Source organism: Dermacentor variabilis, chromosome 9 (assembly GCF_050947875.1).
Source record: "Dermacentor variabilis isolate Ectoservices chromosome 9, ASM5094787v1, whole genome shotgun sequence".
In the NCBI taxonomy this organism is placed as follows: Eukaryota; Metazoa; Arthropoda; class Arachnida; order Ixodida; family Ixodidae; genus Dermacentor; species Dermacentor variabilis.
This window is the reverse complement of record NC_134576.1, coordinates 92,922,058-92,993,624: the sequence shown is the minus strand read 5'-3', so window position 1 is coordinate 92,993,624 and position 71,567 is coordinate 92,922,058. Positions and strand designations below refer to the sequence as shown.

Below are 71,567 nucleotides of genomic sequence, written 5' to 3'. Positions count from 1 at the left end.
TTTAATCCGGAGCCCAATATTATGGCGTCTCTGAGCATTCGAGTTGCCCTTTGTATACGCGTACCTTGAGTACTCCATTTAGATCTTTTATAGCAAAGTTGTTATAGCGAAGTTGTGTATAGCGAAACTATCATCTGCAATGGCTCATACGACCGTAAGCAAGCAAGAAATGCAGGTGCTCATGCCCCCGTTAGGCAGAGGCTCAGACAAGCACTCGGAACAGTATAACTTTCAATAAAGGACAAGCTCAAAACAATAATCCTAACCGCATAATTGATGATAGGGCGCTACTAATCACAATGCGAAGCATGTAGCGCTCCCCGCATGCGTTCTCCCGGTAAATATTACTGTTGCGCAAGCTGCCGCGGCGACGGCAGCTTGCGACGTGGGGAGTGACGTCACTAGCCTTTCACATGTAAAAGAACCAGCCTATATAGCAACTGATTTCGTTGGTGCAACACTGCTATGGGCGGCGGCATGCTGTCAGCATTGCCGCTACTCCCATTACTACCACCACCCTAAATTACCATTAGTACCATTACTCTAAAGCAATAAAACATTGCATACCCCCTTCGGCAGCCGTTGTAGCGGTGGTTTTAAACAGCTTCGCTGGACACCTACTTTCGTAGGGCCGGAGTGGTGGGTCATTTTTTTATGTGATCTGAGCAGTGCACACTGATTCGTAGAAGAGGCAGAAGCGGGTGAGTTTGCTCAATGTTGAAGACACGCGTGAATGCGGTCACCATATGCGGCAGCGAGTCGTGTTCTGTCGGTCTGTGAGATCTATGTTCAAAGATCGATCGGAGGCGGCACAGGCGTTCCGTGGTTCACTGTGACAAGCGCTGCATCGGAGCGCGGACTCACTGCAGTAGGGCATAAGTTACGGCCGTAAAAAAAATAATTCTAGAGTTTTTTTGCTCTCTTTCAGGCAATAGTTGCCTTGTGAAGTTTGTTTTTGTTACATATTTCGTTTGGGGGAAACTTGCAGAGGCAGCAGATGGCATACCAGGACTCGACCACATAACGAAACTACATTTACCTGGTTAAATCGGATTTATTGGAGCAAAAGCGACTACAGCCGTTGCTCAGCCAGTGACAACGTGTTGGAAAATTCGTGATAAAAAGAGCGAAAGCTGCGTCGCTCTAAAGCTCATGAAGAAAGGGCGAATAGGATTTTTACGGCAATAGCTATGTAGCTGAATAGCTATATAGCTAGCAACAGCTGAAACATATCTAATTTACGAGCAGCACTTTTTGCCGAACCTTTGTAAGCACGCTTAAAATTTCATATGAGCTTTACATTCCCATAAAAGAATTGTCTGCTTCAGATGCCCTAAGAGACGCAGTTTAGAGAATTGCGATATTTGTTTCTGCAGCTGAATTACGGATTTATAAGCGTTTTCCTTGAATTTTTTAGGTTGCCGCTATTGGACAATTTCTGTAAAAAGTTTCAAGTCGTAAATCCAAATTCTGTTTTCTGCAGTCTGTATAATTTCGTGTTCTTTATTAAGGGCAACAAATTTAATACCCATCGGTACTGCGGTTTATTCGTACTGCAACTACCATTACAGAGGTTTTAGCGGGGTGGGATACAAAGTAACAGAAAATAGAACATAATGGCACAAAGAAACACGAGGAGGTTACAAAATCTGCATAAAACGGGTACATTATTACAAAGAGAACAGTCCTCTAAAGACAAAAAGGAGGCATAATATTGCGCTGAAAACGGAACGAACTATGTATCAGTTATCAAAGAAAAGGTGAAAACACAGGCAATGAATATGCTTGGGCAACGGTGTAGCTAAGATTATTCCAGTCCCTGACCGTTCGCAGTAAGAAAGACTACTTAAAGCAGTCATTATAGGAGCGAGAAGGCGTCTCTGTTAGGCCGTGTCTATGACATGTCGAGTAACCGGAGGAAAAAGAAACCCATTCACTAATGTAAACTTAAACTGCCCTTTAACTGATTGATATAAATTGAGATAAGGAATAGTATTATGCGAGCATTTCCATGTTACACACGTATTTGAACAGATAAATCGGAATTGTCTCCGAAGTCAAGCTGTTTCTTAGCTTGGTAGGTGCTGGGTAGCTGCTTACGAAACTTTCAGCAGAAAGAAGGTAATGTAGGCTGATCGCGCCAAGTATATCGTAAGGCTGGGCGGCGCAGTTTTGCTTGCGTTTTAACAGCGAAAGCTGTTAAGGATTTTTCAGACAATTTTCGGTACATCTATCGCAGATACCGTCATAAAGCTTATCATCGTCGTGTTTTCTTGGCAGGATTCATTACGTTCGCCACATCAGCTTGTAAAAAAAAACTGCGCTTGTCCCCACCTAGTATCCGACTCCGAATACAACATGTGCGAAACGTCACTTGTAGCGTCGTACCGTTGTCGCATCGCTATCTTTACCGACGAGGTCGTACCTACGTCTGCGTTGTCGTCGCCGTCGTCGTCATCGTCGTACCGTCATCGCTGTCGTACAATCGTAAGCATTGTTGCTATCCTCGTCATTGCTTACTTGTGTCTTCTAATCAGATATGACAGTTTTGGGTTGGCGCACCAAACGTTTTCTCTTGTATAGCCCTCTGTAATTGTTATTGGTCAAGTATCATGAATGGTCTCTGCCAAGTCTCTTCAGCAAGCACTCAGTTTGCACAAATTCTTGCGTGGCCCTTGTAGAAGAATGACAGAGCGTAGGCAAATTCTTCGACAACTCCATTTATGGACATCGCACCTTGTGCATCCTGTTTAGCTCACTCAGTGAAAGAACTGACCCGCGAGTGCGATGGCTTCAGGTTTGGCCCCCGAACCAGGACGATTTTTTTTATTTAGTCATGAAGGTTTATTTTTGCAGAACTCCGTATGAATTTACGTTGTAGTGTCGTAGTGCTTTCGGATGCACGCCAGCTTGCAATTTCTTCATTATAGCCCCACTTAGAGAATTTACGTGGTGCTTGTTTCGCCGTTCTGCAAGTTTTTTTTTTGTTTCAGAAGAATTGGATGCACTGCTGCCATCAATATTAAAGGACGCCATATCGCGCAGTCAGCGCTGATAAGCGTGGGGTGTGAGAGACAGAAAGGTGGTAATGTGGATTAAAGAGCGAACAGCTGCACACCATGCCTACGCGCCAATACTCGTGTTCACCACGTGACAACGTTCCAGTTGGAGTTATAGGAAAGTAGAGTTGGGCAGTGCGTGTAATTTGCAGAGCTGATAGCCGGTGGTTTGTTAGCGTAATACAAGGGGCGTCGAGAGACGGGTAACGCAGCCATTTAGGGGACGTCACATGATTAGGTGGCGTGATCAGATTGGGAATTTGGCGGGCAGAGAATAGAGTCGACGAACGCTACACAGGGGTATGTTAGAGATTATTAGAATAGGTTACTCATATTTAAATTGACATAAATAGAATGACGGTGATGATGATGATGATGATGGAGCAAGTTATCGGGCCGACAGCATGAGCGGTCGGCTGTTTAGGCAAGGCTCCAGCAGTAGCCTTATTGTCACGGTCCTTTCCCTCCTAACGATGACTGTGCTATATATTCTTTTACTAATGGCAGTCTGGCCAAACGAGCGCTCGCCAAACTCTTGACAAAGCGTCATTCAACTGCATGGGCACTTGTTTGAGCAATTTTTCGCTGAACGCCCTAATTTTCGAGCACGCCAATGCAAGCATTGCAGGATTTAAATATTTCAAAAGCAACGAAGTCACTCACCTCTGCCCGTACTGGTGGCCTTGAATGTATAGAGTGGTGCGCTTCAATGCGTTACGAGGGACGCGTCTAGCACAGGCAGGTATGGACGGCAGGACCGCCAAGTGAGAGCACTGAGGGCGGGATTTCGGGTACACGCATGCGCCATGCTTCGGAATGTTTCGCTGCACCTGGTGTTGGTCATGCGAGGTACAATGAAAAGTCAGTAGTATATGGTTAACAACTCCGTAAAATGCACTTTATTCCGTTCGGTGCCATAACCCCCAAGAGCCAGGTAGACGACGCGTTCTAATATGACCCATGGCTGGCTCTTATCGGGTCTACTGCGACAAAACAGAAGCTCTCAACGGGAATAAAAGAAAAAAGAAAGAGAACGAACAACAGAGAAGTGCCTGACGCTATATGGTGCTGTTACCGGGCAGCTACTGCGCTTGAGGAGCAGCTTTGCCTTTGCAGGAGCAATTCACTCGGTGGATCTTTTGCTGCATGTACAACAAAACCACGTGCAATCTCTGTAGAAGGAACGTATATGGTTGTTGACCCAGACGGAAAGTGTTCCCTCGAAGGCGCCGACAGAACCGACGGGCTGTAGGAAAATGTTTACCCCTGGGATTTACCACTCGCTAGATACTGAAAGAATTGCTGAGCGCAGGTGCATGATAACGCCGCAGGAGACTGTAGCTTCCCCGTAAGCTACATCGCGTTCGTTGTACGAAGTGAGACTGCCTAATGATTTCAAGCGAACGGGCCAAAAGGAATGTTCGCTTTTGTTCCCACGCAAACGCGACGGGATGTTCTCCGATGCGCATTAATTAATGGGCGCACAAACCAAAGAAAGAAAGGGAGCGAGACAGAGAGATGATCAGAGATGTGTAGTAAGTAAGTGTGATTTGCCAAGACATTGCCGACAGTGTGCATGCAGCGCAGTGCCAGGGCGTAACGGTAGTGGCGCCGATCTCTTCTCAGTTACATATTCATATAGCTCTCCAAGCTGTGATCGGTTTGCGCGGCGAGTAAGCGCAATAATGAGGCAGTGGGATAGACAATCAGTCACTTTCTAGGAGTCATGTTTTCTGTCTTGGCCAAAAAAGGACATTGGCACGCTTTGATGATTTTTTGTGTATAGTATATGAAGAATAGCTTTGGCTATTTATGACGAATATGTGATACTCGACAAGTAACTTACAAGAAAAAAAAAGAACGAGGAGTAATATAACAACAGTGAACTTGCACTTCTTCGGCGGACATAGGTTGATTCTGAACGGAGGAAAGAAATACCTAGTTTCCAGTTTTTTCCTAAGTACGTAGCGAAATCATGGCAACGATGACTAAGCATGACATCGTTTAATATTCGTCCCATCCTCCTTTTCGATGCTCCTTTTACAGGAAAAGCTAAAGGAAATGGTTGCCAGGTTGAGACTAGCTTACCTTCGAATGCAATGTGATTTGTTAAGCACATTGAACAATTAATCAGCCGAAGCAGGCTGTCAGTAAATTAGCATCGTCACGAGAAGCCAGTGTAGAAAAATTCGATCGGGTGGTTTTCGCCACCCGAATTTCGTTTTTTGCATGTTTTACTTATGTCCCAGAGATTCCTTCATAGTAATCGTCACCTATTTGCACTCACGGAAGCGCAATTTACCAAGGTGCCTTAAATTATTATTCTTTATCTTAAGTTATTTATTTAAATTTATTTATATAACTTATTCTTCGTTTAAGGGTGTGGGAGGGAGGGGCTTCTAGAAGCTAGAAGCCTTTGACGCAACTAAAATTCAGAGTTCACTGGCAGCATAACTCAGCTCACCTTTTTTGTTACACTCCGTCCAGCGAGCGGAGGGGGCGACGTCCTTTGGCAGGCATGTCACACTGCCACATCACGGGGCCCTTCGTACTTGCCCGAAACCAGGATCGTTTTCGTAGGAAGCGCCTTCGCTTTCCGCAGTTTGCGTTTTGACTCGTTCCGGACGAAGGTGTAGGTCGTACCTGCGGCCCGCGTCACGCATTTCACGCATGTATGTGAATACGCTGCACATGTCGCACAGAGTCGTGCACTAGTGTACGAGTGCCGCCAGAGGTTAACATAGTTCGCAGCTGGCCAGCCCGGCTGAGCGACAGTACACGGCGGGGCGACGAGTCGTAGACTGAAACACCTGTTTTAACCTTCCTCCACGGGAAAAATGTGAGCGCTGTTTCGACGCTGTGTGTTCCACGTGCCTAACGACGAGAGCAGCGGTCACTCCGATAAAATAAGTACATTTACTGCGTTCAACGAATGTACAGGCGACTTTTGTAACGTTAACATATTTTTTAAACACCTCTTGTGGCATATAGCAAAAAAAAATCTACTCATGATCTGGTTTACTAGAAGAGGCTGATATTAGTTTGTGCAGCAAATCAAAATGCACAATTGAATAATTAAGCAGATTTTACGAACAAGCTTTGATACTGATCGCTTTAGAGCAGATATTACGGTTTACGATCGAATCGAAGACAATTAGAATTCAAGCCACGTATATGTACTTAAAAGATTTAATTATGCGAGTTTACGTGCCAAAATCCCGATCTGATTATGAGGCACGCCGTAGCGGGGCACTCCGGAAGGTTGGGCAACCTGAGGTTCTTCAACGTACACCGAAATCTGAGTACACGGGGGTCTTCGCATTTCGCCCCCATCTAAATGCGGCCGCCGTGGCAGGGATTCGATCCCGCGACCGCGTGCTTAGCAGCCCGTATATGCACTTGTAACGAGTTATGAAACTAGCACCAGTTTTGAGGTGAGCGGTGTCAAATTTGCGATAAATATGTATGGTAGTTGCACTTAGTTTCTTTAATAAATCGCGTTTTTTACGTCTATAAAGCTAAAAAATATCTGCAGAACCAATGTATTTCTTCGCATATTTTGGGAACGCATACCTTAAAACTGGCATCACATTCAGAAATCGTTTTAAGTGAGCCTGCCGTGTGAGATCACCCGCAACAATTCCTAAATTACAATTTCTACCGTAGGTTAACCCTTTTCATACCGCAGGAAATGATAAAAGTTGTACCAAGCTTCCCTAAAATGTGGCGCACAGGCAAGCCACGTTTCAAATGCAAGCATTCAAGCACCAGAAAATAAGAAAAAAGACTACGCGCGGGCTATCTAGAGGCAAAAACCAGGGTGTCGGAACGAACTGTTTTTCGTTCTTCTTTTGGTTTCGTTCCACTGAAAAAAAAAATCTGTTCCAGCTATGCTCCGGAACGAAAAAAAGAAAGAAAGAAGATCCGTAACGGTTCATAACGGTTTTTGAATGCATGCAAACATTTTCCAAGCAGAGTATTCATTGTTCTCAGTAATTGAATTATGAATTTTGAAGTCATGGGGGGCTCGGTACCTTGAGTCAAGGCATTGCGCGTCATCTCAGAAGCAGCTCGTCATCACGTGTACTCACCGAAATGCGAGGCCGTTGTTTCCATAAAACGAACCCAAACGAACGACAAGACTTCTACCGCAAGGTGTTGTACCCGTAGAAAACGAAACCATACGCTCTCCGGCGCGCGAGCTCTGGGTTTCGCTACTATGCCGATCTGATAGTGCACCGAGCGGCAGGATTAGATTAGTGCTGCGCACTATTGCTCCACTATCTCCGCCTTCTGTGCTATTCCTGCCTGAGATACGGGCTATAAGGCGGCCGGAGCCCTGAGATGCGCGCTAATGCTGACATTTGCAGACGTCGGTTTGGCTTCGGATTGCCAACTTTCAAGTTGAACCGAAAAAAGACAAAATATATTTCGGTTTCACTCCGAAACAAAATCATCAGCGACGTTTCGGTTACGTTTTCGTTCCAGTCAAAAATATCACCTTTCTTTTCGTTTTTCGCCTTTTTCGTTCCGATACACTGCCAAGAACTACAGCTAGAAGCAAATTGGCGGATGTAATGAACATCTGTAAAAATTGAGAGTAGTTTTGCTCGTCAGCAGTACAGAAAGGGTTTCATTTATAAGTTAAGTATGAATTAGCAAAATTATGGTGATTATGCGAATACAAAAAATTTGTTTAACTAGAAACAAATCAATATTTGTTAGGAAAACGCCGTTTATTATTAACGGGAGGCGTTGACAAAAATTAGTAAGAGGATACAGCTAGGAACCCCACTTTTAAAATCAGGTTTTGCCGTCTCCTGTTATTTCAGTCGATCGTTGGAAACGTTTTCTTTTCTCACGCGTACTCCTGGTGTCGCGATGTTTTATGGTTACGTTATTATTATTATTATTATTATTATTATTATTATTTGATTCGAAACCATATATACACTTGACAGGAGAGAGAAAGCGAGGAGCAGGCTGGAAACTGGCCACCGGAATCGGCTCAACGCCGGCTTACTCTTCAGAAAGGAGGAGACAGAAACATAGAAATGGTAGATAGGAAGGATGGGAGGAAAGAATAAAGAACGATGAAAGAAAGGGCAAGGTGACGAATGTCAAAGAATGTCAAAGCACAAGACACACAGTACAAGTCACGCACAGTAGGGCCGGTCACTGCAGGTCACGCTACTGTAGAATGTTAAAATACGTGTTGAAGAACTAGGGTCCGCGTTCTTGTCATTTGAAAATAGAAATAACCTACAAATGCGAACCTAACTTGTGTTACTTCTAAAAAAAGTCAGGAGAGCGCGATGAGCCTGATCGCGGCGAAACGCACAATCAGTTGGGTACAAACGTTCGTCGAGTGTCGTACGACGGAGTCCAGTGTGATGGTAGTCCCTCACTAACGAATTGAGCTGCGCAATGAAAGTGGGACACTCCATTGTAGGGAGGAGGAGGAAAGAGAAAAGAAGAAGGCAGGGAGGTTAACCAGAATAACGTCCGGTTGGCTACCCTACACCGGGGGAATGGGAAAGGGGAAAGCAAAGATCACAGGGAGAGAGAGGAGGGAAGGAAAGAATGAAATTGTGGCAAGTTCGCTGACGCGTGCGGTTTTACAGAAATTGCCGTAATAGTCACAGGTGGTCGCACAAACCCGTCGTCCTTAAGAAACACAAAAGTGCCTGCACCGCTTTATGGGCCGACGGGCGATGGGGGCGGTGTTCCAGCAGCACCTGCACAGAAAGCGGCCGATTGTCCAGTTTTTGGAAAGCTTAAGCTGCTGAAGAGTTTCGCAGCAGCCACAAGACGTACACGATGGACTGGCCACACGTACTTGTCGGCATAAACGTTCTCACACGTTCGCACATCCAACCCTTAGCTTGAGTAGTTGTGCACTGGTGCGAACGAGGCCAGCCTCGACCGCGAACACGGGGCGGCAACGTTCCATTTGCGGCGCGTTGGTTTGGATGCTGCTTGAGCAGGTGGCCACGTATCCGCAGACGAGCGCCATCAAGCTCGCACAAAATTTTACGGCAGACACCGTCGCCGTAAAATTGTTGCACGTATTTCAGTGCAACATTAATCGCTACTAGCTCTGCAGCTGTTGGTGAGACTGCATGGGGTATGTGAAACACACGTCGTACCTGAGTCGAAGGGAAGAAAAAAGCTGCAGAGGCGCCTTGGCCATCGCTGCGTACCGATGAATCTGTGAATACTTGATGATAACGTAGAAATTTTCTGATCATGGGTGACTGAGCCAATTGGAATATTGCCGAAATAGGCACATGAGGCTCTTCGTGTATGTCAGGCATCGTGAGATAAATGGGGAATGTATACGTGCTTGGTGATATCTTTGCGAGACGCAGGCGTAACTGAAGCGGCATGATCCGAACTGCCAGCAATGTGCATATATAATGCCGCCATTTTTACCATATGAGATAACGGGCAGTGAATGGGACGATCGAGGAGCAAGGCTAAATATGATATAGAGTTCTCTGGGCAGCTGGCAGCCTCAGGGGTAACTGGTGCGCTTCGGTGAGTAATGCAACAGATTGCGCCCCACGAGGTGCTCCAGGCATTAGTCGGAGGGCAACGCGATGATCTCTTTCCAGCTGGGCCATCAAACTAGGCGACACATTCAGGAATGGTAACTCATGCATCATGACTGGGAGTACAGTTGACTGGCACACCTGCGGAGCCGTTGTTTGGTCGCAGCCGGTACCTCTAGCAGTCAAAGTGGACACATACTGAAGGAGGGATTCCGATTTGCGTCCTACAAGTTTAACGGCAGGACGCCAACAGATGCGATCATCCACAAGTAAGCCCAAATAACGGCGTTGTCGCACCCAGCTTCTCGGCGTCTCATCAAGGTACGGTCGGCTCATTTTCCGACGAGCGCGTTGTTTACGATGATATGCTATTGCAGCCGACTTAGCAGGTGATATCTGCAGGCCAACTTCACCCAAGTGCTCTGAAGTCGCGTTCAGAGCTCTTCGCAAGCTTACACGACTCGGCGGACCAAGGTGCGGAGGGCTGATTATCCACAGAGCAATATCGTACGCATAGGTAGCAAGGCCAACAGGAATTCAGCTTTAACAAATCCAACAAAAACGGATTCTATGTTTTAAAATTGTTGGAACGATCAAGTGCTCGGGAGCGTGGCAAAGGGACGCTGATATTTTGCCTACGGCGTTCGGAAAACCCAACCAGCGCTTCCTTAACGATCGCGCTATCCTAAGGTATGACGTAAGCCTAAATAAATCTCCACCTATAAGTTTGTTTTCATTTATTGCCTGTCAGAAAAAAGAATCCTACATCTGATTTTTGGGGATTTCCTTGGAGCCTTTGGCATAGAAACATGCCGAAGTTCGAGAATGCGCGCTTATTTATTAAGGGCAACAGTTTGAATTATGAAGTTAGGTTTAGCATTACAGTTACTTATTTAACACGTGAACCCTTTGAGACGCCCTTTTGGAAGGATCCGCATAGATGTAAAAGTGATGGCGCACAACATTTTGGACATAAAGTCTCCTTTGGTAGCAACCGCAGTGTCAAATGTTTCCGCTTGCGGAGATAAAAACGACTTCATGATATGCACAACAAACGCGTCTATTAAACCATAATAAGGAAGAGCTTCCACGTGTAACATTTCATAAAGAAAATGTGCTCGACCTCCTTCTCGAGTGCCTTAGACACGAAACTGCAAGGCCAGCACTGAGAGCAGATTTAAGGCTATTAGATCGACGACCATACACGTTGAAAAGAAAAGAAAATTTTTGGTCTATCGGCCATGGCCAACAGCGAGGTTGCAGATCAACACGCCTGTCTCTTTAAAATACTTATGAGAGAACTCATCCATGCTACAGGTATATTTTTTTCAAATGCCTAAAATGCTCCGATCAGGCGTGTTACATGAGGGGGCGGGCGAGCAAACTTTTCTATATGAGATGGGTGATGGTTTCCTTGAACTTGCTGGGGTCAGTAACGGGCAGAGCGTTGATAGGCACACAGTTCCAGTCTCTTGATGTTTGGTCGATGGAATAATTATTAAAGGTGGATGTGCGAGCTCAAGGGGGATAGACGGTTCTGTGATGACTGATGCGTTGAAAAAGGCGGTTTGGAAGGAATGACGTGGGAAATTGTACGATACGTGTGATAGATATATGATATCAAAAGAGGCGATAAAGTTACACCGTAAGGCTAGTGATATGAGGTAAGCCCTGGATTGAAGAGCAGAAGCCCTGCTGAAGTAAGAATAATCTGAGCAAACAAATCTAACTGCAGAATTTTGAACGGCCTCGATCACGTTGATATGGTTAGATTTGTACGGGTCCCGCATAGCACAGTCGCAGTGTGTAACTTAGGGCGAATTATAGTTGAATTAGTTATGAGTTTAACGGATAGAGGGGCGAGCCTTGAGTTACGACATAAGTAGCGAAGAAGACGATTAGCTTCATTCGTTACGTGTGCCACATGATATGACCAAGACAAATCATACATGAGTTTAATGCGAGGCACTTGAAAGCTTTGAGAGAAGGAACGTCAGGGTTATTGACTGTGTACTTCTGAGACTGGTAGTGCTGCAGGCGATAAAAAGAAACAGGTCTGGATTTTTTAACGTTCAAGCACATTGCGAATTTCGCACACCAGCTTTGCATACGATTTAACTCAGACTGTAAGACTGATATATGCGAGCTGTCCTGTATAGGACAGCAAAAGACGCCGTCGTCCACGAATACGTGAATTTTGGATTGGAAGGAAGAAGGTGAGTCATTTATGCAAATCAAGAAAAGAAGAGGACCGAGGACTGTTCCCTGTGGTACGGCCGAAAGAACTGGATATAGGGGAGATAAATGATTATTAGCAAAAAGAAATTGATGGTGATTATTTAAGAAAACTTTGATCCAATCAATAGCAAAAGGGTTTAAAGTTAGACAGGAAAGTTTCAAGACGAGACGTTTGTGAGGGTCTTTATCAAGTGCTTTTTCGAAGCCAAGGAACAACATGATATCTGGGATGTTAGCATCTATAGGCTGGAGCTAATGTTATGGATGAAAAGGGTCAGCTGTGTTTTACAAGAGACGCCCCGCAGAAAACTATCCTCCTTAGGATAAAGAAAGTTGAATCGATTAAGAATGTACTGTATTGGAATAAATTATGTGTTCTACTACTTTTAAACAATTGCAGACTTACGATATGGGCCGGTATTTTTTAATTCCAGATGCTGGGCCTTTTCTGGGAACCGGGATAATTTTTGCCTACTTTCTAGTCGGGTGGAAGCACTCGTGATAAAAGATGATAATGTTCGTCACGTAAGTTTAAGATTGTTTATGTCTTTAAGTAGTTATGTAGTATGATATGTTGTTCAGTTGCGTTTTCATCCGCTCGTCTGCAAAACTGCGAACTCCTGTACGGGTTCTGAGACAATTCCAAGTACTTGCCTTTAGTTATGCAACTGTACATGTTTTTCTTCTGTGAGTTTTTGTATAACTATCTTTGGCTTCCTGGGCTTCTGCGCAGAGCTTTGTGTTGATGCTGTCTGACTGTATCCAGTGTTTTCCGCCACATTTTGTGATAATTTTTTATTCACCAAGCGATAAGAAATATCTGGTGCAAACTCAAGGCTCCAACATCTCCTATTACACCATGTCTGTAAAAAAAGTGATGGACGCTGAAATGTGTACGTATTGAGCGCAAGTGGCAAGGAGGTAGGATACCAGGATGTGGTCACGTGCTGTTGTTTTTATGCCAATGATAACACCGCTTAATATTATTGCTAGAACAGCGGCTTCGTTACTTGAAAACTCATGTTTTATTGGGTAGCGAGAACCTATCAGGTTAGCAATAACAGTGCTACCATCATGCCGCGTTGCGGCCTCTGCTGGAAAAACACCGACACGGAGAGGCAATGCGAGGGATGAAGCAACGCTGATAGAAGGTAAAGTTTTTCTTGCGGATTAACTGGGATTTCCGTGCTGTTGCGGCAGCGTGTGCAACGTCCATGCGTGCAGGTGAGAACTACCGCATTTACTCAGAATTGACCGGCCTTGGTTATGCTTCACTTAAGGGCCGCAAGGTCGAAGCAACGAAGCTCCTTATTAATACATGACGGTATACTATATCTACAGCATATTGTATGAGGCCCTTCATTGCGAGGCAGAGATTCTAGCTACACCGCGAGTCTTTCACGCAGAGCCGGCATTACCTTCCTTTTTCTTGCTTCTTCTTCTTCCTTCGTCACCTAGGCTATTTCATATGCAGATATGCATCAATAGCGTGCTATATGTCGCTCGTTACAGTGTTGTAATGCTGGAACTCCTCGTCAGAGTTGTGGATAGCCGCAAAACAGGGAGTTTGTTTGCACGTAATCATACAGGAGCAGCAAATGATCGAGGAGGTAAACCGGCAAAGCGAAAAGAGCAGTTTGGCGACTAATATACATAAGAATAAGGTAACGGTCTGGGTTGTGTTCAGAGAACAAAAGTTCATAATCGAATTGGTAGTGCACCTGTTGAAACTGTGCAGGAAAAGGTTAGTTACAGTGAATCCAAAGGAAAACTTCCAAAAGAATAACAATGGATTTGAAGGCGTATGGTGGGTATTCTCTCGACATCAGGCTAGTTTTTTTGGCGCAAATTAATTTCCTGAGCTTGGACGGGAAATATGCCTTTTACCTCTTTCCTCCGCTTCCCTACCCTACCAGTCCACTCATATATATATATATATATATATATATATATATATATATATATATATCCGTTCAGCCACAACGAGTCGCATGCCACCGCTGTCCAATTCATTTATTTTGTCGTCATTTGCTGCTGGTGCCACTGTGGCCTAAGCTTCCCTTACAAGGAGCATTTAACAAAGAGCCATCTACTATTTATTTATTAACATTTACGTAAAAAGCAGCAATTATATGTGCTCTCGGCACACAACCGCTCAATTAACCTGAATGAAGTTTGTTGCAAGAAAAGCAGTATTATGGCTGACCAGTGGAAACAAAAGTTTAGTCAGGGCCCCAATTTTTTAAACAGCACATGGTAAGACACATAATAAGCATATTTGTTTAATACCTAGCCTCTCTGCTTTATGAGTCCAGGATGGTTTTGATATGATATAGCGGGGTTTCCTGGAAAACTCAATCAGAAGGCAGGACAGAAGGGGAGCCAGCTCGAGACGGATATGGGGCGAAGCCGGCAAGGTATGCTCAAGAAATAAGCAACGAGGAACGTTTGTGATTGGGGGCAGGTTCGGATACCGTAAGCGCGTTATTTGGTATAGCCATTACAGCGTCTGCACAGTGAGTGATGCGCAGTACCCTGAATTTAACCAGCGAGATGAGAAGACAGGCGGAAATTAGCCGGTGCAGCCCGTCAAAGCGTGCTCTATTCAGGGAAATTTTTCTGACCCTGGAAGGTCTAGAGAACAGAGGCTAGAACGAAGTTGGCGAAATGTGGCCCTTTTGTTCACCATATAACGCGTTGCTAGGCTCCGAGTGCCATAGCTCAATGCTTCGGACAAAGTGAGTCTCTGTGCTTGCTCTTGGGCGTGGGCCAGTTTATTTCTTCCAGATCCGCTTTGAATAGGGCTTCGTTGCATTTTTTTACGGCAGTATCCAGCTGGGGCCGTATGTGCGGTTTCAAGGTTGTGTATACATGACAGTAACAGAGTGTTGCCCGGCAAAGCTCTGCAGGAATACTGGCTGCCTGTTCTGATCAAGATGTGCTGCGCCAGGTGGGATGGATAATAATAATAATATTTGGGGTTTTACGTGCCAAAACCACTTTCTGATTATGAGGCACGCCGTAGTGGAGGACTCCGGAAATTTTGACCACCTAGGGTTCTTTAACGTGCACCTAAATCTAAGCACACGGGTGTTTTCGCATTTCGCCCCCATCGAAATGCGGCCGCCGTGGCCGGGATTCGATCCCGCGACCTCGTGCTCAGCAGCCCAACACCATAGCCACTGAGCAACCACGGCGGGTGCCAGGTGGGATGGAAGCATGGCAACTTGTCAGTTAGCCGTAATCTAATATTGTGGGTAATTATTGCACAATTATATTAGTGTGGAGGAATCACATGTTTCAATCCCACGCTCATATTGTTCTTTCCTGTCAGCCTAGCTTCTTAATATGAAGGAAGAGAAGCTGTCTATGCCCTCCGTTCTCCATCCCGCTTCACTGATAGAGCACGGATAAGGCTGATCATATTTAAATCTCCTGTGTGTGAGTGTGCTATATTTTCACGTTTAATATAGGGCGGAATCACGTATTCTAAAAGCAAAGGCGCAGCGTTTTGCCGGAGAGGGGCATATTGGCTATGCTGCACTGGGCTGCGTAGAACACCACCAGCTGCATGAGCGTTACCGCGAAGCTAAGTGACAAAAAAGCTTTTTCAATGTGAGAACGTGAATCCGTCCTTGCGCATAGGTAGAAATCAAATAAAATTTCACGCATCGTTTGTCTCTTTACATGGGATATAATTGAAACATTTTGAGAAAACTTCGCTGATGTGGGCTCTTACAAGTGTGTTAAATCTGACGTAATTTTTTATTTGGCAGTTTGAAAAAAAAAGAAAGGCATGGGCTTAAGCACCAGTAAACACGGTAAACGCAGTGTCTACAGCTTGCACACGGCAGCGAAGAGAGCTTTATCGCGGGTCGCGAGCTGGAGGTGGTATGGGGAGGCTTAGATTCGGCCTTATCGCCTTTACAGCACCCTATACAAGTTCCTCAGCAAGCACTGTATATGTAGTATTAACGCCTCCCGGACGGAGTATTTAGGTGCCCAGACAAAGCTATGATTTCCGGTGCCTTCTAAGAACTGCGCAGCTAATACAACATTCCCACAGCATGCACCAAGCAAAGTTGGTTCTCTTTGCAAAAAAGAAAAGAAAAAAAGAATGGTGCAGTGATCATCATTTTAAACCACATTGCCATTCTGACGAAGGATATCCGCCTTTATAAAGAAAATTTTCACAAAACATTGCTAACAACTTGGAGGACGCTTAAGGTTCTCCTTTAAGAGTGGAACGCGATAGCATTCAAAGATCCTTGGCTGTTTCTCACGCTTCTCGGCAACTGCAGCTTATGTAACCATAATGTTTACCGAGAAACGCTGGCGGCAAAAGCTGTGCACGAATGCGAGCCTTCTGGTAGAAACGCGGCCTCTTGCGTGGGCCGATCTTCTGTTATTGTTTCACGCTTGTACCGTTTCAGTCTGAGAAGATTTAACATAAAAGGCATTTGCGCTGTGGCTATTTTGTTTCATGACATTTATTTGAGGGCGATCATTCTCCGAATTCCAAGCAATAACTTTGTAAAGATCGTAGTGCAAGGTATGAGCCAATTTCAGTGACAGAAGGAGAACTTAGCGGCGTATAGAATATATACCGGCATTTTCGCTCACGGGACGTTCGACGCCGGTCGCCGACGCCGACGCCGGATTTTCTGCGACTTGGGGCCCTTAACGCTGTCTCATTAAAAACACCGAAGTATCCCTAAGCGCGAGCTCAGCCACATTTAAAAAAATCTCCCTAGCCTTCACAGCATTTTACCTGATTTATGAAACGTAGTGTAGCTGTCACGAAGGAAGAATCCACGAAACTGGCTCGCGCGCTGGACGTTTCATAGAATTGGTACAGCGCAACATACAAAGTACGTTGTATGTAGCGCTGTACCATTTCTAGAAGGCAATGCCAACTCGCCCAATCCTCAACCCTAGCGTTTCATTGAAGAACTTTGGCGCCAGAGAAGCACGCGTGCGGTTGTGGCGTCATGTTCAGCGCATTGGGCTGCTGTGGTGGAGGAGGGAAGTTCGGCCACCATCAGTTATGCATTTCTTTCTAGCGGCATAGGCCGACTGCACCCGCTTTCGAGGTATCCAACAGAAAACTCGAGGTGCGTTGATAATAATTATAATAATTATGCAATATAATAAAAATAATTATACCAGATAATAATTCGATAATAGATAAAATAGATAATAATTAAACAGGAAATGCTGATAGGTTTACCCGCACCACTGTGTTCTAGCAAGTTACTCAACATTGAATTATGAGAACAAGCGAAGACGGAGAAGGTGACAATGGTGATGATAAGCTATGGAAAGTGGATGTGCATGAATGAAAAAAGCAAAATAGAAACTCTTATTAGAATTTCAAATTAGGTTCACTTTCTCTCATGAAGGTTACACTGGCCTTCATGGCGCCTGGCACGCAGGGTATTTTGGGCATCATTATGCAATGCTCTTTATGCTTATTAGATATGGGTTCGGCTCCTACCAGCGGCAGATTATCATTTCGTGGACTTTCAGTTCGCCTCACCTAATTATTTCTGCACTCCCATTAAACATAAATACCTTTTACTCGTTCTCCGGCTTCGTTGTCGTTTTCGTCGTATGGCTGAGACTGGATAAATCTAGCTCTCGGACTGCTTTATTCTTCTCAATCATTGATGATCTCTTGTTGAAGAAACAGGTTCAGCGTACTGTAAGCGAATTCTTGCTTGTTAGTTTCGCCGAGTCACTTGTAAAATCTACAATTACCTTGTAATATTGTTTTGGGTTTTGCTTGGTGTCGGTACTATTTAATTCCAGAATTTATTGACTGCGTTTAGGCTCGCCGATTTATTAGTTCAATTAAATGGTCATATTTTTAAATAGCTTGGATTGGAGCATTCATTTAGATCAGTAAACTGTCCTCAGTAACCAGAACAGCAGTCCGAAACGACACCTTACGTACTTAGTAAAACACGATTTTCATTCTGGAAGTTACTAAATTGCATATATATTAACGGCGACATCTGCCACATGTGCTGTTTGTCACATGGTCGAGGCGATGTATCCATGTGTCAAAGTTTCGCTCCGGGATTTTGGTTAAAGAGCGGTGCGAAGCTTTAGTTAACTTACTGAACATTCTTCGCTAAGTGAGGACCGTCTTAAAGTTAAATATTTCGCTGCTGTAAGCGGATGGTGCCTAGACAACGATTAACTTCACGAAAATATTTTCGGAAAACGCATAAACAAAGTCTTCACTGAATCATGTACATCGTCCTTTCTTACTTTTCTATTTCCTCTGTGCAGGCCGGTTATACAAATTAAAATATTAAATTCTGGTGTTTTACGTGCCAAAACCATGATATGATTATGAGGCGCCTTTTAATGAGGGACCTCGGGATTAATTTTGACGACCTGGAGTTCTTTAACGTACACCCAATGCACAGTACAAGGGCGTATTTGCATTTTTCCCCAATCAAGGTGCGGGCGCCGTCGCCGGTATTGGATCCTACGACCTCGTGCTTGGCTTAGATAAATTTACAAATTTACTGTATATATATTGTAGTTATATATTGGCACATCTTTATACCTTTAGGTATCTGCCGTTTCTGCACTTGGGATTTCGAATCTTCATTAACTGTCGTGAACACGATAGCCATGAAGTGGAGAGAGAGATAGCATGGTAATGTTGAGAAATCAAATGATACCGACAGTTCACGTCACGGACGCACAACATACACAACACACATCACAACGCAAAACACATAACATACATAATTAAAACAGGAATGTTTGAAGCGTCTTCATGGCACGGGCTGCGCAGGAGGCACAAACATGTGCTCCCTGTTCATATTGAAGGTGAGCACGTGATCCCCGAAAATCATACAGGGCGGACATTATAGGCCACCCGTTCTGATTGTTAAAAAAGCTGAAATAACAAAGCTATCTACTTCCTTTTTAGGTTAAATTAAAGAAAATAAAGAATAAATTAAAGAAAACAAAGGTGCATCGAACATTACCCGAGTAACTAGGCACATGAGTTCTCTACGTTGTCTGAACTCTAGTCAAAACAACTCCGCCAGCCATCATTCCTATAGAGAGTGGTTGGAGTGACCGGAAGCAATTGCTTTCTCCGCCGTTGATTTTATTCTTCGGGGAAGTTCGTGCCCTTGGAAACTGAGAAACGTCAACGTTTCATTATTATTATTATTATTATTATTATTATTATTATTATTATTATTATTATTACTATTATTATTTGATGCAACTGTGCGGCGTACGACTTCGAGTTTTCGTTACGAGTGTGTGTTGGCGTGGCCGCGGCCACTTGAGCCGACCTTGCAGTTATCGGCCTAGCGACGGAGGCCGCCGTTTGCTATCAGTCTAATGCGAAGAAGCGAGAAATGTGATACGAGAAGTGTGCGATTACATCACGGCGATGCTGTCACTGCGTTATTCTGTCCAGTGTTATTTTTATACGGAGTTCTTTATTCGCTTTCGCTGAAGCGGCAGTGCCAAGCACTCTTATCGGTTTCAGCTTTGGTGCACTATCATATGCCGAGTTAAAAATAATAACATAGAAAGAAGCCATCTAAATCTGGCGATAATGCTAACTCGTGAATGAAGGGCGATTTATTTAAATGTAACGGCATAACTACAGTATAGGTAAATCTGTCGTCAGACCATTTCCTCGATGCTCTAGCTCTTCACATAAGACGCGCAATTTGTCAGTTCACGCAGCTCACAAGTCCGGAGTGCGCAGACTTGGCAGCAAATTCAGCAACGACTCAGTGAATTAAGTGAAAGTAATGTTAAAGATTTTGTCTGCCTTCGTAATTTGAAAAATCTTCAAAATTTGGGATTTGCCAGCCGAAAAGGAAGTCGTTGGCCGTTTCTCATGCCTACTTGTTGACCGATGAAAGTAGAACTAAGACTTTGGCCGCATTTTAAATTGAGCCTACAGGCAGTTATGGTGTCGTTTCGCGCGCAGCACTCTTATTAAACGTATGCACATTTTTTTGCGTAGTTTCCGCCAAGAAATTTGCATATACAAACTCAAAACCTAATTTGACCCTCTGGCCATGCCGATTAGTGTCGGGTCTGCGGAACGAAACGCTCTTTTTCCTTTGCGGCAATAGAACGTGCGGCGCACACATTTATTTACTAAATAGTAAAGGAATACACTGACGGCCTGCACTGCCTGGTGGTGATTTATTTTTATTGGACTCGCTACCACATTCTGTCTTTAGCAAGCGGCACGCGTAAAAACTCTCCAGAACGGTTCGTACAGCCCTTGAATGTCCTTATGGCCTTTACATATGCTATGCCGGGTCTGTTTCGTCTTTTCACTTTCAGTAAGACTTGAAAGAGAAAGAGCGAGAGATGGAGATCGCCGCGCAAACGGGTGCTCTTTCAGCGAGTGCTGAACTTTCTTTCGCGTTGCTCATTCGTTGGTAATCAGGATCGTTTACACATGTTCTACACTTGTGAACTTGCTCCACAGTTAGCGAGGTTCTGTGTGACCTTACCGCGATTACATAATGACGCGTCTGATTAACGAAGGGACTGAGGATCCCTTCCTAATATGGGCTATTCCTGCAAACGTTGCGTACAATTAGACAAAGCCAACGTCCCTCCGTCTGTCCAAATGAATGAATGAATGAATGAATGAATGAATGAATGAATGAATGAATGAATGAATCCTGTGAACACCCCTTTGAATAAAAGCTGGGGCCAGGTAGAACCAACCTAATGTCATTTTGTCTTTCTACCGCCTGTTGTGTCTGCCATTACACATTTGTCGAAATCAGGTGTAACATGCAGCGCTCCCCTTCGCAGTGTTCTCTCTTACTTCAATACCTTCCATATTCAAGCCATGGTCATTGTCTCCTTCGCCAGGTAGATTCACGTCGCCTCTGCAGCCCGTAAAGCCTGGTGGCCCAGAAAGGCTAAATACAGCATTTCTCTTGCCCACTGTTACTCTAATGCTCTTACCTCAAAAACGGATATTTCGACAGCCCAGAAAGACAAGCATGGTGATTGCATTGCCACTTTCGCACGCTCTGCGTAAATCGCGTTCATCGTTGAATTCCTCAAGTCTGTGACCCGACGTAATCAGACAATGTCATGCTTACTCACGCTTACCCATGCTTAGCGTCACGCTTCCCTTTGAATTGCTTTGTAAGCGTTTCTTTCGGAATCTAGCGGCATTCGTCGTAGAACTGAGCAAACAAAGTGTCAACAGTGCGCTGCCTGTACGTGGCTACTCTCTCGCTTGTGCTTTATTGTAATTTTTAGAACAAAATGCAGAAGTGTACTAGTCAATACACAAGCTTTATTACTCTATGTGCAAGGGCTGTCTCGATACATACATCTCTAGCCTGGCAGAGTACGGGTGCGTTAGGATATCGCTATCGGTGCGAAGTCGCGATGCATCGAGCTGTTGCTGTGCGATGGGGTGTGCAATGGTTGTGAATGCCTTGTTAAAAAAACTAATTAAATTCGGGGGGCTTATGCACCAGAACCACGATATGATCATCAGGCACGTCGTACAGCGGGGGACACCGGAATAATTTTGACCACTTGGGGTTCCTTAACGTGCAACGCCTCCTTAAGAATAAACAGATAACTGTTTGTTTTCTGCGCATACAGTGGGAAACGCAAACGAGGCCCACGCAAGCTCGAGACGACGTTACCTTTAGTTTCCTAGCAACCTGACAAAGTGAACAACTGTCTCAGTGCCTGCGTATTGGGCATAGATACCGCAGACCAAGATCTCTCAAATTAAGAGCGACACATCACAACCAATGCTTCCTGCTTGACATATCTCTTTTTTATTTTCACTGCCATTTTTATTCGCAGATCATCGTTTGCGGACATCACTTATAATGCAGCAATCTGTGTCGACGCTGTGTTCCTCCCAGCTGTTCTTCATAAACGGCCAATCGCTTTGTTTCTTCTCAAGGTTGGACCCCTCGTCCCGTTCCAAAAGCATCGAAAATGACGTGGCATAAAAGGCTATTCAGATAAAAGAACGAGATAAAAAATCGTATCATTAGCATTACAATTGAGTAGTTATGGCTCTATTTCGAAGTAAGCAGTGGTCGCGACGAGCAAACAGACACAGGCGGTCGTTTCCACACTGCGTACTGCTGTTCGCTAGGTGGAAACTTCGTTAAAGTGTAGAGCTAAGATTTAACGAACACATCACGAGATCGCATTAGTGCCTTATCCTTTGTGAGCATAGCCTATGTTTTCTCTTGGGACTTTGCTTCATCATCGTGCGTCCCCCACGCTGTCGCGTTATCCTCAATGAAATTCAACATCATCCTATTGGCCACTTCCGGTTCGTCGACGGCCGTGTAGTGTCCCGCTCGGAAGATGACCACGTCCGTCATGCTTCCCACCCTCACGAGGAGACCGGAAACGGAATGACACGTGGGGTACGCCTTCCAGTGAAGCGGCTGTGCTTTCCGGAACTCCTCGGCACCAGTCCAATTCAGGGACCGGAAGTATTCCTGCAGGTTCCGCGACGGGAAGAGCGTGTCCATCTGACCCGTGTAGAAGAGCACCTTGTACGACTGCAGCAGTTCCTCTATCTCGGCGCTGGTGGAACGAAATAGAAAAAGATTTCGTTCAAGAGAAAGCGCACTTGATTAAACTGGTGGTAGGGATAATGTCACAAAAATAATAAATGTAAACGCCATTGTAGCTATGCAAGCTAGTCTAGAGGCGCTGATTAAAATTTAATCTCATGATTTGCGAATTCACCTGCAGGAATTCGTAAATGGCATAATCTACAACAAAGTAATTATTAGAAGTTAATGCGTGTTTTAGTGATTGTTAATTAGTCGATTATGCATTTGGATTTCACGTGCAAGCGCCAATTTTGTAATCCATGTCAATGACTAGGATTATGCTATCTGCCTCAGGGGAGATTAAAAAATTTTGCACACACACACACACACACGCGCACGCGCACGCGCACGCGCACGCACACGCACGCGCACACACACACACACACACACACACACACACACACACACACACACACACACACACACACACACACACACACACACACACACACACACACACACACACACACACACACACACACACACACAAACGCGCGCGCGTTCTACTCGCTGTCTACTAGCAAAACATGGAATTTCTCTCGTGGCAATGCGCTGTACATCTTGTTAAATAATACAAAAGAAGGTCAATGATATTTCTGTGCGCATGAGGTTCGTTAAACTATGGGCTGTTTCACATGCAGTGACAGAAACGAAGAAAGAAAAATCACTGCTGCCGCACGTGTTGCAGATTTTTTTTTTGTTGAACGTCGTCTCACGCATTGGCCATGGCACGGGTTCTGTCAGAGCGCCACCCATGGTTGCCCCTTGCTCGCAAGGAAGTCACGCCTGCTTCGCTCTAATAAAAACAGCACAAGAAACTGTGAGAATTTCGCGTTTTAATATATGTTATTGAAGGTAACTTAAGTATCAAAGTTTTGCAGTCTTTAAAAGTGTTTTTTTAGGACTGCGTAGTCCGCATGTGCTGTGAATGTAACATCGCACAAAGTAAGATAGCCGTCGGCCGCGTCTGGAGGCAGTCCCATTTTGGTGGCGTTTGCTGTCGCAGCGCCAACAATCTCTCCGATCGCTATGACTGCGCGATGGCGCGACCCACTTGGCGTAACCCACCACCCGCAACCTCTTCCTTCATTCTAGCTTTCTGCCACTGTTGCCGTGCGCCACTCTCAGTATGGTTTCACGTAAGTTCCACGAAGTGCAACACGTTAATGTCGTTTCACACTCGTTCCGCCAACTAAGCGCACCATTCCGGCCAAAGTGTTCTTATTCGCTTAGTCGAACTTACGTATAGAAGGAGACTAAGACTGGGGGCACTCGCGAGAATCGTTTGAGCGACGAAAAAACGCTGTGTCGCCAACTGAAAATCGGGGCACGCGAAACAGCTTACAGTTTTCATCGGCGCGACGGAGGAGTTAACGGGACCGAGGCGCACCTGATGTCGGTCAGGTAGTCGTTTTTCAGGCTCGTCGACACCCTGCCCTCGGCCTTCATGAACTCGACGTCCCTGCCGATGTGCACCGCTCTCTTGAACTCGTCGCTCTGCACGTACTTCTCGTACTTCAACATGTTGAGGGGCTTCTCGGAGTAGAGCGCGCTCGCCTGGTTGTTGAAGCCCGTGAGCCTCTGGAACAGCGTGGGCTTCTTCTCCGACGTGAAGATGGTCTTGCGGAGCCGGAGCAGAGCGGCCAGCTTGCCTATCAAGGTCCTCGCCCTGCGTCTCATGTCGGCGAAGTTCTCGGCGAGGCTCTTCCGCCCCTTCTTGGTGATCAGCGACATCTCGTAGAGGAACTCGGACGAGTCGGCCACCCTCATGAGGCGCCCGAGGAAGCCGGCGCCGAGGATCACGCCTCGAAGTTGCAGTGGGACGTGCGGTTCCTTGCCGGCGTGGATGGCGTGGGAGACGCCGACGGCGAACCTGGCTGCGGGAACGAAAGAGAAAAGACGTAATCTCGTCGAGAGAAGTTTTTACTTATTTTTTTTGTCTACCCTCCAAGATTTCGCATGGGCTGCTGGGTTGCTCAATACCTCGAAGGAAATATTCGTGGATATACAAAGGTTGTATTTACGCCTAATGAAAGTGCCGGCAAACGAGGCTTATATAACCTCTCTATGCGGACCATGCATGCGCACCTCGTATTCTACGTATAACGAAATATCTCCCTGCATAAAACGGGAACACACAGTGTCGGCTTACAGGTTTCTGTAAAGTTCGTTGATCTGTTAATGGAATTCTGAATTATGTTTCACGGATTCCTCGATTTACTTGATTTCCTTTGATTTAGCCTTGCGGCCCTTCTAGGCCAATCTTCCACAATGGGCATGTCCCATGACGATTCCTACATAAAAGTGGAACGTAATTTGTCGGTTCAAAGGTTGTCTGTAAAGGCCACCGATTTTTAAATAGAATAGCGAACTATATATATCGTAGATTCTTTGATTCACTTTACATTCTTTAACTTGGCCCTTCGGTTTGTGTCACTGGGACTATGTCCTTTCTTCAACAATCCTCCAGAATGGGTAGATCCTACTGTCGCACAAGAGGTACAGAATCGCTAAATGTCGCTTGATAAGTGTCGTACTTTTCATTGCATGAACGTGCCATCACCATTATTCCTTGAACCAACGCCATGGCTCACCTTCGCCCTTGCGACATCGCTGCGCATGCGTCTCACACTCTGCATGCGCATGATTTGGAGTTTGCATTTTGGCATAACTCGTTAGCCTCGTAGGTCATAAGCATAAAAGAAACTGCACTCGTCGTCGCTAGTTGCATTTTGTTTTCATTTGAGGAGCGGCACATCGTAAGTGTGGCACACACCCACTGATTCAAGCTGGCGTAAAAGAGGTTCATGGAAGAGCGGCGCACACCCGCTGAAACATACCCTATGGCCCAAATTGGCGTGAAAGGGATTAGATACAGACAAACATATGGACGCGAGCTGCGTGACGATCCGCTCCCCCCCTGCCCTCCCCCCGCTCTCGCTAAAAAAAAAGGAACAAAGAAATCCCTACAGCATCAGAATACAAAACTATACCAAAGAAATCTGGCAGTTTCGCCTGAAGTCGGAGCACTGAAGCTGTATCAATGTTTAGGGTTGCGTTGAAGGGTTCTCAGGACACTGGCACGACGAGGAGCACCGTCAGCCGAGTTTCAAGCGTCGCATCCCAATGGTGCACAAGATGAGAACGACGGAAGGCTGTCGGTGTTTCACAGCACTCATTAAAAATATACAGCTTCACCCGAGGGCAAAATATTGAAAGCAACATCACAATTCGATGCTTCACCTCTGCCGCAGGTCTGCCTGGCATTGCACTATCTCTGGGATCGGCCCACGTATGGGGAGTTTTTTGCTTACCACGCCAACAACGACGCGAAAATTTCCTTGGTTGGTGGAGGTATACAGCTTCGCTGTGAAAAACGAAAAAAAAGGCCTGTGTCTTGTGCATTGGGGGCACCTTAACGATCCCCTGGTGGCCGATATTAATCCGCGCCCCCCACTACGACTTGCCTCACAATCAACCTCGTGGTTTTGGCTCGTAAAATCTCCGGATTCAAACCTGAAACTCAGCAGCGCAACACCATAGCTGCTGAGGTACCGCAACAGGTTTAGCGTTGTAGGGCGGCTTTTAGAGTAGATATAGATGAAGCCCTCACCGCCGTAAGACTCTCCTCCCACGTAGAACGTTCGGTTCTTGTACTCGGGAAACATCATGAGGAACTGGTCGAGGAACTTGAGCACGCCGCTGGCGACGTCGTCCAGGTTATTGGCGTATCCCAGCGATAGCTTGGTGAAGCTGTAGCCAGCACCTGGCGGCTGGTCCAGGTAGACGACGTTCACGTGCCTCTGGAGGGAGTTATGTCTTTGGAAAAGGCGCCCGTTGTCGTCGATGCCGAGGGGTCCAATCTCGAGGAACTCGCCGAATAGGGACGACAGTCCCGGACCACCTTGAAGCCAAAGAAGAAGCGGGTAGGCATCCGGGTTTTTCTGTAACTCAAAAAAAACATAGCTTGGCGTTTGAATAATGAATGAATGAATGAATGAATGAATGAATGAATGAACAACGAATCAGCAAATGCATTTATAGTCGATAGATTTATAAGAGGAAGAGGTCAAACACCCCGATCAGTCGATGACGGTGTGCTGAAACCCGCTAGGTGAAGGTAATGCCATGTAGGCATTACATGGGAAGCTTGCGTGACCAGCTCGCAATAATTATATTTCAGTAAGATGTTTTGGGGGGATAGTTGGGGCATTTCCCTTAATGTGATTGCAGGATTGATTCGGTAGTTAGCGCTCGTTCTAGCCGTTTTCTCCTGTATAGGTTGTGTTTATTTGTGACATCATGAGAACAAGAATATTCGAATGCATCATTGCATGAAATTATTACTTCTGTACATTGATCATTCATATATTCAATGGAGCAATCAATCAATATGTTAAAAAATTTTTTTACTCCAAGTCAAAGTACCAATTTCTGCGCGACAGGATAACAGCTTCCAGGCACTACGGTCTTTCAACAATGCTGCGTGGTAGAATTAAACGCAAAGAATATAGATGCAAATTTTCAGACGCAGTAACGCTGGTCGGCGCAAGCGTAACAATTAAGTCCTACGCACGCCATGATGTCACTGAGCGCCAACATCACCTGTTTTAATGCGAAACGTTAAAGAAAGTCGCACTTTCGCCCGAAAGGCGAAGCGTCGATTGCGATGGCAAAATAGTGGACAGCTATACGGACTGTGGATAGTAGTTTTATCGGCTGTATGCACTTGTAAATATAGGCGTACTAAACAAGTTAACAACAATGTTGTCACGCGCGCAGTAGCACACAAGAGCACGTCTCACTCGATGACCGTGGAAACTCGCTGTCAAAACACTGCATTGAGGAATCGCGGCTGCGAGAGAATTTACTTTCGTGCTGCGTCTCGCATCCCCCCCCCCCCCCCAACGCGATCTAAGCCGCGAAAACACAGCGCACGGTGGACTCTGTCCCCGTCGCAGATGGCTTTCAAGATACAGCGGCCCCGGGCGGCCGCGCGCAACAGCTCGGCCCACTCGGAGTAGAGCACGCCTCCTTCCCCCACCGCCTCCCCAACTCCTTACCATCTCCCCGGAGCCTTGCGCGTGACGGAATACGGTGCCGGTCCTCTGCGCTTTCCTCCCTTGAGTGCGCAAGATTGAGCCGCAATCGCCGGCTCACCCTCGCACGCTTTCACTCGCACATACAGCATACGGTGCGCGGAGACGATTTTATCGCCCTTGGACCTACTACGGAACCTCACGGCGACGGCGACAGCGACAGCGGAAATTCGCCTGCATTGTGCACATAATTGCTACCGCAATAAAAGCCGGGCGGTTACGTGACAAAACCACGATATAATTGTGAGGCAAGCCATAGTGGGAGACTCCACCTTAATTTCGACTGCCCGGGTTTCTTTAACGTACACCCAATGCACGGTACACGGGAGTCTTTACATTTTCCCCCTGTCGAGATGCGACCGCCGCGACCGGGATTTTATTCTGCGCCTTCGGGCTTAGCAGCGCCACTGTAAAGTCCGAGGACCTCGTTGTACGGTAGACCATGGCTTCCAAGTGCGGTGAAGGACAATACGTCCGAAGAGCCGAGAGCAGCGCGTCATATGTCGCCGTTCATTCTAGCAAGAAGACGAAGAACTCTCGTGCCACGCGCCTTCTATCGCTGCACTTGGTTCTCTTTTCTTTTTGCGCGAGCTGTTGCTTTGATTTTGTTAAGAGTCACTACGCCACCGCGGCGGATAAAGCGAAACTTCCTTTGGCCAGCTCACTGCTGCTTCATGTTCGCCGGTCGGTCAATATCTCGCTGTAGGTATTCGTGGATACGCATATCAGCACAGGCCTGTACATGTAAGTACTACATGTTGATCGTAAAAGTAGGGCGAGTCAGTGCACCTCTGCTTCACGTAATAAAACCGTGTATCGCGACATAGAACCCGTTGATGTATTCTAGCGTCGTAAGTGTTTAAAAAGCGCACATAATCGCATGAAGTTTAACGGCACGCTTATTTTTCTTACTGAAAAGGGTTACCCTATCTTTAAAAACTACGCGTGTGCCGTCGTATACGCCCGTCTAACACACAATTTTTATCAGCGAAGCAATGCCAGTGAGAACACTTTTGCTTGACCTTTTCAAGCGATAAATTGGTACATGAAACCGATAAGTATTTTGTAGGTTCCTAGGCATCCATAAAGTGCGCGAACTTCTCAATGAAACAAAGGTTGATTTTCAATTATTTTCTTTTTATTCTTAAATACTTTTTATATTTGGGTACCCGCATTTTTGAGCCACTTGGTATGGGCCTGTGCCACACAGAAATTGCCTGAGAGTACTCGATGAATTGGAATAAAAGAAGTACACTTGTACGTGTCGCACTTAGTATAAAACATTTCATTATAACTACGTTTCTGAGTTGTCATACAGATAGGAAAGAAAAAACTCCTGAAAATTCTCGTCTACGTGTTTTTTTCTGTATTCGAATTTATCCGTAAACTCGAAATACTCGTGGATGGTTTTGTTCCCCGGACTTATGCTAGCGCATTTCGATGCCAACACAGCAAGGCATCTTCAAAAAAAAAAAAAAAAAAAAAAAAGAAGGCACACATTAAAGCGCAACAAACCGGATTGGATATAGAATAACATGATCAAAACAAGTTTTCTTACTGAGGAAGTGTTCGCTTGACGCAGGTAGATGGGAAGTAGAATGAGCACGCAGGCAGAGGGCTACCCGCAATGTTACACTTTCCCATTCCGCGGCATTGCAGGCAATTTTGTCTTTGTCAGAACACACTATGAACGCGCGCCGAGCTCTCCTGCACCTCTCCTGGCACAAGGCTACCGAGCTTCTATACTGCACCTCCTGTGTGCCTGAACGCTCTTTGCTCTCTGAAGCCAGGAGACGCTAGGGAGCTTCGGTGAGGAAGTCGATCGTCTGCTTGACATCCTTTAGGAGGAAAAGCGATCTGACGCAGTTGGTTCTTTTAGGAGATACTGCTACAGAGTGTTTGAGAAGTGGAACCGTTGTGTTGAAAGGGCCATTTCCAGCGAACTGCAGCACAACATCGATTCATTTGCAAATAGTTCGTGCTCCAACCTTTCCCTGTTACCTAAATAAGGTGGTAACTACAGAAATAAAATTATAAGCGCGTAATTTTGTACGTTTTCACTCGACTATTATAGTGGAACGGTGAAAGCCTAATTCGTTATTGAACTGAATGAATGCTTTCTTTGCTGTAAATATTTACTGTCAAGCTTCACTTCAGTTGGCGTCGAAGTTTCATGAATAAAACGCGCTCAGCAGTGAAATGAACTCTGCCGCGGACTTTTGAAGAGAACTGCTGAGGCTCCGTTCACTTTGTCCATGTCTGTTGCGCATCTCATCGCTTCCGCCGACGAAAAGGCTCTTCAATCTTCAAGAACAGCAGAAGCTCCGGAGGTATCAAGTACGACGCAATATTGAAAACGTCGCATGACGACGACTTTGTTTGCTTCTGTGATTGACTAGCGGAGCAACACAATGCCGCGTGGTCCGTGTGCCTTGGTTGCCAACTACTGTCTTCTTTAAGTTGTATCCTACTGTAGCGATAGTGATTCTAGTACCAGTTGCCCAAAAAAGTTTTTTTAGTACTCACAGTGTATTCACGTATTAGAAAACAGTGGCCTAAATTATGGAAGAAAAATAAAACAGATTTTGAAGCATGTAACTGTATCGTAACGCCAACCCCACCGAAAAATCATTTCTTAAAAATCAACTATGATGAGTACCCTCCGGATTTGATAAGAAATAAACTTCAAAACGGCAGAAACCTAAATATAGCTACTTCACGAAGGTTTTCCTTGTACAGGGTGATTTTACAGGTACAACAGATAAAAAAAAATTCCTGTGGTAGTTAGCATAATTCTAGCCCTTAATCTAAATCACTTGATGAGGCGGCCATTACCGTTGCGCGAAATTATATGCTTTATTAAATAATTAGTAGAATTACGCTAAATAACATTCTTATTAATGATTTTCCTGCTCATCTTCCACTCAACGAATTGTAAACGATGAGTTCTCAAGGTATATCCACTTAGAACGTTTTCTCAGGACACCGCCAGTTTCAAGATTATAAATTTTAAACTGTATCACGAACTGTATTGGCGTTCCAGTTACTTCTGTGCTTCATCGTATAAAACAGTCGTTTTCATAAAAATGTAAGTGGAACAACAGTGCAATTCTACCGCAACTTCGACGGCCCATATCTCGAAACCAGCGCTATCTTCAGAATTCGTTCCATGTCTATACGCCTTGCAAACTCGCTAGCTATAATTCGTGGATTGAAATATGCGCGTAAAGCAATACTTAGACAAGTTAATTAGCGTAATTATGCTAACTATTCAATTAACCATGTAGATTTCTAGAAAAATAATGGCACCTCACTGAGTTAAATAAATTACTTCAACTGTTAAAATCGTGCAATTTACCACAGACATTTTTTTTAATTTGGTGCAGCTAAATCTACCTTACATAGGTTCCAACATATGCATTGAATCTGAATAATTTTTTGTTGTTGTTCTGTCCACGAAAAATGGAACATTTCTTGGGGAAGGGTGGTATTGGTCGCGCAAATTACGATGCATGTTACAGCAGAATAAGAGCCAGTTCAGACAAACAGATACAAACGTAAAAAAAATCCAGTTTAATACATTTTAGAGCGTCGCTCTTAGGCGCCTGCTCTCTAGTCTAGCGTTGGCCTCGGCGACAGCGTAACGGGCAGAACGAAAGTCACCGAAGAATGAAAAAAAGAGAGCGAACTCTGAGCGTAGCAGAGGATGAAAGACGGCGATAGCGAAGAGAGCGCGAGGAGGAAAGCGGAGCAGGAGGGCACGGCGGAAGCATGAGAATGGAAGCGGAGGAGGAGGAGGAGGAGAGGATGGCGAAAGCGTGAGGGGGAAATCGGAGTGCCGCACGAGACGTGCTCCACGGCGGCGACCCGGTACGAGAAGGCCCCATAGTAGCTTGCGCGTCACCCGGTCGCGATAACATCATTATATGGAAACCATATATAGAAACGGAACGCTGGCGTGGGCTTCGCACTTACTGCGCATGCGCTACTTCGCCTGTGCCGCCACCGCTATAGAATGCGTTCCGCGCAAGCCCCGCGTTCCCGGGTTCACGCTTTCTTCCTCAGCAATGAGCGACGCAATCGGTAGAGGCCCTTTGTCTGCCGCTACTGATAAACGAGCTGCCCGAGCAGAGGCTCAGCACCGCCGCCGAGAGGACCCTGCCGTTCAGATTGAAAGTCCTTGCTGGAATATATTGCGAATTCAAAGCATCTAAACAGCTGCGCTCAAAATTTGGCATTACGGAGTATCGTAATAGTCGGCGAGTATTTTCTTCTCCAAAGTTCCCCTGCTTTGCTGTTACCTTATCAGTAAAGGCACTTGCAGAAAGGTAACCTCGTTCAAATCCGATGTTCACGCGCGTTCATGGTGGTTACGAAGGTCCAGACACATCTTTTGGCGCAGATTCTGTTGCTTTGCCTTTGTTTATATACCCATATGCAGTATAGAAATATGAAAACGCCAAGTGACTGGCTTCAAAGTTGAGGTATATTTGTCATTGAGGGTCGAACCGAAGTTAGTCAAGGGTGCATGCTGTCGCGAGGAAAGGAGAACGGACCACAGGTGGTTACCGTATCAATATACGCACCAGGGCGCGAATGTGGAGAAAGAAGAGGTTGCTCTTTTTCCACCTGTCGACGGTGATGTAGCCAGAGTGTGTCTCTGCCCCGATGTAGTGCTCGAACAACTTCACTCGGCTCAAGTTCCTGGCTATGTCGATCTGGCCCGCTTCGATGTACGGCGTCAGATAGAGTGACTCGTAGTTCCTGAAATATAATCAACAGGCCTCATGATCTACTCACAACATATTTAATGCGAAGCTTTCTTTACCTATTCTCGCGGTTTTCGCAGGCTGCCTGGCTATTGCGTTGGTCGTTATATCACCAGATATACTTTTTGGACGTATATGTAAAGGTTATATGAAACTACCCACGAAATGGCTTTTCCAGGCCAAATTGTAGGCTGACCAAGTATGGCCACCTCGGTTTTTTGCATAACAAGAAAATTACTTTTTACGTAGAACTTGAACACATCATGTCGGCTTACATGCATCTCTATCACACACCAACTTGTTAAATTAATTGCGAATTATAGTTACCGCATTTCTCGAATTACTTGATTTTGTTCGATTTAACCGCTCGATGTGTGTCACTGGGTAGTCGCGCGATCCTCCAGATTAGGCATGTCCCACTGTGACGCAAGAGGTGCAGAATCTCTAAATGTTGCTTAATACGCGTGATGTTTTTCTGTCTGTACACCTGTCATCCCCATTCTTCCCTCGACGAGCGTCATATGCCTTCGTCGTCCTTGTGATATCGCTCCTTATACGTCTCACACTGTGTAACCGCCTGATTTGTTGCATGTGTTTTCGCATATTTCGCGAGCTATTTGGTGCACAGATATAAACGTGGCATAACGATGTTGTTTCGTCATTTGTGAACAACATCTGAAACATTTGAAGAGATTACTCGCTGCGTAGCACAAAAATAAATAAAATCGTACACATCGCCGTTAGTTGTAAATCATTTCCTTGCCCACTTCACAAAAGCCTCGCTTCACGCAGATTGCATTATGTTCGTTGCATTTGCGTATTTTTGAATTTACGGGCGCGTAATCGAAAACTATTACTTTGGGAAATCGAATCGTTTGTACCAATTCATTCGTACCGGATTCGAGGGTTCGCGATTCAAACTTGTCGAGTATTCATTTTGTTCAAGTACTGCAAGTGCCAGGAGCACTTGTTGCAGCCTACAGGGAGAAATACAAGTGCATGATGATAATTCTTCGACTGATTCTGCTACGGGAGAAACGCGTCTGTAGCGTTTCTCCCGTTTCGTTGATGAATGAATTCTTGAGTGAATGCTCACTTCGGCACAAGAGCTTCCAGTCGTTAACTAAGCATAACTCGCCTGAGGCAGCCTGCGAACTTGGCATCTTGATTTAGGCACAACACTTTCGTTATTTCGCCACTTTCACCACGTTTGGATTGCTCTTAAACATTGCGCTAGGTACTGCTTTCTTTTCAAACAATGCATATTGCGCTTACCTCCCTTCAATGAGCACTGCTATCTACAACGTGCATTTCGTGACGTGCTGCTCATTTGTTTTATTATTGTCATTGTAATCGTGCACCAGGTACAATCGCTGTTCCTTTGTTTTTAACTACGAGCTTCGCAGTTGACGTGACATTCACGTGTTAACGGCATTCGATGTATAAAATAACGTTAATTAACATCTTTCTGCGAAACGGATTAAAATTTCTTATATTTAATTTTGCTTAAAAATGGGAAATATTTGACATTCCACTGGATATTAGCAGATAATTTTTCTCCAATATTCTTGTTTGACTCTATTTGAAAACTTCACTATTCCAGCACCCCAATCATCCCTCGCCTCCACAGGTAGATAAACAGATATAAACACATGAATGCATGGATGGATGCATACATATATAGAGATTCTCTTCTTTGCACCAGCGCAGCCACAGATATGTCACCTTGACAAAAAGGGAAACGCGCGTTATGTACTCGCGGAGAAATCTTTTATGTGCTGCCGTGGTCAAATATTCGGAGGACTTAAATACCAAATGTCTGAATCGAATGCTTCGATTCGAGATGACAGTAAGTGTTCGAAACTTCCAAGGTTCACGCTCTCTTCATTTCTCTTTTTAAAAAGCTCACGAGGATTGAGAGAGGAAATTAAGCGAAAAGCGAATGCATTTCATTACACAAATTGGGCATGGATAACTGGAAACTATGTGCTAGTTTCCGGATTTCAGGATTTCAGTTTCAGGATTTCAGGCCATACGTAGACACGACTACGTCATTGTTTCATTTCAGCACCGCAATTGCGATGTGCTATAAGGTAATGAGCAAAATATTTAATAAGGTAAACTTAGGTAATTACCAAATCGAATTTCGCTTTTTTTTTTTCAGGAAATGCATCCGCCTTTTCAAGAATGTTAATCTGAAAGACGAAATGAAGCTTTATGCGACATGGGTTTCTTTCTATATATATATACCCAGAATAAATAGAATACCAGGCAATGTAACCTCCTTCAATGTGATCTCCTTCAGCGTTTTACGACATGTGGCTAGTATTTATTAACATTTTTTTTATTTGCGCTGAGGATTCGCGATGATATTGAATTCGTTTGGTTCGTCACAGCTTTCAGGTGGATTGTATTATCTCCGATGACGTTCACATTAAACATACCGCAAAGCAGTTTCAGGGCTGGATTGCACGGCTATTGTTTTCGCTTGCGACAACGAGCGTCAACGCTGAGGCCGAACTGATTGATAGGAGGCCGACAAACTTTGGAATTCTTCGTGAATCTTTCAAATTTAGCAAATCTCAAACTTTCTTCCGTTCGCCATCATTGATTGTTCTTTCATTCAGTTTCTACATATCTAATGTGCCTACAGAGCGTACAGTACGATAATTTAGTTTTTCATAAATAATGTCGCATTGTTAAAACTATCACCGATCCCACAAATTTACTGGTAGGTAATGCAGTAGCCGGTCTGGTCGCTCAGCGACTATGGCATTATGCTGTTGAACGGAGTCCTGGTTGCGGCGGCCGCTTTTGATTTAATATGCAATTAAATATAGGTACACAAACGTTTGAGTACTCTGGCTGGGTAGAAATGCAAAAAAAGAACACTCGGCTAGCCAGATTTGTATGCGTGTAAAAAACAGCAGGCAGGCCAAATTATACCGCGTTCGTCCTCTACCACCTCTCTCTTAGTCCTTGTGTTGCTTTGGCGCTGTTAAATCAATCAATCAATCAATCAATCAATCAATCAATCAATCAATCAATCAATCAATCAATCAATCAATCAATCAATCAATCAATCAATCAATCTTGTTTTTGTAATATATATACATGCCTACGTCACCCCTAAGTCATAAATGCAGGGGTTTCGTTGAAGCCTAAGGGGGAGAGAGAGAGAAATTTATTTACAGAAAGGCAGAGAGGTCGGCCTGAGCTATAACTTGCTCTGGCCTGCTACTCTACTCTGGGGAAAAGGGACGGGGAGGGAAAGGGCTGATGAATGATGATGGTATAAGGAAGAGATGCGTATATACAAATTCACAGAGTTGTGGTATCTCTAAAGGCGTGCGTCCAGCCCAGTGGCTTGGAGAAAAGCTACAGCGGCTCTTGTGACCAGGGCTGCGCTGGTTGCATTAGGCCAAGGACCTAAAAGAAACTCGTCCGAAAGCGGTCTCTCATGGATGTTTGCTATGGAAGAGACAAGTTGCTGTCGTTCTTGCGCGTACGCGGGACACACGCAAAATATATGTTCAAGTGTTTCTGGCACCTCACAGCATTCACAGTTTGGGCTAGTATCACTGGCACCTATCATATTTCTATAACGGTTGGTGAATGCGACACCAAGGCGAATCCGGTGCACCATGCTCGTGTGGTTTCTATTGAACTTTTGAGGCATACGAAATCGCATTTCTTGGTCCCATTTGTGTAATCGCTTGTGTCGTCGATCAGGTTGGGCCCAGTGTTCCAACGTAGAGTTGTGGTTTACGCGACGAAGTAGGGCGTTTGTGTCTGTTCGTGAGAACGGAATGCGTACTTCACAAGCATTATCTAAAGCAGTTTTTGCTTCAGCGTCTGCCTGTTCGTTCCCTATCACGCCACAGTGTGACGGTATCCACTGAAAGGTGACATTGTGGCCATTTCTAGTTGCGTGGTCGAGATACTCTGTAATTTCTATAGCCATAGAATGATACGGGCCCCGTCTGAGGACACAGTCAATCGTTTGCAGAGCTGGCTTGCAATCGCAGAATATCGTCCATGCGTGAGGACGCTCCTCGGAGAGAAATCGAAGTGCTTCCCGGATAGCAACAAGTTCTGCGGCAGTTGATGTTGAGCTATGGTCTAGTTTAAACCGGCGAGCGATGATCATATGTGGAATGACGAAGGCTGCAGTGGAGGCATATGGTGTGACAGAGCCATCGGTATACACATGTACAGTATCTCCGTACTCTGTAGAAATGTGCAACAGGGTGAGTTGCCTGAGGCCAATAGATGGAACGAAAGACTTTTTAGTAATTCCAGGGATCTGCAATGTAACGACAGGTTTAGGCAGAACCCACGGGGGTGTTCTCGGAATACAGGCGGGAGAGAATCTCGACGGCAAAACACTCTGATGCCGCGATATAGTCATTGAAAAGCTGGAACCTGGGTGTGTGGTAGGGAGCGATGACAAAGGATGGTGCCTGTGTCGGGTCAACACGCGGAGGTACATTCGAAGAGGCTCGCAGAGCAAGTACACCCGAATAGGACAAGCACGAGCTTCCGCTATTGTTCCATTGGTTGACGTGCATCGTGGGAGGCCCAAACATGTGCGCAATGCCTGAGCTTGAATGCTCTCGAGCGCGCGCACACAACTAAGTCCCATGCTTGAGAGCGCCGGCATGCTGTACCGTATATACCCTACGAATAGAGCTCGGTACAATTGGAGTAATGACGACTCCGAGGGGCCCCATCTTGTTGCTGCCACGACGCGAAGGACGTGAACAAAAGTCTTCAGCTTTGACTTCAGTGCGGCGACGTGTCTTGACCAAGATAATCCCCGGTCTATGACTAAGCCAAGGAATCTGTGGTGTGTAACCGTAGGTATCGCTACGCCGTCAACAATGATCGGATACCTGGTCATTCGTTTTCGCGTGAACGTAATCACAGAACATTTTTCAGTTGAGAGTCGGAGGCCTTGACGCCGAAGATACTTAGCTGTGATTGTCACTGCACGTTGAAGCCTAGCACGCATTTGGGGACGGGTGGCTCCAGATGCCCATATGCATATGTCGTCGGCATATGTGTTAATCTTTACCGTGCTAGGAAGTTCGGATGCAAGGCCAATCAATGCAACATTGAAAAGAGTTGGACTGAGAACTCCCCCTTGTGGAACACCTCGATGTATATGGTACTGTCCGGTGTCGCCATCACTTGTCGACATATACACCGTGCGGCCACTGAGGTAGCTAACAATCCATGTATATAGTCGGCCACCGATGTCTAAATCTTCCAGTGCATCAAGGATTGCATAATGTAGTACATTGTCGTATGCACCCTTAATATCCAGAAAGACAGCTCCAACTAACCGACGTCGACTTCTTTCTTGTTCAACAGTGGAGACCAAGTCGATAACTCCGTCAATCGAAGAACGGCCTCTTCTAAATCCGTGCATAAAATCAGGAAAGCAATTATTTCTCTCTAGAAACCATTCCAGTCTTGACAAAACCATTCTTTCCATTACTTTGCCGACGCAACTGGCTAAGGCGATCGGTCTGTAGGAGGAAAGCTCGTTGGGGCACTTTCCCGGTTTAAGCAGCGCTACAACGCGACTGCATTTCCAACCATCTGGAACATTTCCTTTCTCCCACGTCGTATTATAAAAAGACAGGAGAAGACGCCGTGATTCGGTGCCAAGATGGCAGAGTGCAGCGTACGTGATTCCGTCTGGTCCTGGTGCCGAGGAGCGTCGAGAAACTGAAAGCGCAGCGTCAAGCTCTTGCATCGTAAACGGTACTTCGAGCCGCTCATCAGGTGACGGGGGTGCGATGGTGACAAGGGATGAAGTCACTGCATTAGATGCGTCCACAATCAGTTTACAGTAGTCCTCTGCTACCTCCAATTCGGTCCGGCGTTGATGTAGAGCCACCGCATGGAATGGGTGTCTTTGTTGTGGAGTTGCCTGGAGACTTCGTATGACCCGCCATATCTTAGATAGAGGCTGTCTTGGATCTAGGGATCCACAGAAAGCCCTCCAACGCTGTCTGTCAAGCTTCTCCAGATGTCGAAGAACATGTCGTTGAGCTCGGCGACTGCTCGAAAGATCGGACGGTGACTTTGTTCTTCTGTATCGCCGTTCTGCGCGGCGATGGATCGCACGAAGGGCCTCATATTGTATGTCGACCGATGACCTGTGCCTCGGTATGCTGACTTCTCTAGTTTTGTCCCGCAGGGCAGAGGCAATGATGTCCTCTATTTCGGATGGAGATGTCATACTCTGACAGGCGGTGTCGACAGAGGTCTTAAATGCAATCCAGTCTGTTTGACGAATGCAACGTGAGGCTGAACGGCGAAACCAGCTAAAGTGAACGTAAGTGGGGAGGTGGTCGCTACCATGAGTCTCTAGATCCGTCGACCAGGATGCTGAAGACAGAAGGCTCCTTGATACAAACGTTAGGTCAAGACAACTGCTGTAGGACGTGCCACGAATAAATGTAGGAGACCCGTCATTGAGCACATTTAGTCCCCGACTACACATAAAGTCAGTCAAATATTTGCCACGAGAATTCATCGAAGTGCTACCCCACAGGGGATGGTGCGCGTTAAAGTCACCAATCACAATATGAGGGCCTTGCGATGCTTGCAGCAGAGACATCAGGTGCGAGCAATCGATCCTCGCTCTTGGGTGGATATATCCTCCAATCACTGTAACCGTGCGACATCTGTATTTTATGGTGAGGCATACGTAATCATTAGTAGTATGCGATGGGACGTCATGTCTGAAATACACCAGGTCGTGACGTATACAAACTAATACTTTGCTCGAGGTTTGGTCGTTACGAGACCACATCTGGACATAACCAGAAATACGGAAAGAAGAATCCATATTAGGTTCACAGATAACAATAACTGGAAATTGGTATTTAAATATCCGCTGTCGGAAATCCGACAAACGACCACGCAGACCGCGAGCATTCCATTGCATAACAAACGATTGACGCATCCGTTCTTCAAACATTATCGCCATACTTGCTTAGTGAAGAACCACTAGCAGTGGTTCCAAGACTTCAAGTAGCTGCACGGCAGCCTTGGCAGCCGGGGTATTTAGGCCGGAAAGAATCCTGCGCATGGAGCCCATCAAATTTTTCACCATACTCGTGACGTCAATGTCATCCATCTTTTCGTTTTCTTCAGTACGTGTAGGAGCGGTGCATAAGGGCGTTCCCACAGACCTTGACGGTAACGAGGGCCACTGAGTCTCCGATGTGGCTAGTGCCGATGATGGGTCGCCTTGCACTTTCGCGGCATACAAAGGCTTTGAGGCACGTGCTTCTTCATTCCTGAGACGAAGAGGGGGTGGATGTTGCACTTGAGCTGTCGTCCCTCCAACGCGAGGAGGGCTGCGATCCCGTTGATGTCGGTTTCGTGAACGACGTCTGCGGTGGCGGATAGCCCTTGCCGCTTCCCTGTGCGTGGAACGATCTCTACCCATCTTCTTCAGAATACCCATTTCCTTCCTGATCTTTGGGCACTCTTTTGACGTTGCGTCATGAGCACCAGAACAATTTGGACATTTCGCAGCAACGTTGCAATTGCCGTCTCCGTGAGGTCCACCACATCGTTTGCATGTTATTGCACCCTTGCAAACTGCGCTGACATGCCCAAGTTTCATGCACCTGTGACACTGTAAAAGCCTCGGCACGTAAGGACGTACCGGATGCCTCACATATCCAACCTTGACGTGTGTTGGCAAAGTTTCCGATTGGAACACTAATTTCACACATCGGGAACGTCCAAAACGGTGAAAGCTGAGCACAGGAGCTGACGATGATAGTAGTTTGGCCAGGTCAGTGTCTGTAATGTCAATGTCCACATCGTAGATGACGCCTGTCGTCGCTTCCTTGCCGTATGTGGGGAATGCGCGAACAGGGATGCTTCCCAACTGAGTGATGTTTTTCAGTGTCTCCAGTATGGTCGGTGTATTGACTTCCACCGAGAGGATGTTCTTTCGAGCGTTTATACGTATTTCTTCTACGTGACCATGGGCAGTTCGTTCAAAATATTCCGACAGGCTCTGCCTGTTCAGTGAGTTGAGGTTGTCTGTTGTCGTTGTCGGTACATATGCAATAGTGTATGATTGCTTGCCACTTGCCTTTTTCGTCGCCTGGCGACTGGTTGGTGATGTTCTTCGTATCTTTCTCTTCAGGCGTCGGCTTGACACCACGGTAAAATCGCTGTCCGAGCCCATCTCATCAGTAGAGGAGCCATCAGATGACTCAATCGGGACCATGCTGGGGTCGAAGCGGTCACTCACGTCACCGGCATAATGAACTGGCCGTTCAGGACAAAACTGCTGGGCGGGGTTTGGGTCCCCCATTGCAGAGGACGACGTCCCCCAGTTTTCTTGTCACTGATTGCAGAGATCACAGAAAATAAAATAGAAAATGCAGAGAGCTCGAAGCTGAAGCTGCTCGCTATGATCACTTCTTCTTCTTCTTCAAGCCTAAGGGGGGCATACTATTACAAAAGTAATACAAGTAGCATCAATCAAGCCTTAAACAGCCATAAATCAGTGTACAAGTCACGCAATATTAAGTTTTACTACGTATGTCGCGTTCAGGTCATACGTAGTATGACCTGAACTATTTCCTAGCGCTATTTCCTCGGCCAGTTCAGGTCATACTACGTATGACCTGAACTGGCCGAGGAAATAGCGCTTTCAGGATAAGCAAGACATGTAGACAACTGAAACGGGGTACCTCCAAAGAAATAATGCGTCGCTGTGGGGAGAATGTCAAGTGACGGAATCGGTAAGAGCTGCATACTGAATACCGTGAAAGAAACAATCTGTGTGCTCAAAAACACTCAGTTGAGTGAAGGGCTTTCCAGCTGTTCAGATGAGAGTGGGCGACTCGAGAAATGTGCTGCAAACACGAGATGACAGAAGCAGAATAGTGGTTTAGTCGCGACATTGCCTTGTTCTAAAAGGGGCAACATTCTCAACGCACGTGATACAACACCCGTAGAGAGTAGGCGGCTGAGAGAAAGACCCCATTAAAAAGGAATATTCGGCAATACTAGTTCTTTGACCAATTTATTGAGGAAGCATGCTATTGATTCATTGGAAGAGTACAAGGCAAATGACAACATGCTCTGCACCTCATCAGCACGTTAAGGGCACTTCGAACTAATTTGGCAGTACGAAAGGAGAAAAAGCACGTGATATCCTAGAACGTCCCTTCATTCGAAAACCTGTCTCGAGTAGTACCATAGGGTAATGATCCAGTACTGCTCAATCTAGTACCGTAGGGAATACTCACCTTTTAGCAGTGCTGGGGCTTAAAGCTGAACGGAGCGTTAACGAGATAGCGGTCGAGATTAGCAACAGAAGTTGACAGTATTGATACGAGTAGCATTCTTAGGATACTTCACGCACTTTCCGGTTTGTTTCAGTGTTCTAACAAATTTCCTGCCCAGCTTGGGTCTCTGCGTAGTCAATGGTGCAATGGGTGGAGCATCGGGCTACTGTGCTGAGGGAACCGTGCGCAAAACCAATCGATGGACTAACGTGGGTCAATGAGTACGTGAGAGCTGGTTTTCAATGAACCTTTTTCATGCCGATTAAGATCACTTCTCACAACTTCTTTGTTGTCATCTTGGATCACTGGATATATGTGTCGTGCTTCAATGAATCGCTTTCACGGCAACTCGTGTCAACGGGTATCTGCCGTTTTTCAATGGCAACAAAAAATCAATCCTTGAACATCTTTGTGCTGCTTGGCGGAATAAAACATGTGCCGTATACGGGTGCGACAGGTTCTACAAGCAAACCGAACGATGGCGTTCACTGCTCGAATGATTTCTCGAAGCCGACTTGCCTAATCAGTGACGTCAATGGATGCGGCTGATGTTTTCGCGTTGATGAATTCACCGAGTACACGGTGTGGGGTGTCGAAAATACTTTTTTTCCGTGTTTAGCGGGAGTTGCGTCCTGCGCTGGTAAGATTAAGCCGTGCGGCGAAGAAGCGTTGTCTTCAAGGCGTTGAGAGGTATCGTCGTCTGGCATGAAACAGAGGCATATCGCGAATGATGAATGCGTTCGAACGGTTGAGGGTGCCGATAACGCAGTCAAACTGAGCTCTCTGTGAGGTGACACGATTTCGCCGGAACAAGGAATTCGATGTCGACGGCCCAAGGAGCAGGGTCCGGAAACCAGAAATCCGGGAGCTTCACGGTGGCGACATCACAAGGAGGAAAGAGAAAAGAAGAAGGCAGGGAGGTTAACCAGAATAACGTCCGGTTGGCTACCCTACACCGGGGGAATGGGAAAGGGGAAAGCAAAGATCACAGGGAGAGAGAGGAGGGACGGAAAGAATGAAATTGTGGCAAGTTCGCTGACGCGTGCGGTTTTACAGAAATTGCCGTAATAGTCACAGGTGGTCGCACAAACCCGTCGTCCTTAAGAAACACAAAAGTGCCTTCACCGCTTTATGGGCCGACGGGCGATGGGGGCGGTGTTCCAGCAGCACCTGCACAGAAAGCGGCCGATTGTCCAGTTTTTGGAAAGCTTTGGCAAGTTCTTGTCGCTCTAGGGCATATCTTGGACAGTGGCACAGCAGGTGGTCGATGTTTTCTTCGGTGCCACAGACCTCGCATGCTGCACTGTCAGTCACCCCAATTAATGTAGAGTATGCCTCTGTGAAGGCCACTCCTAACCAAAGGCGACAGAGAAGCGTAGCTTCACGTCGAGGAAGTCCGGGTGGAGGTCAGAGGTGCAGGGAGGGGTTTAGTCGATGTAGTCGTGTAAGTCGTAAGTATTGCGAGTTCCACTCGGTCACTGTGAGGCTACGTGCCAGGTGTCGAAGCTGCCTTGCAGCGTCAGTCCTCGAAAGCGGAATCGGAATGCTGTGCTCTTCTTGATGAGCTGTGCGAGCAGCGTTATCGGCGGACTCATTGCCACTGATTCCACAGTGGCCAGGTACCCACTGAAAAACGACTTCGTGGCCTTTTTGTTGGACATCGTGGTGAAGTTTCACGACTTCGTATGTCAATTGGTCATGACATCCGTGTCGGAGAACTGACTGTGTGCACTGTAATGCCGGTTTTGAGTCACAGAACACAGCCCATTTTCTGGGTCTTTCCGAATCAATGAATTCCAGTGCTCGACGTAGGGCCGTTAGTTCTGCCGCCGTTGAGGTCGTGACATGCGATGTCCTGAACCGCAGTGTCATTCCTCGCGTTGGTATAACCACGGCACCACCAGAACTGCACGACGTAGTCGATCCGTCGGTATAGATGTGCACGTGGTTGCTGTACTTTTCATGCAGAAGAAGTAAGCTCAGCTGTTTTAGAGCAGGGGCCGGTAGACCTGTCTTCTTCTGTAGTCCTGGAATCGTTATCTCAACTTGTGGACGGCTCAAACACCACGGAGGAAACGCTGGCTTGGCCGCAGGTGCGTACCCTGAGGTAAACGACGCACGATGTGCACTGACAATACCGCTAAATGTCGAGCAGGGCCTTGCGGCAGTGAGGCTCGCCAAGTGGTGGGAAGGGGTCCTAGCATAATGCCTGAGATGCATACGCATTGTCTCAACGGCAATGTGCGTCGTGATCGGGTAATCCTGCGCTAGGGCAATGGTTTCAGCCGTTGATGCACTGCGTGGTAAGCCAAGACATATCTTAAGGGCTTGGGCTTGAATACTCTGAATCGTACGCAGGTTAGTCTTGCAGGTGTTGGATATTGCAGGCAGGCTGTATCGCAGGAATCCAATGAACAACGCCATGTACAACTGTAACATAGCGTGTATAGATGCTCCCCAACTTTTTCCTGCAAGGAACCTGAACAGGTGACAGATAGCAGTCAGCCGCTTTTTCACGTAATTGACGTGCGGAGTCCAAGACAGGTCTCTGTCAATTACGACTCCCAAGAACCTGTGGCTTCTGCTGTATGGTATAAGTTGTCCGTTAATAGATACGCCGTAACCAGACATTGGCTTCCTTGTGAATGCCACCATTGCGCACTTTCCGCATGAAATTTCAAGTCCTTGTTGACGAAGGTAGCAAGATGTCATTGTGGCTGCCTTCTGAAGCCGAGCACGAAGCTGAAGTCGTGTCACACCTGATGCCCAAATGCAGATGTCGTCCGCATAGATGGAAAGTCGTACGGTGCTTGGCAGGTTGTAAACTAATCCACTGAGGGTGAGATTGAAAAGAGTCGGGCTAAGCACTCCTCCTTGAGGGACTCCTCGGCTACCGTAATGCTCGGACGTCGGGCCATTTTCTGTGTGCATGTAGAATGGTCTCCTCTGTAAGTAGTTGCACACCCACATATACATCTTACCACCAAGTCCGACGGCTTCTAACGTGCTAAGGATGGCTTCATGGGTGACATTATCATAAGCTCCTTTAACGTCTAGAAACAGAGCAGCAGATAGTCGCTTACAGGCCTTTTGGTGTTGCACAAATGTTATCAAGTCAACAACGCTGTCTGTTGACGAACGGCCCCGTCTGAATCCGGCCATAGCTTGTGGATAGATTTCATAGTACTCTAAGTACCATTCCAGACGTGTTAAAACCATTCTTTCCATTGTTTTTCCGACACATCTGGCAAGTGCGATCGGACGGTATGAGGAAATGTCCAAAGGCGACTTGCCAGCTTTGAGAAGTGGAATGAGGCGAGTTGACTTCCACTCTTGCGGAACCGTACCCGTCTGCCAGGAGTCGTTGTATAGGAGCAAGAGTGCTTTCCGGGCTTGGTCTCCTAGGTTACACAGGGCACGGTATGTAATGCCGTCAGGTCCTGGCGCTGAAGAACGCCTGCACAAAGCCAGCGCAGCTTCCAGTTCTTCCATAGAAAAAGGGCATTCCATGCGGGGATCGCGTGAGAACAGTGGGTCGTCGAGCGTTCCCGTACCCGTTCCGTCGGAATTTGCCTCGCCAGCAATCTTTCTGCAGAAAGATTCAGCGACGTCAATATCTCTACATTGTAGATAAAGTGCCAAAGATTTAAACGGGTGGCGCTGACCAGAGGTTGTGCGAAGGCCACGAAGAGTCCTCCATATAAGCGACAAAGGTTTTCGCGGATCCAGGGACTCGCAAAAGGATGCCCATTGTCGCGAAGCCAGCTTGTTCATGTGACGCTGTATTTTCTTTTGTGTTCGTCTAGCCAATCTCAAATCATGATTTGACTTCGTGCGTCTATATCTTCGCTCCGCACGACGGCGAATGGCGCGAAGTTTTGCTAGTTCAATGTCGAAATGGGTGCGGGAAGAACTCCTCGAAAGCAGATGCGTGGTTGTTTGTATGGCATCCTTTATCGCGCCCTGTAGGTTATCAGAGGTGCCGTCACGACAACAGTCTTCCATTATTATTTTGTATTTAGGCCAATCGGTGCACTGGACGGTTCTGGAAGACTTGGAACTAGTCAAACCTTCGATCTGCAAATAGGTTGGGATGTGGTCGCTACCCCGTGTTTCTAAATCGGAAAACCAGTGCACTCTTCTCGAAAGCGACCGTGACACGAAGGTTAGGTCCAAGCAGCTGTTATACGCTGATCCACGCAGATAAGTGGGGCTACCATCATTTGACAAGCAAAATTCCCGTTCGGAAACAAAGGACACCAACGTTCTGCCTCTAGAGTTAACTTTGGAGCTTCCCCATAGGTAATGGTGGGCGTTAAAGTCACCAGTGAGCACCCACGGCTCTGGAGTCGATGTCAAAATTCCCCGTAGGCGCTCACAATCTAGACGGCTTGCTGGAGATATATAGGCTCCAAGAATTGTAAACGTGAGCTTTTTCTTCTTCACTGTTAAGCAAACGTATTGATTTGCTTCGTCAGGAGGCACTGGGTGATGTACATAAGTCAAGTCACGGCGTATAAACACAACAACCTTGCTGCACTCTCCGTAGGTAGAGGACATAAAGCACTCATACCCGGACAGTCTGATGGGAGCTGACAGGTTGGGCTCACAAATCACGATAATGGGGAACTGGTGCGTAAAGACAAAGTGTCTAAAGTCGGACATGCGTGACTTAAGCCCTCTGGCGTTCCACTGCAAGACAGATGCATGCTTGACCTCCTCTTGAAACGACGGCATCTCTCGTGCCATGGTTTTACCCTAGAGCCGCAAGCACCGGACTCAAGGTGTCCAGCACCTGCAGTGCGCTCTGTGCCGACGGGGTTTTCATGCTGCTCAGTAGAATGCGCATGGCGTCCATAAGTGACTTCAGCATCACTATGACTTGGCGATCCTCAGTCGTCGTCCCATCCGCGGTTCGTGACGTCATTGTGGGCGGCGCACTTTGGTGCGACTCCGAGGCAGGTTGTGCTCTTGGAAGTGTAGGCCACTCTTCAGGAGGTGAGCGTGTTGCCGCAGTCTTCGTTTTCGCAGTATCTGTTTTTGTGGAAGTCGGCGTTGATACGGTAGCCGCTTTGCCGGAAGATGGCGTATATCTTTCAGTAGACGTAACTCTTCGTGCTGCTCTTCGGGGCCGATGTCGTCGTCGCCTGAGAGTAGCGGCAGCCTCTTTGTGTGTTGAATGGTCCCGTACCATACGTTTGAGTACTGCTCGCTCGTTCCTCACCCGCGGGCAATCATTGGATGAGGCCTCATGAGTACCATGGCAGTTAGGGCACTTTAACACAGTTGCGCGGCAGGCATCTGCTGAATGGGATTCGGCACACCATGGGCACACTAGGTTATTCCTACAGACACCTTTTACGTGTCCCATCTTGCAGCATTTGTAGCATTGCAGGGGCTTCGGTATGTATGGGCGGACTGGATGGCGGACGTGGCCAACTTTGACATGGGAGGGAAGGCTGTCTCCATCAAACCACAGCTTCAGGCAACGGGTGTTGCCAAGTCTTGTGATGTGCGTGATAAGATTGCCTTCTGTAGTTGGCTTTATTAATATTGGTAAGTCGTCGGTTGGTATAGAAATATCAACATCATAAATGACGCCGATAGTCCCATTGCAGCCAGTAGGTATCATGGATCGCACCTGTACTTTGTCGATCTCCGTTACGTGCCGCAGGTTTTGCAGTGCACTACGGTGTAGAACATCTACTGCAAGGACATTCTTCCGTGCGTTTATTCTCACGTCATTTATCTCATTTGGCGCGACTCCCTCAAGAAACGCAGAAAGGACTTGCCTGTTTAGGAGTCGCAGATTTGACACTGGGTCCACAGGCATGAAGAGCATAGTGTGCGGCCAGCGCTGTGATGTTGTCTTCACGGTAGAGACACTTGGCGACGATGACCTCCGCAGTAGTCTTCTTTTTGTGGTTCGGCTCATGACACGCGTGAAACCGTCGTCCGACGAGTCGACGCTGTCCGAGTACAACTCGGTTGCCTCGCTGTCCGTGTCACTTGACGCATTTCCGCGTTTCCTGGACGCGACCGCACGTGATGGCTTGGCTCCAGGAAGGTCTTCGAGGGCTTCTTCGTCCATAGCCACAACACGGGAGCGGCAGCTCCCAGATTTTGGAAATAAACAAAGCGAGACAAAGGTACAAGCGTTCTATGATAGAAACACTTCCGGCGACATCACAAGGTGGTAGTGCTGCGGAGGAGGTGGTGTTGTCCTGTTGATATGGCATGACTTGCGCGCAGGATTGCGTGGATGCTGCAGCTGAATTGAGATGCGTGGAGCTGTGGTGTGGAAGGTTGTATTTCTGGAAACACCCGTGGTCACCACTCGTAAGAAATTGATCGACGGACCAAGTCACGGTACATTGACACAGGGTGTCTTTTTTTCAGCACATATTTCTTTTATAAAAAACCCATGAGCGCAGCGAACGCGGTGTTTTAACGTAGGAATCCCTAGGCAAGGTGGACATACTTTGGCACTGATGACGTAAGCTTCAGAAGAATATAATGCAAAAATCATGAATTCATTTTTTATTTGTACCTTGGGGCCACTGTCTGAATGGTAAATTTGTACGCCGCCGGCCACTTCTGTCAGCATCATCACTCGAGACTGTATACTGTAATAATGAGCTGATAATCGTAAATTCTGACAGTCCTTGTGCGCTCATAAATTGCGCTCATAGATTCTTCGCCCCCATTGTTGCAGGCGTGCTACGGTCTGCCACATTTTGTTTCAGGATACCAGCTGCAACACGTTGACGAACGACAGCTATTGTGAGACTCCAGAAGCCTGTTACCTGCCTGAAGTTGTCTCGCAGTAAACTGTTGCTCGTTATGCAAGGATAGCAGGATCGAATGCAAGTTTTTTTGCTCAAGGTAAAATTCGTCATCTTAAAGCTATTGTGATATTCTCGATTTTATAAAACCTAAAACCATGCTCCCGCTTTTTAGACAGTGTACATGTAATCACAGAAAACCACAATGCAAAATATATTGTGGGATCTTCAGAAATTTTTATGAAGACTTCATTCTATGCGAGATTTGTTCGCTTTGTTATTAACATGTCTTAGGTCCGAACAGGTCTTAGGTCCGACAGTCCGAACCCTGCCTATATTGGCATTTTAGGGTGGCATAGGGCCCTTTTAAAAATGCGCATAGAAGTTGAAGTTATATTTCCATGTAGGGTATATTCTAAGAAACCCTATGGGCATGAGTGTACGGTAACGAAGAGGGATCCATATTTTTACAAAGACTTAACAATTGGCAATCGCTTTACCGTGGTGCTGAGAAAGGCTTTTCCAGACCTTTCTTTGTTCCAGGCCTGTTCAACTACTTATCATCAATGACATAAGTTTAGCTTTAAATATTTCTAGAGGAGGTAAATCAGAGACCTGTTCGCGTTGTTGAAGAACGTAAATTCTATTGTGGTATGGAAAAAAGAATCCCATTAAGAAAAGTAAAAAAAGAAAGCCCAGCTAAGGAAGTGAAGAGATTGGGAGTAAATATTACGTGACATTCGAACATGCACATGTTGCCCATGACGTCCTCAAAATTCTTCCCACTCGAGAAGTCAAATTTACGCGGTGCGAATACTTACTCGTCATCTGTGCTCCTTCCGCTGTCTGCCCTCGAAATCAAAGTTGCCGCAAGGCCTACGGTCGCAAGGACGTGAAACTTCCCCATCGCTGCTTCCGAGAAGTCAGTAACGGACCCGCTTGCTCCGTGTAGTCAGCTCATTCGGAGCCCCCGTTTTCGACGATTTCTTTCGGACAGGATGCGCTGGTTGCGCTGAAACATGAAGACCAGACGACAGAAGCACCTGTTAGGAGCTCCAATGGAACTCGCCAGAGCCCACGGCTGCTGTTTTTCTCGAGCGGCCGCATTGTCTCTGATTGATGGAACGCTGACAGGCATATGCTCGCTCGCAGGCAGTTGGCGTCAAGCGCACGTTTATGCAAGAAACAGTAGCGCGCGATTTGCAGAAGTGAGAGCGAAAGAGAGGAAAGTTTATCACGGCAGAACAGCGTGCCTGAGTCTGTGGCCAACGTAGGGGCCCATTAGGTCGTTCTTGTAACACCGTGGTGTGTCAGCTCGCGGCTGTGATGAATGGGATGGTGCTCGCCAGAGAAAGCTTCTGGAGCTGCGCCGAGGCACATTTCCTACTACCCACATAAGTTTAGCTTGGCAGCTACTTAGGCAACATGCTAATAGGCGGATGATTTGCTCTTCGGAAGGCCAGAGTTATGTCCTGGTTAGCCAACTTTTCATCGCATATTTATCAAGGACGCCAGTGCGGAAGCGTTGTTGTTGGAATGTGTTCTGGCAGTTAATATTGCCAGAACATTTCCATTTCTCATTGCCTTATCAGACGGCGCTGTGACATGCTTTCCTATAATAATGGGGAGCAATGAAGAGGGCTCGCATTCACTGAATATACGGATTCTGATAGCTGGGGAACCTTGCTTTCTATATTGTTTTATATCAGAGAAAACAAAAACAGAATAAAAGGAGTGAAAGAAAAATAAGTTGGGTCTGACGTAGCTCGACTGGTGATGAAGCGTTCGCTACTTTTCGGCATTGTTACTCGCGCATCCACCTGTGGCACGTGGTCAGTTTTCTTAAAGTACGTACTGGAAGCTACACTATAGTCTTCAGTACGAAACAAACAAACAAACAAACAAACAAACAAACAAACAAACAAACAAACAAACAAACAAACAGACAGACAGACAGACAGACAGACAGACAGACAGACAGACAGACAGACAGACAGACAGACAAGGAGCAGGCAAGCAAGCAAGCAAGCAAGCAAGCAAGCAAGCAAGCAAGCAAGCAAGCAAGCAAGCAAGGCAAAGCAAGCAAAGCAAAGCAAAGCAATCAAAGCAAAGCAAGCAAGGCACAGCAAAGCAAGGCAAAGCAAGCAAGGCAAAGCAAGCAAGCACGCAAGCAGGCAAGCAAGCAAGCAGGAAGCAAGCAAGCAAGCAAGCAAGCAAGCAAGCAAGCAAGCAAGCAAGCAAGCAAGCAATACAGTCTTACCGTACACCAAAGGATCGCCAGTTATGTTGCCGTTCGTTTCGTTTAGGAGGCGACGGGACTTCCTAGTAGCTCAAACTTCTCAGAAAACCAGCGGTATTTTTTTACTCCGTTTGCACGTTGCTAAAAAATGTAGTTTTACCATGGCCTCTCAATAAGAAGAGAGTAGAAGGACCCCGGTTTTACTTTCATCTGCCAGTGACGCGCATTTTATGAAACAGGTGTATAGCAGCGAATGTAAAAAAAAAAGCGATTTGCCCCGCCTATTAAGTTATTTACGTCGCTGTCGTCATAGACGCTTTTTTTTTGGTAATGATTAGCACGCAGGAATCGCACGCACGCATGGTACGTTTTCACTTTTCCAACTTTCTAACTGAGCAAAATAACGAGCGTTGCAATTCTGGAAATGCTGCTTCTGGCAGATGTCCCTTACAAAAATGACTTTAGACTGTCTATAGAAAGTCTATAGACTTTTCATAGACGACCTTTCCTTTCTATAGATTTGGACTTTTGTTGATATAAAGTCTATAGACTGTCTATAGACGAAAGTTGATAAAGTTTCTATTTCTTTTTGTCTATTCGCAGTCTATAGACGGTCTATAGAAAAAAGTCGATAAGGTGTTTGTTTCCTTTTTGTCTGCTTCCCCTCTATAGAATACCTACAGACGAAAGTCGACACAGTCTCTATCTATTTTTGTCCATACTTTGTCTTTAGACTTTCTATAGACGAAAGTCGATAGGGTTTCTATTTATTTTTGTCTATTCGCAGTCTATAGACGGTCTATAGAAAAAAGTCGATAAGGTGTTTGTTTCCTTTTTATCTGCTTCCCCTCTATAGAATACCTACAGACGAAAGTGGATACAGTCTCTATCTATTTTTGTCCATACTTTGTCTATAGACTTTCTATAGACGAAAGTCGATAGGGTTTCTATTTCTTTTTTGTCTGCTTCCCCTCTATAGAATATCTACAGACGAAAGTCGACACAGTCTCTATCTATTTTTGTCCATACTTTGTCTTTAGACTTTCTATAGACGAAAGTCGGTAGGGTTTCTATTTCTTTTTGTCTATTCGCAGTCTATAGACGGTCCATAGAAAAAAGTCGATAAGGTGTTTGTTTCCTTTTTATCTGCTTCCCCTCTATAGAATACCTATAGACGAAAGTGGATACAGTCTCTATCTATTTTTGTCCATACTTTGTCTATAGACTTTCTATAGACGAAAGTCGATAGGGTTTCTATTTCTTTTTATCTACTCGCAGTCTATAGACGGTCTATAGAAAAAAGTCGATAAGGAGTTTGTTTCTTCTTTGTCTACTTCCCCTCTATGTGGACTACCTGTAGACGAAAGCCGATACAGTTTCTATATATTTTTGTCCATACTTTGTCTGTTGACTCTCTATAGACGAAAGTCGATAGGGTTTCTATTTATTTTTGTCTATTCGCAGTCTATAGACGGTCTATAGAAAAAAGTCGATAAGGTGTTTGTTTCCTTTTTATCTGCTTCCCGTCTATAGAATACCTACAGACGAAAGTGGATACAGTCTCTATCTATTTTTGTCCATACTTTGTCTATAGACTTTCTATAGACGAAATTCGATAGGGTTTCTATTTCTTTTTGTCTACTCGCAGTCTATAGACGGTCTATAGAAAAAATTCGATAAGGAGTTTGTTTCTTCTTTGTCTACTTCCCCTCTATGTGGACTACCTGTAGACGAAAGCCGATACAGTTTCTATATATTTTTGTCCATACTTTGTCTGTTGACTCTCTATATTATGGACAATAGTCGACAAGGTTTCTATTTTTTTCTCTACTCCTGGTGTATTGAATGTCTATAGAAGAAAGTCGATAATATGTAATTCCGAGTTCCCATATCCCCCGCCCTCTGCGAACGCGATGATATGGCACTGGTTCATGCACGACGGCGCCGCAACCCCGGCGCGGCGGGCAAACCGTGCAGACTGCTAGTCTGCGTTCGGTGCAGCTGCACCGAACGAGGATCGCGGCGGAGCAGGCACCGTCCGAGTCACCAAGGTCTTCCAGGCACCCGAAGGCCCTAAACCTGGCTGCTTCCCGGACGTACACTTCGCGAAGACCAGGTGGTGAAGGTCAGATGGTGAAGATGTGGCAAAGGGGGTGAATAAGTGGCGAAAGCCCGCAGACCAGGTGGTGAATTCACCACCTCTGAGTTGTCGTGGTCTTGCATGTCTATAGATTAACAATAGACAAACATCGTTAATCTGGGCCCAACCCGTGTACGCTGTAACCAAGCGCAGGTACCGGTGGATAATACATAGCTGCATTTGATATAAGCCACTAAAGTTGTATACTGCTGAGATTGCTGTAGAGCCTATTTGTAGACATTAGTATACACATAGTGTATACCTCCGCATTTGTTGACCACATATGATCTACGTAGTCGCTCTCGGAAATCCCAAGACAGTCTTCACAGTTGTCGCATCACTTTTGCGGCAGTAGAATAACGGAAGCGAAACGCCGATCCAATTGTTAAAATATATGTTATGAACGCCAGCTTCAGATACAAGTGGATTCGAAACAGGCATCAAGCTAACAGCAAAGACACTCGTAATGTTTGTAGCTGACAACGCGGACTTTGTGAATGTGCCATGAACCGATGTCGCGCATGTGGTGTTCGCGTTGTGTGTCGTCCGATTCTCGGATACTTTTCACATTGTCTTCATATCTCGGCTGCGTCACTAACATCGGGCGACGTTTGTTGCCTAATATCCTGCACTATAAACTCATCAAAGTTTCTCATTCACTTAAAATAGGTGCCAAATTCTCTGAGCCCACCCAGTATTTCGCCGGCGGTATGCCTGCGCAGCCACGCATATGAGTACCTCAATGCTGTACTGATTGCTTTGACCTATCATCGGAACAGAAAATTAGCACTAACATACGTGCGGGCATCACATTTGGCGGTACGCTGGAAGATATGCTACAAATACGCTGTATTACTCATCGACGCTGGCAATAATGCGTCTAAAACGTATGAAGGGCCCCGTAACGGCTTTTTCAAACAGCGCATTCATGTTAGCGTTCCAGTCTCATACGATAGCCCACAGCGTTTGTCATACAACCTGCCAGCACATATCCTTCGTCCACGCAAAAAATGCATAACGGAAAAGAAAAGCCACCCGTTCCGGCGCGCATGGCGCGCAGAGAGAGAGAAAGAGACAAAGAAAAAAATGAAGGAGGAAAAGGCACTCACACTCCTCCGAGCACGCACGCCCTCCCGCGCGGAGCTCCTGCGCATGCTCGGAGCTCTTGCGCATGCGCGGCGGTGCGCCGTCTCAACGAGTGCGCCAGGCACGTAAACGGTTGTGCCGGTGTGCGGTGTCTCCCTGAACGTTGGTGTCTGTGTATGCGTGTCTTCTTTGTGGCATCACACGTCAACTACACTGAATGGTAAGCTTTATCAAAGACGTTTTGCGTCAATACCTAATGATTATGTGAGCGCATTTCGTAGCGCGAACCGGCTGCATGTAGCGCAGGCGACTCGGGTATAGTGTCGGTTTGTCGTTGACATGGTTTGATAACGCGCTCTCGTTCTCGCTTCTACTATACGGAATGTTTTACGACGAGCGATCGCTCGTGCTTGTTGATTTTATCATTATAGCTTAGGTGCGTAAAAAAGGAAGTACACCATGTTTTAACTTGATACTGAGCTACCACTAAGTGGATTGTGTGTGTTGGGCAGCCAGTGTGGTAGATCTCATTTAGTGGCGCTTGATCCGGCCGCGATGAATGCTGCACCGTATGTGTAGTGAAATTCTCGTGACACGCTTTACGTATATATCTCGAAATTGTGTTAGCATCAAGAATTTTCAAACAGACCGGCATAGTTGAATAACTGCTAGCGTACTCGGATGAAAGGCCGTGTTTGCGGGGCATGCATCAGCAGTGTGTGCGCTGCCGTTTTCGCATAGTTTAAAAGTAGCAGTATCTCTAAGGTTCCTGGCAACCAATCTAAATACTTTTGGGAAGTTACAGCAAGCAAAACACGAGGTTTGAAGAAATATCTAGTAGAAATCTCTAGATTCACCCAATCTATTTAAATGCAACCACAAACGCTTTTGGAGCATGAAACCTGCGATAAGCTCAGTCACTTGCAGCTTCGCAACTTAGCCGAAAAAATTACAGAACAATAAATTAGTCGCTCCAGGAACACCTTTACACGTTTCAAACTGAAGGCATTGCGTTTGACGGTAGTTGGAAGATGTGTTTTTTGTCTCTTTTTTAAACAATTTAGCAGCAGAAGTTATCTTTCGAGCTATATGAAAAGCGTTAAGCGGCTTCCGATGCTTCGGCGTTCTGCAGTTTACGTGCTCTTAATCACAAGGCAGCTGCTGGCGCAGATTCGCATTGTGCTAATCGTGCATGGTATGAAGCCATTGTCGTGCGTAATAAGTGCTCCGGTTTTCATTACTGTTACATGTAGTGCCGTCGTCTTGGACAGACTGCATACAATATGCGCTGTACAAAAGAAAAAAGAGCCAGATTATCAATTTGGTGGTCTTTTCTAAGTAGATAACGCACAGATTATTCAAATAATTCAGTGGGCATTGCATTTGTTCTACCCTTATCAACACACCTAAGAGATCGTAACATGTTTTAGTTGATAAGTAACCTGATCAGTACGCCCCCATTCATGTGCATTCTACTGAAAGTGTGGCAAATGTATTCATCTCGAAGTATGAGAAAAAAGACATTGCAGACTGTTCTAAGCGGAAATAAATTGCAAATCTTAACGTGATTGTTCAAAACTGCAGTCAGTATGCTGAGCAGGTTCGTTCGGCACGGGCATATTGCATTAACACCTGAAAAATGTGCACAGTCCAGCCGGGTATCTTTGTTTCAACAAGTATTATTATAGGAATCGTTTGGGATTCTCGCATTTCTTTTATTTTTATAAGTACACTGTGTGTCACATGAACCTGTCTTAAAACTAAACGTACCGTTGCTGGCACCGGCGACCATTACGGTTGTCTAGCTGCTTATCATACTGTAGTATAACGAAACATCATAATGGTACTGATTAATATTGCCATGTAGACTTTAGTCAGAGGTAAACAAAGTTAACTAGAGGCATAAGTGATGAGAGCAAATTATATTGAAAACTACTATTGAACCGTAAAAATAACTAATTGTATAACTCATTGTATAGTTTTTCCTCACATTGTTGCATTTGCTTTACGTGTGTCTCTGTGTCTTCCGTGCTGTACTCGTGTGGCCATCAATTACGAACTTGCCGAAGCCCTTGTCAGCTTTATTAATCAAGGGATTCAAGTCAGTTGAATCTAATACTGCATGTCAAGTGACTGACGTGTTATTCGTTTTATCTAAATATTATGGACTGGCAGTATTTGGCAAGCATTAAACCACAATATTTTTTTTATTACACTTAAGCTGCAGGCGTCATAGATTGCCAGAAAATTTTCATGAAAACAGCCAGGGAAGGCTTGGAAAAAGATCGGGAAATTTTAAAATGGCCACATAGGTATGCTGTCTTGTTATATGTCATACAAAGTTTCCAGAGAATCTCTGAGTTAAATATATTTGTAAAACGTTTCACCTGATAAAAATTGAAGGAAATTGGTTCCATTTATTGAAAAATAAAAGAAAGTCAAGCGTACTGACAAGGCATTTCGTACTCAATATGTGCTTTTTTTTTTGCGTTAACGAAACGTCCTGAACCTCGATAGCCTAGAAAAAATTTTCATCTTTCAAAGCACCTTAAATAATTTACTGTAATAGAATTCATTCGAACTATACTATCAGTTCTGTTTCCTAGGAGGTGCATATCTGTCGGGCCATGACACAAAGTGCTCGTGTGGTATTTCGGGTGCTCATGTGGTATACCTAACTTGGAAACCTGTTAGCACGCCCAAGAGGCCTCATTACCTGTAACAAATTAAGTGACCATATCGATACAATCAACCCATCTGCCTTCCGTTGAAGTTATGGCCAATCACCCATTCATTTAAAAGTATGAGAAAGACATTTAAATGTGTATTAAGCAAAATAAATTACAATCTTAGGCATGATACTGTGAATATTCCAGTCACGTCTTCTGAAAATATCCCTCTGCACGGGCATACTTAACTACCAGCCAAAAAAAATGTACAGACAGCCCAACTGGGTAACGTTTCAGCAATAAATATAGAGACCATTTGGGATAAGTACAATAATGCATCATATATGAACTTGTCATAAAAGGGAACATACTGTTGCTGGCACGAGCAGCAGTTGTGACTGTTTAATTGTTCACCATACCATGCGATAAAACATTGTATAAAGGTGCTGATTTGTATTGACAAGCAGCCATTAGTCATAGTTAAACCGCATTAAGTATTGACTTAGATGGTTTGAGCAAATATATTAAGCTGCTTATTGAACACACAAAGAATATACACTTGTTATTTTTGCCTCATATTGCTGCATCTACTTATTTGCAGCATACACCTGCAGCACCTTTGGGACTAATGACACAAAGGTCAAGGCCAGCGTGGCGACCATGCTTGCCAAATAGTAGTGTAAATATTTAATCTGTTTCCATAATAGCATACGACATGAATTTAAGGAATTCATCTATTATATCGAGCAATAAAAACGGTGAATGCATTGCTGGTGCATTTGTTTTATTTTTCGCACTGCATGATTCAGCACTATATAAATTCTTTCTGTTTATGCAACATATGTGAAAGTACAGCTGGTTCAGAAGCATTATTAATCTACTAACGGTAATGCATAAGTGCAGATGAAAAGGAACAGGTGCACAAGCACAAATACATTCAAAACTTTTTGCTACCGCATGTAAACAGAAATGTAAACTAACTTGTAGATAGCCGCTATGGAGTTATGGCCTTATACACTCTTTGTAGACTTTTCTATAAGATGTCTGTGTATATAGAGTGCGTATAGATTTAAAAAAAATTCATATTTGTTAACAAATGTCTGCAGAATGTCATAGAAAAAAAGTGTATCGGACTATAAAGTTCTGTTTTTGTAGACTGAAGTCTATAGAATGTCTATAGACTATCTATATACATTTGTATATAGACATTCCATTAACTTCAGTCTACAAAAGTAGAACTGTATATATAGTTCTACTTTTGTAGACTGAAGTGTATAAAATGTCTACGGACAAATCTCATCTGTAGACATTCTATAGACTTCAGTCTACAAAAGTAGAACTGTAAGCCTTTACACTTGTCCATAGACAGTCTATAGACAGTCTATAGACTCAGACTTTTTATAGACTAGTCTACAAAAACTGTATGGCCATAAGTCTCTAGACTGTCTATAGGCAGTGTATAGACAGTCAATAGACTCAGACTTTTTATAGACTAGTCTATAAAAAGTGTATGGCCATAAGTCTATAGACCGTCTATAGACAGTCTATAGACTCAGACTTCTTATAGACTAGTCTATAAAAAGTGTATGGCCATAAGTCTATAGACAGTCTATAGACAATCTATAGACTCAGACTTTTTATAGACTAGTCTATAAAAAGTATGGCCATAAGTCTATAGACTCTATAGACTGTGTATAGACAGTCTATAGACTCAGACTTTTTATAGACTAGTCTATAAAAAGTGTATGGCCATAAGTCTATAGAGTGTCTATAGACTAGTCTAAAGAAATGTCTATAGACAGTCTATAGACTCAGACTTTTTATAGACTAGTCTATAAAAAGTGTATGACCATAAGTCTATAGACTGTCTATAGACTAGTCTAAAGAAATGTCTATAGACACTCTATAGACTTCATAGACAAATGTCTATAGACTGTCTATGGACTTTCTATAAAAATTTTTGTAAGGGGTAAAGCGGACGTAATTGGTATATTACACATAGCTCCTAATTATAACAATAGCTTGCGGATACAACTTTTCCAGAACTTAAATAAGCCATTTATAGTTCGACCTTGCCTGTCAATTAGTCTATTTTTTAGGCCATGTAACAGATACAGTTTACGGAATTGGTATCTTTGTGGCTCGTAATTACGGAGTTGCAAAAGTTTGTGCATTATATAAATTTGTGTTTATATAAACCTTCCCAGACTTTGGAGACAATGGCTGCTGAGGCGGATTATGCTGTCATGCTGAATCAATCACACACAGGGCAGCATTTCAATAACGAATCGGCTCTATATATGCGGAAAAGCTTTTTCGTCGCTCTGTTGCTGATGCGCGTTTTACACATGCGCCGCTGGCCTTCACTAATTTATTGTATTTGTGTCACCTTGGAGACGTTTATGCTCTGCTAAATACATGCTGAACGTTCACAAACATGCAACCACTGAAACTATGAAGCGTGATACAATCGCATTACAAATTGCGAAATCGGAACATCGCAGCAGTGGACAACGTGTCGTTCTAACTATAGCGCATTATTTTTTAATGACAAGAGTTTGTTTGTGTATAATTAATCTGACTGAACCTTCCCCGCACCTACTCTAGCTGTGCCTGAAAGCACATATGCCGTTGTCAGTGGCTCACTGCTCTCAATGTACGGCAACACATGGAGAAACGCGGGTGTGTCTAGTGTCATGCTCGTACGCGCATATATATAATTGATCATTTATGTGTTCTGCTTTGTCACACTGTTTTTCGTAATGCTATACATCGTAGCTTTCCTCATTTTACTGTTCTTTGTTGCATAGCGTGAATGCGCGCAGTGATGTTCTTCCGTGTTTCTGTTTGTTTTTTCTTGTTGATTACACAATGTATTCTTACCCATCTCTAACTCGAGGCGCGCCACCCAAGCTGATAGTAACCAATAAACAAATAATTTGCAAGTAGGATTCTTCGAACGCAGAGATTTCCGAATAGAATTGAACACGAATGTCTGAGAAAAATGGACTTTCGAATATTGAAACAACAAATATCTTGCCTCGTTTCTATGCAAAGTAAAATATAAAGTCTGTATTGAGTGTGTTCGGTTAAAAATGATGCTCGATGACATTATTTCGTACAAACATGTAATGAAGTACACAACTTGTCGTTCGGGCCGCGAGGAGCTTGTAAATGATAGCAGCTGCTTTGAGTTATGCCGTGCAGTATAACGGTGGCAATAACGGAACAAGGAAGCACCACGTCAACGTGATGCGCATATAGGGTGGTGTGTTTGTTGAAGTGGAAAAGTGGGATACTACAACCCCGCACGTTTGTTTAAAGAGACTCGGATATGGTGAGGCTGGTTGAATATTAATGAACAATGGTTAAATGGACGCAACAAATTCGCATACAGGTTCTGGTGTTAACAGCGCGAAACGTAGACGGGAGACGAGAAGACGCCCCACGAGCGCTGTCGCATTCAAGTCTCGTGTCCCCGTCTACGTTCTGCGCTGTTAACACCGGGACGGAAAACCAACAAGCCCAAGCTGCTGTTGTAGCATAGAGGTTGCCTCGAAGCGAGAAATGTTTTTTCCGTGGCTGCAAATTATTGATGAGAAGTTACCTGCCATGTGCGTTCTATCACAAACTGGGTGCCTCTGCTCAACGATCGCTGCTCTCCTACAGCAGAATCATTCGAAAAAGTTCTCAGTTTCGTAATCGGACTTTCCCCTTCGAGGCTCTTCAAAGTGTTGTTATTAGCTACGTTTGAACTGTAATAAATATTTGTCACTTTACAATAGTGAATTCTCGATTCGAGTACGATTCAAGAGCAATAACGATTCAATTCGCACTCGAAACTGCGACCATTCTCCCACGCATAACATTAAGCGAACCGAAAGTAGATTGACAGGCGGTGGCGCCCCCGGGAGCTGACTGCTTCCAAACCGAAATCGCGGTGACTGACCGACAGACAGAACGACCAACCGACAGAAACTATCGAATTACGTCACCGAATCGATTGCGTCACTTCGACAAGGGCATCAACATCAGCACAACGCCTTGTGGGCGTTGGGCGTATGTATCTCAGTGGTATCAATATGCAAAATAGTGTGCCATCAGGTCGCTGACGTTATTTTGGTGGTGTTGTGATTTTATCATCGGTTTCTATGACTTCGAACGGTCGCATTGCTGGGCGAGGAGCCAGGCACGCCAGAAGATTATGCAGCACTTCAGAAGCAGCCTAACTGGTGAGCATTATTTTTAGCCTTCTTTTGTCGTCCCGTAAAAGCACCGGCCTTACCTTGCACCGGCATTGCTCCGCCGGCTCGGCGTTAGCGTGAGACAGAAATACCATCGTAAAAAGACCTAACGCTTCGCACTCTGCCGTATTGTAACTGAACCGCGCTGTAAGGCGTTTCTAAGCGAAGCAGCTGGTAGCTCGGCTAAGCTTGCGTCGTCGCACCATGATTCGAAGAGTGGCGGCCAGCTGGAAGCATGGAACTTCGATAACAGGTTGTCGCCGTCGGAAATGGATGCTTCGCTGTAGCTTTGTTCGGCTGCTAGCTGCATCACCTTTGGGCAACGGAAGTCAATGGGTTTCACCAGCATATGTGCATTCATGCACTCGATCTACGCTTGAGACTTCGCCTGCCACCCGGTCCCTTTGGTCACGAAAAAAACTTTGTATCGTTGCATGTGGTCGGCCTTACGAAGCTCATTCATTTGAATAATTTCTCCCTCGAGTGGTCAACAGCGTTATGCATATTTGTAGTTCAATAAAACTTGTTGTTGGGCTAGTTGGTTTATAATGCCGAGGAAATGACAATGCGCACAGCACACGCAGACGAGATGACAGACACACGGACTATAGCGTTTGTTCGTGTCATTGTTCTGTCGTCTTTGTCTGTTTTGCGAATTATCCTCTTCAGAAATATACATGCAATTGTTCCGGGTTTCAGGAAACTATACAACGCATTTTGCGCCACGGCACATCATCCGACGATCAACGAGGTTCTTTGCTTGCTAGTCTCAGTTGCTTAGGTGAAGACCGCTACCCGCCACTGTGGCCTAGTGGCTATGCCGTTGTGCTGCTGAGCACGAGGTCACTGGTTCGACCCTCAAGGGATTGGAATTATTCCGCAGTCTCCTGCTGCGCCGTGCCTCATAATTAGATTATAGTGCCGGAGCGTAAAACCTCAGTGTCTATATTAATCCATTTTTTTTGACAGACCGCTTTTGAAAGACGACCCTTTGGCTGAAGATGCCATATTGGACGATTCCACCGTGCATGCGTTTGGCCACTACAGAGCTCTACTGCGCTTGTTGAAGGCGACTAGGCAATACGACCACCTGTGATTCTCAGGGAGATCCTCAACGGTTACAGCGAGCCCACGATGCGGCCAGGGAGTTACAACTCCCGGTCTCAACGTGGGAGTAGCCCGCTCTATGGGACCTTGCGTCCCGTAGCTCGCAGGACCTTTCATTAAAGTTATTCCGTCCATCCATCCATCCATCCATCCATCCATCCATCCATGTGCATGTGCCGACTAACATTTTTGTATCGTTACTTTTCTCTTTCCGATGTGCAAGGTAGCTACCAAGGCACGACCATAGTTAACCTTTCTGCCTTTCCGTGGTGCTCGACAATGATAGCGCTCGACATAGCGCTCGACAATGATAGCGGGCTATCTTTGATTGAAGCAGCACACTACATAGAATTTTATGATTGTTTATGTTTTCGTTTTCATTAACGTCCGATACATTAATTAGCGAACGAATTTATCTTATATTCTAGAGATAAGGGATGCTGTCTTGTTTGTTTCAATTGAGTTTACATTGAAGCGTCTTACTCACGTTGGCTCTGCTTTCGAGACTACAGGGACTAATATAGTCGAATAATACTGTTATTCTTAGAAGCTGCACACCAAATAAGGGCGAGTTGTCGAGCTACTGTAGTGTCTGACGCATAAATGAGTGATTGAATCATACCGTAAAAGAGAGAAAGGATGCACACAAAGGCAGGGACGTTAACCAGAGGTTGTTTCGGTTGGCTGCCGTAACTGTTATGTATCAGTACGGGCCTCACTGAAATACAATGGGCGGGTTCAGGGCCTCGAAAAGGAAAATAATAAAATTATCAGTATATTGTCAAACAAAAAATCACTTCACATTTAGTAAAAGCCCTCAAAAGCCTAAAAATATTCGTAGCCCAATGTTTTGCGAGAAGCGAATTTGACGTGCTAGAGCCACAAAAGAAGGGAAATAAATCGTAGTGTGTGCAGGGCTTTAGGGCATGCTTGCAGTGAAATCAAATACCCGGCGTGTCATCGCAGTGTGCGTGCGCAAATGCGTTAATTGCAACGCGGCCGTCTTGCGGAAAGTCAATACTCTAACGTCTGACGTCATCTTTTTGAGCTGCAGCGCATACCTTAACAACGACCCTTCAACTGCACGTCACTCTTACTTTTTGAATGACATAAACGTAGAAGCAGGCATGCACAGTATATATTTTGAACACTCTTCTAAAAAAAGGGGCGAACATAGCTGCACCATTCTACTATCTATTCGTGCGCTTTCTTGCCAGAAATGAAATGAGACCACTCACGATTCCCTCTGCAAATTGCCGGCTTAGCCTAGATATGTTGTTTCACCCAGTATGCTCTTGAGAAATTCCCAAGGAGAGACCAAGAGACCGGCAGGTCTTGATCTTGCTGCAGACACTGAGTGATGCTTTTTGCATGCTCTTCGCATGTTTTTCATTCATCTGCAGTCACCATTAGTTCCAAGCGCCTTACAAGTACCGTACGCCTTGCTTCCTGTGCTGACAAGCCTTTACTCACTAGGCATCATGGTTTTTCGTAAACCAAGATCGTTGAACCATGCCCGTGCGCTTCGCTGGCGCAGAAAGCAACTAGAAATTTCCTGCAAAACCTCGAGTCGGCAAGTCTCTGCGAGTATTTATGCACTAGCTTGGCTTCTTGACGTTTGCGCGCAACCAGTGCCCTTTCTCTTCTCCTCTTTTTATTTCTGTATCTTGCATCTCTCTCTCCCAGCACAGGGTACCAAACCAGACGTGTGCCTAGTTAATCTCCTTGACTTTGCTCTCTTTCATATATATATATATATATATATATATATATATATATATATATATATATATATATATATATATATATATATATATAGGCATTTTGGGTTACATACTTGTGTCCCGAATATGATCACAGTAATTGTGCTAATCAGGACTTGTATCTCAAAATGTGCACATCGATTGCGTGGTTCGACTTATTCGCCAATGAGGCTCCGCGTCCCTGCATATAATTGCGCTCGCTCAAAACGCGGAGCTTTGCTCGTTTCTGTGAAACACTCAGGTGACAGACAACACGTGCCGACTCGCGATGTATGCTTTGTCTTGGCGGGCTTGGATTCACGATTTGTTCCGAGCCGTGTAGCTGGGCTAGGAAGAAAAAAAAAGTAGCAGTTTCTCACGAAAGGTGAAGCATCGATTGCGATGGCAAATTACTAGACAGCTCTACGAAGTTATGATAGTAGCTTTGTCGGCCGTATAAACTTGGAAACATTCGCTTACTAACTGAAATGACAAGCTTGGTGTCCGCGCGCTGAAGCATGACAAACACATTACACTAGCTGTCAAAATGCTGGTGTGAGCAAGCGCGGCAACAGCAGCGAGTGAAGTGACCTTCGTGTGGTGCATCGGCTTCATCGGAAGAACGGCGAATACACAGCGCGAACAGAGGTATGAGCCGTATGCAGATGCCTTTCAAGATACGGCGCCGTGCGCGGCTGTTCAAAGTACGCACACGTGTTCAATATGGTACGCATTTAGTGGCGAAGTCGAAGCCGCACCCCTCCCGCACAGTCTACCCGCTTTTCTCCATATATAGCGCGCGAGATTGAGCAGCGATCGTCAGTTCTCCTTGCTCCCGGTCGCGAAATACGCAGTTGCTGCCGGAGCCCCCTCTCCCTTCATCTCAACCCCCTCCTCCTTCACGGCCTTTCGCGCGACGGAAGACGGCGCGTTTGATCTCCGCTTGCTTCCTTTGCGCTCGCCAGGTTGAGCCGCGATCGTCTGCTTCCCTCGTGTGCTTTCACTCGCACATACAGCATACGACAGCTTATTACGTGCACCAGAAATCCAAGCTATTCAACTAAATAAAAAAGACCCCTAATTGTGAATTATTTACTTTACGGCGCATATTGGAATTTACGGATTGTAGCCGGTGGGATCGCAAGGCGTATGCACTTGGAATTAATTTCCATAATGACACCAGTCCGCAGCTACGTGCTATCAAACTCGCCGAAGAAATGAACTGTTGTTCCACTTATGTTTTTAACAAAATGACCTTTTATGTTTTGAACCGCAAACGTAAACGGCACGCCCATATACAGGGTGATTATATTTAAGTTTTATGGAATCTATAAAAATTGCTTGTGGCAGACAGCATCATTCTTGTCCTTGAGCTGGATTATACGAAGAGGCGGACATTGCTAAACAAGAAATCGAAACACTTATTCAATTAATGAACACAAATTCACTAATTAACTTCTGAAATAATTACGAACTGTAGCCAGTGAGCTTATAAGGCGTGTCCACTTGAAATGAATTTCCAAGATGACGCCAGTTTCGAGATATAATTTCCCAAATTGTGGAACGAAATACATGGGCGTTCCAGTTAGTTTTGTGCTTCAATGCATAAGAGAGCGTTTCGTTGAAAAAAATTTCATATTGATGGCAAGTTTGATGGTCCATATCTCGAAACGCGTCAATCTGGAAATTCATCCTAAGTGGATACATCATGCAGTATCACCGGCTACAATTCGTGAATTGCAATATGTTCCATTAAGTACGAAATTGGAAATATTATTAGTGGATTTTCTTAATTAGTTTAATGTGAGCTTTGATTTCTTGTGCAAGTAATTCCCACCTGTCTGAATAATCCTGCTCAAGAACTAGAATTATGTTATCCGCAACAGGCTATATTTATAAATTCCGTATGACTTAAAAAATGATCACCCTGTATTTCTTACTACATTTCTGGAAATAATATCTCGAAACTGATGTCATCCGGGAGACTAAAGTGGATAGATCTTGCGATCTCACCTGCTACCGTTCGTAAATTGCAATACGCGCCATAGAGTAAATTAATTAGTGGAAAATGTTTGTATTTCTTGTGCTCGTAACGTCCGCCTCCTCGAAAAACTCGGCCCAAGGACAAGAATTATGCTATCTGTCACAGGCGATTCCTAAAATTATGGAAAACTTAGACGGTCACCCCGTAGGAACACGTGCACTATTGCGCGTTTTAAAGTGAGCGGAATGCATTGAGGTTCTTAATTCCCTGCGACTTCCCTTTGCAGCACGTGGTGTGGGAAGACGTGCTGCCGATCAGGCCAGCCGTGCCATAGGCACTCTGAACATAAGTATCCCGCAGGATTGAGAACTGCATGCACCATTATGTGTCAAAGACATGTGCCAAAGACATTATGTGTCAAAGACATGTCAAAGACGCAGCGATTACGTTCTGTAGTCGTTTAAAAATCTTCGGGGGCATGCTCATCGCTTTCACTTTTATACTGTGGAAAGACGTGCTGTCGGCCATGCCGGCCGTACCATAAGCACCATGAACTTAAGTACCCCGCAAGATTGACAACTACATATACCATTCTGTGTGTGTGGGCCGCGGGGGGTGGGGGCGGGGGGGCTGTCCAAGAGTACGGCGCTACCTGAAAGACGCAACCATTACGTTCTGCAGTCGTTTAAAAACCTTCGTGGGCATGCTCCCGGCTTTGGCCTTTATACAAAAGAACTTGTTTTTCCATTAATACGACGACGACGACGACGACGACGACGACGACGACGACGACGACGACGACGACGACGACCACAACAACAACAACAACAACAACAACAACAACAACAACAACAACAACAACAACAACAACAACAACAACAACAACAACAACAACAACAACAACAACAACAACAACAACAACAACAACAATAACAATAACAATAACAATAACAATAACAATAACAACAACAATAACAACAACAATAACAACAACAATAACAACAACAATAACAACAACAATAACAACAACAATAACAACAACAATAACAATAACAATAACAATAATAACAATAACAATAACAATAATAACAATAACAATAACAATAACAATAACAACAAACGACGACGACGACGACAGCGAACTAGCGCTAATTCAGGCAAGCGGACATAGTGACGCGTTTTGAAATTTTTAACGGGGTTCTGAATATTGACGCACTTTGTTTGCTCGAATATGCATACTGCCTTACTAGAGTTGTGCAACAAACGGCACTGGGATGCGTGAAATGATTTGGCAACAAGCAGGTGAAAATTTCCTTTTAAGTGTTAATTATGTTGTCGCACGAGCCTAACGCATGTGCAGATTTGCGCTGAGGTCTCGTTGGTACAACTTGAGAAGACCTACGCTTTCCTTACTGCGACAGTCGCGCTCGTGCTTGTTTGCCTAGCCTGTTGGACGCAGGCTGTACCGTCCCGACGTATCCGTGCGGGCGGATTCCGTACGCAGTAAAATTCAAAAAGAGCCGTTCGAGCAATAACAACAAAATATTTGCCGCGCGCTTTCCGTTACAACAGCACGGGCTGAAGTTCTTTCGCAGCTTTGACGCGCCAACCATAAGTATGTATTTTAATTGCTTCGCAAACTCTAGAACGGAGGTGAAGCGATGGGACCATTGCAATTAGTCACATAAATTTGATTCTTGTCGACAAGCACTTTAGAAGCGTGCATATTTGCCGCTCCTTCTGCAGCGGTAGCGAGAAAAGCCAAGAACGCTTCAAGTTGCACCATCATATGTTTGCTGCTCCACCAGCTGAGCTGTCAAGGAGAGAGCGTCAATGTCTGAGTGTTCTAAGTTTTCTTGCTTTTCAATCATTCATACGTCAATTGCGGTTCTTCGGGAACTATTCCAATCAAATTCTAAATATACGGCTAGCATTTCGAATATGCTCTCTACTGATTTGTGGACCGAATCGCATAACTGCCGTATTCGTTTCGCACGTTCGAAAACTTCACGTGTTCGCAACGACCCGGCGTTATCTACATCAAGGCTGCAGGTGTCAGGTATGCTGCCGAAGTTTTACGAAGCGATCAACATGGTAGCCCTTCAACCTCTTCTCAGAAGGGTATAAGAGTTATTTCCAAGCGATTTTACTCCTGTTACGTGCAAAAATCGACTACGTCTTCAATAATCAGCTGGAAACGCTACCATACCGTCAATAAGCGACCGCCGAAGGCACTTTCGTTCGGGGACGCGTGCAGCAGCGCGTCTGGCCAGGTGGCGGTAACAACTTTATTGAGATTCTGCACAGTTATGATCTGGCAGGCCCGAGTCCTAGGATTGCCCCTCACGAGGAGCTACCCTTTCGCCCCAGGCAACGAGGGCTTTTTGTAGTTTTTCATCCGGCGTTCTGAGCAGCTCCTTTCACGTCTGTTGTGAGGGAGCAGGCAGGAGCGACCTGGGAGGGGGTAAGCCCTCGCACCCCCAAGGAATGTGATTTTGGGTAGCCAATGTTTGATTTGTGCAGTTTTGACACATTTGGGCTCCATTTCCCGTTGGTAATTATGGCCAGCCAATGTGGGCTGGGGAACGACTTAGTTTAGATTCGACGCAGGATCGAGGATTGCGCTCGCGTGAGGCTTGCGTTTGGAGGCGGGTAGATTCGTCTTTTTTGCTTGTAGTAGTTTGTTATCTCGTAGTATGTGGTCGGTGCCTCATCCATGGCATCCGAGTCTGAGGGGTACACCTCCCGGTTGATTAGACCTCGGGCTACCCAGTGTGCCTCCTGATTCCCTCGATTCCCCGAATGGGCAGGGACGCATACGAGTCCAACAGTATTTTCATTTGTAAAGTCCCGTTGGAATCGCGCGGCACAGACGCCTATGCTGCCTCTCGAAAAGTTGACGATTTCCCTTTTGGGCATTCCTGTTTGACCTGGAATGGCCTGGAGTGGGCGAGCAGTGGACGAGGCCCTAGAATGGCCCCGTCTGCACTTCTTCGAGGGACGATAAACTGCCCGTGCGCCCAGGGAAACGAATAGCTCGCTTTGATTTATTGCGCACGGTTCGTTTTATTTCGCACACAAAGAGGAAACGCGTGTTTTCCGCGTGTACAGCGAAGAGGAAAAAAAAAGAAGCAGCGAAAGTAAGAACAAGGAGTCGAACAGAGTTTTCGCTTATCTGCACACGTCGCCCTTCAAAATCCGTTCCTTCACCGTGGCGCGCAACTCGACGAACCGCATGTTCTAACGCGAGTGTTCTGAACTGCGTGTACGCAGCGGTAAGGCGTCGTACATAAAATTTTATTTCGAGGGCCTTAAGCATGTGTAAGCGACACAAGGATGAGACGACAGTGGCATAACCTACTGGATCTTCAAGGCTTGATCTTCGGTTCCCTCCAAATGTTTACTGTGTTGTGTAGAATGCAAAACACGCGTAAAAAAAGAAGAAAGAGCCATTGGATAGAAAGAAGCGTCTGGCAAAGACAATACGAGGTCCGTTGACGTTTCCCTGCGCATTCTTGCGTTCAAAAGGTACTACAGTATGTAACGTTGTTCTGGACAGAGGGAGTATTAGTATAACGTCACGTATGTCATATTGTAGTCATATTCACCGCTTTCATAGGGCGGCTGAAGATTAGCGGATCCAGATAACGCGCACCTTTCCGCCATGTGGGCTGCACTACAACATGGCGACTTTCGATGACGTCATCGCATGTCCCTATACACGCGGACAACTCTCTGTGACAATGAAGGGAAAGCTATGATTACTGAGCTGCTGCGTTACAATGCCAAGTAGCGCCCTTTCTTTCTTTTTTTGAACAGGTGCTGAATCAGCGTAGCTTCCACCAGTGACGGTTTCACATTTGCCTCAAGGCAGAAGAAAAAAGCAATAAAAGAATGGTAGGTGACCCCAATCTTCGACTTAATGTCTCTTAGTGGCACTCGAACTTCGGCGTTGGTGTTCTTTAGGTTAACTTTAGGCGAACGCAACGCACGAACCGAGCTTAGAGCAACTGTTTTCCTTAATTAGTCAGTTAAATATCATGTCACCTTCTTGTGTGTGACGTCATTAGTGACGTCAGTACTTCCGCTTTCTACTTCTGCGTTTCCAGGAATTTCGCCAAAATCTTGCGCATGTGGCGGCTCTCTAAAGTTGACAATTCTGTGCTCTGGTGTGCAGTAATCAGTCATCTCTCATTAATTCTCTTTATTCCAGACACTTCAATAACGTAGTTTGTAACTCATGCTCTGATATCATATCTAAAACGGAACCCGAGAATTTTGGACTGTACTATTTTTTCTTTTCTTCCTCGTTTATTTTGAATTTCGTCCCCAGTCGTCTCAGAGATTTCTAATTATTTCTAATTATTCTAGACACTTCAGTACCTCAAATTGTAACTGAACTTGTGCTCTGATATATCTATAATGAAACCCATGAATTTTGTACTGTACTATTTTTTCTGTTTTTTTTTCTGATTTATATTCAATTTCATCCCCGCTCGTCTTCAGAAGTGAAGCGGAAGTGCTGCGCAAGGAACAAGCGTGTCACTCGATGCTCGTGCCATTAATAAGTCAAATTTTATTCTCAGTGGTGCACTTTATCTCATTTCGCTGTTGTATATAAAATGTTAATGTGGGACTATATTCAGGAGCTCCCTTAGAGGCGTGCGCTTTGTCTGCGTTGCTTTCGCATCGTTGCCACAGTAATTTGTCCGCAAGTATACTGTATACGTGCGTGAAATTGTCTACCGTATTTGCATGAGTCTACCGCGCCACCGATTGTAACGCGCAGTTATATCACTGCCCAAATATATAAAAAAAATAATTTGGTGTCTATTCTAACGCGCACATCAAGTAACGCAACCTCAGTTGATGCGTACCGTGTTGAAACACAGCTTCACCTTAGCGGCTAGTGGCAATCAGAGTCCGACGAGGTCTCCTTTTCGTTGCCGACCGACCGCGGAAAGGTCATTTTCACTTCCATTTAATGCATTAGGAATGCCACACTTCTGGAGGCTCGCGCAACCACCGTCTGCGGGAGGGCATTTCAAGCACCATGGACCCACCTCGCGATGTCTCCGGGCGTGTTTTTCTTTAGATGGGTAAAACTGCGGCTTTCTTTCGTTATGATTGACCTTTTAGTATTTCAAAGCACTCGTCATTATCTAAATGCAGTTCAGTGTACGTATTCGACTTTCTTTTTTTCACAAGGTTTAACGCACTTGTTCCAGTCTTTATTTCCCCTGGAAAATAAGCTTTATCGGTGAATATATTTCCCCAAATTTGCCTTCACCGACCGTATGGTAACCCCTGAATCGATGGTAGCGTACCACACAGTGCAGCGACCTGTTTGTTTAGAAAATGTGGTCGATCCTCTTTCTTAGGGAGGGGAGATATAAAAGCTGCCTCAGCATTGATTACGTAATACGACATCATTTATTTCTTATTAAGTAATACCACTTAACGTCGGTGCATCTACCTGTATATCAAGTGATTCTGCGAACTTGGAACGTTCCGTGCTATTTTCTGTATACACAGGCTCATATTTTCTGAAGCGTGCGCGCAACTCCCGGGCTCTTCTGATCCAATGCGTCAATAATTGTCGTGCAAAAAAAAAAATAAATGGGAAAGGAAAAGTAGGAACAGTAAAAGGAAAACACCATTATGGTAGAAGCAACAGCCTTTTATTAAAATTGCTTCGCTGTTGCGCTTAGTATATGTGTTTAATATGGTAAAGACAGGGAGCCCGCATTAAATTTTCAGATACAGATGTTCGGGCTGAATGGAGAGCGCCTAGCCACGCAAATCCCCACGGATTAATTTAGCGCTAGACGCACGCCACCCGGAACACCAACTTTAGGGAACGAGTGGGCACGTTGATGTTGGCTT

At 45.3% G+C, this 71,567-nt stretch overlaps 2 protein-coding genes across 2 annotated transcripts in view; both read right to left on the bottom strand.

Annotated features, from left to right (window-relative positions):
- Positions 1–21,651: 21,651 nt before the first annotated feature.
- LOC142557134 (putative serine carboxypeptidase CPVL) lies at positions 21,652–49,541 on the bottom strand. The gene is made up of 5 exons (XM_075668779.1): positions 49,292–49,541; positions 32,165–32,342; positions 26,093–26,423; positions 23,870–24,356; positions 21,652–22,447 (listed from the first exon to the last, which is right to left on the bottom strand). Exons 1-5 carry the CDS (start codon positions 49,375–49,377, stop codon positions 22,090–22,092), a joined length of 1,440 nt encoding a protein of 479 aa, XP_075524894.1. The 5' UTR covers positions 49,378–49,541; the 3' UTR covers positions 21,652–22,089.
- A 21,993-nt stretch (positions 49,542–71,534) lies between these two features.
- Positions 71,535–71,567, bottom strand: part of LOC142558456 (putative serine carboxypeptidase CPVL) — an 8,059-nt gene continuing 8,026 nt past the window's right edge. The window contains exon 3 of the mRNA XM_075670588.1: positions 71,535–71,567. This exon is cut by the window's right edge and continues 800 nt beyond it. Within this exon, the coding sequence (XP_075526703.1) occupies positions 71,535–71,567 (33 nt within the window).

What these genes read in the sequence shown, in the direction of transcription:
- LOC142557134 (XM_075668779.1), bottom strand. Translation starts at nt 49,377, where the DNA reads ATGGGGAAGTTTCACGTCCTTGCGACCGTAGGCCTTGCGGCAACTTTG. An exon ending in TTCTCCACATTCGCGCCCTG is followed by an intron (nt 26,424 to 32,164) that starts GTGCGTATATTG and finishes TTTGAGTTACAG; the next exon opens with AAAAACCCGGATGCCTACCC. An exon ending in GACTACCTGACCGACATCAG is followed by an intron (nt 22,448 to 23,869) that starts GTGCGCCTCGGT and finishes TCGTTCCACCAG; the next exon opens with CGCCGAGATAGAGGAACTGC.